Source organism: Helianthus annuus, chromosome 17 (assembly GCF_002127325.2).
Source record: "Helianthus annuus cultivar XRQ/B chromosome 17, HanXRQr2.0-SUNRISE, whole genome shotgun sequence".
NCBI classification, from domain to species: domain Eukaryota; kingdom Viridiplantae; phylum Streptophyta; class Magnoliopsida; order Asterales; family Asteraceae; genus Helianthus; species Helianthus annuus.
The window spans coordinates 71,485,369-71,557,457 of NC_035449.2; the positions used below are offsets into that span (position 1 = coordinate 71,485,369).

General features: G+C 37.9%; 3 protein-coding genes, 3 long non-coding RNA genes and 1 pseudogene across 8 annotated transcripts; 2 read left to right on the forward strand and 5 right to left on the reverse strand.

Moving 5' to 3' along the window:
• Positions 1-1,911: 1,911 nt before the first annotated feature.
• On the reverse strand, positions 1,912-3,715 carry LOC110924343. The gene is made up of 6 exons (XM_022168361.2): positions 3,622-3,715; positions 3,066-3,307; positions 2,644-2,970; positions 2,477-2,560; positions 2,187-2,375; positions 1,912-2,076 (listed from the first exon to the last, which is right to left on the reverse strand). The coding sequence occupies exons 1-6, from the start codon at positions 3,713-3,715 to the stop codon at positions 1,912-1,914; spliced, it is 1,101 nt and encodes a 366-aa protein (XP_022024053.1).
• Positions 3,716-4,541: 826 nt separating this feature from the next.
• Positions 4,542-4,947, reverse strand: LOC110921262. Its single transcript, XR_002582311.2, has 3 exons — positions 4,874-4,947; positions 4,727-4,793; positions 4,542-4,643 (listed from the first exon to the last, which is right to left on the reverse strand). It is a non-coding gene; the product is annotated as an uncharacterized LOC110921262 (long non-coding RNA).
• Positions 4,948-10,403: 5,456 nt separating this feature from the next.
• LOC110925552 lies at positions 10,404-22,997 on the reverse strand (annotated as a pseudogene).
• Positions 22,998-25,578: 2,581 nt separating this feature from the next.
• Positions 25,579-27,229, forward strand: LOC110923222. Of its 2 annotated transcripts, none has more exons than XR_004885314.1 (5): positions 25,579-25,922; positions 26,207-26,293; positions 26,543-26,708; positions 26,830-26,905; positions 27,060-27,229. It is a non-coding gene; the product is annotated as an uncharacterized LOC110923222 (long non-coding RNA). The 2 variants fall into 2 exon arrangements; XR_004885315.1 differs by having other exon boundaries at positions 26,558-26,708.
• A 686-nt stretch (positions 27,230-27,915) lies between these two features.
• LOC110923221 lies at positions 27,916-28,876 on the forward strand. 2 transcript variants are annotated; one of them, XR_002583854.2, is made up of 4 exons: positions 27,916-27,993; positions 28,283-28,362; positions 28,472-28,570; positions 28,663-28,876. It is a non-coding gene; the product is annotated as an uncharacterized LOC110923221 (long non-coding RNA). The 2 variants fall into 2 exon arrangements; XR_002583853.2 differs by having other exon boundaries at positions 28,283-28,570.
• A 16,263-nt stretch (positions 28,877-45,139) lies between these two features.
• On the reverse strand, positions 45,140-45,712 carry LOC110924344. Its single transcript, XM_022168362.1, has one exon. The coding sequence runs from the start codon at positions 45,710-45,712 to the stop codon at positions 45,140-45,142; it is 573 nt and encodes a 190-aa protein (XP_022024054.1).
• A 3,732-nt stretch (positions 45,713-49,444) lies between these two features.
• LOC110924345 lies at positions 49,445-50,397 on the reverse strand. Its single transcript, XM_022168363.1, has 2 exons — positions 50,384-50,397; positions 49,445-50,177 (listed from the first exon to the last, which is right to left on the reverse strand). The coding sequence occupies exons 1-2, from the start codon at positions 50,395-50,397 to the stop codon at positions 49,445-49,447; spliced, it is 747 nt and encodes a 248-aa protein (XP_022024055.1).
• Between the last annotated feature and the right edge of the window lie 21,692 nt (positions 50,398-72,089).

Below are 72,089 nucleotides of genomic sequence, written 5' to 3' on the forward strand. Positions count from 1 at the left end.
CCTTTTCATTTTAAGCTAACATAATTTTGTATATATGCATCTCATGACCGTTTCGTTTAAAGCTAATTGAATTTTGTATATTTGCATCTCAAAAGCTTTTGGATTTTAGAATCTTTGTTTTTGACTGGTCTTATAAATTGGGTTGCATTGCATGCCTACTCAGCCCAATAAAAGTTTTCTTCTGCTGCCCTCCCTGATTGTCAACTTCACTTTGCTAATTTTTTTTCCATAGTATTCTGTTGAATACATGGTATGTGTTACTCTTTTTAGTGTAGAGGTGGCAAAATGGGTGGGTCAAAAAACTTAAAATGGGTCTAAACGAGTAAACGGGCAACATCTATACCGGTCAAAACCTTTTATAGTTCCAGTCTTCCAGAAGCAAAGGTTGGGTTATTCTGGGAACCTTTTGTCCTAATTTTTTTTATAATCCATTATTTTATTACATATAGTTACAAAAACTATACGTTGACATGTTCATCTCGTATGCGTTGTACACATGTGATGTTAGTCATTAGAGATTATAATTACCCAAATCGACCCATTGATGTTTGAAACGCTTTGCATCGTAAAAGTATCATATTTATTTATGGTAAACACATGTTTTTAAGTATCATATTTATTTATGGTAAACACATGTTTTTGAATGTTAAGTATTGTTCGATCTGGCCCTAAGATCGTGGGTCTTTGAGAATGGCCCCAACTCCCGTCCAGTGTGATCTTGGTTTTAAAAAGCGAGAGACACACAAAAGCGATGAGGTCTAAAACCGAGGCGTGAAGCGCAAAAGCGACGGGTTTTTTGTACCTGAGGCGCAAGCTAATTATATATATTTTTTAGAGTTAACTGCTATTTTCGTCCTTGTGGTTTGTTCATTTTGCAATTTAAGACCAATTTTCAAAAATGCACAAGTTTCCTCCCTGACATACCGGAAACGTGCCACTTCTGTCCAAAAATTAAAACTCAATTAAGTCAGACAGCAGACAGGTTAAATGAAGGGTATTATTGTCAATTTATAAAATAAGGTGAAAATAAAATATATGAATTGACAATAATACCCTTCATTTAACCGGTCTGACTTAACTGGGTTTTAATTTTTGGACTGAAGTGGCACGTTTCCAGTATGTCAGGGAGGAAACTGGTGCATTTTTGAAAATTGGCCTGGAATGGCAAAAATTAACAAACCAAAGGGACGAAAATGACAGTTAACTCTATATTTTATATATCACATATATATCCTATAGGTTTTTAGCTTTCTCTAACAAAAATATAGCTATAAATAAGGTTTTTGTATGATTTTAGCTGCATGTACAAGCAAAAAAAACCCAAGGCACAACAATTAGATGCATAAATACGCCTCGGGTACAAGAGGCGCGAACCTAGGGCCAAAAAAAAGCCTAGAAAATCACAAAAAAACGCACCTGTCACTACAAGAACAGGGTACCTTTAGCGGCGACGGGTGTCGCCGGTATTGACCACTTTTGTCGCCGCTATTGACCATTAGCGGCGACATGTCGCCGGTAAAGAATCGCCGGTATTGCTGGGCCGGTATTAACCTGTTGTCGCCGGTATTAGTTGCTGTCGCCGGTATTGACCTGCCAGTTTTAGCGGCGACAGTTGTCGTCGCTAAAGGTGTCGCCGGTATTAACCTTCGTCGGTAAAGGTTGAAAAGCAATAGCGGCGACACGTGTCGCCGCTAAAAGTCTGTTTTTTTTTAATACAGCAGCTGTATATACAGCTGCCCAGCCAGTTTTACGGCCGAAAAAAAACAAAACCTGCCTATTTTCAAACAACGCACGCATACGCCATGAACATTATCAACATATACTAAAGGTAATATACTTAAAAACTACGTTTAAGTCATACATTATATCCTACAACGTTTAATTAAATCCAAAGCATACATTAAAAACAAGTCACTCATCGTCATCGTAATCGTTGGGTTCATCGTCGGATTCATTATCGAATAAGTTGTCAGAATCGTAGTCTTTTGACTTTCCTTTTCCCTTTCCTTGTGAAGCAAGATAGTTGTTAAGTTGGTTCAAAAATGACCGGGTTTGGAACAAGCTGTTAACAAAATCCTACAAAAATAGATAGCAAAACGTATATTAGCATATTAATTAACGCTACCAACATATATTTAACAAGGAAACATGCGTTCGTTTGTCATTTTATAAATTGCGTAGTTTACCTCGGAAAAGGGTTCTTGCGTCCGAGATTGCGAAGACGACATGTTAGATGACGAGTGCGAGGACGTGTTGGAAGAAGTTTTAGGCCCCATCCCGCGGTACCATCCTTGCCGCTCACCCAACGCTTCCTGATACGGGGCAATTGGCGCACCCTCACCGCTCCATTCACTTGTCGCGTGTTGTATGTTCCGCTGTATTTTACGAAGATGATTAAATATATATGTGTATACATATATATATATATATATATATATATTTGTTATAGAAAATAATACTTAAAAGAAATACTTACGTAATTTTGTTCAGCAACCGGATCAACCCAATTCCCTTGATTGTCCGTGTGGGTTTTAGCATACGTAGGTACCCAACCTATATCCTATATCCTGTTTAACATTAAATTTAGATTAGACATTAAATAAACAAAAGCTTACACACACGCACACATACATAAAACATTACATTTTTATAGGCGGTGCTACCGTACAAAGATGTCCCCCCACGGTATGGGAATTGTTGTTTCTCGCGTACTAGTGTGTTGGCCTTGCTTCTTTTAATATATTTTTCTTCCCGGAAACCCTCGATGGTTCTCAACCAGTTATCATAGGGCATATCCGCGGGATGGAATGCCCTTGCACTCTCAAGATCATTGTAACCTCCCTTGCTCTTAAATAATTTTTTAGCATCGTGCTTGCGGTCAGAGTACCGCTTCATAAGCACAGCCCTAATGCCACCCGTCAAGTTTTTGGCCTCTATATCACGTTCCACTTCATCAAAATTGAAATTTTCCTACAAATTAAATAAAAAAGTTAAAATATCATATATAAATTAGATTTGCGTGTGCTTAAATATTTGATAAAATTTTATGCATATAAGTTGTTTACCCGTAAGTGGTTCATGAGGGCATCCTTGTAATGTTGTTCAACGTTATCCCATCCAATTTTATCGAACGGGATGGACCGCCACATATACAGGCCGGCCTCCCGTGAAAACATATCCCTTGTTTTACCAACAGGGGTATACGTCACCTGCCTGTCAAACGTAAGCGATACAGGCCCCCCCGCTTTTACCAGACGCCTTAGTTTCTCGTTTTTTGCTTTCCCCCTAACCTTCTTCGGGGGAACCGCTGCAATTAAAACAAAAATAATTAGTAACAACATTTATAATATAAAAAATATAAGGACTACAAAATAATTTAGTAAAATAATTTAGTAAAAACCTTCTGGGGTAGCCCAGTTGGCCAGTCCCACCCAGGCCTCTTCTTGAGGTCACCGGTTCGACTACCGGCAATGCCCTATTGGGGTGTTGGGGCTCTTCACCGTGGGTACTCACCGCCAGGCAACATTGGGACGTTGTTAGCTTGCGGAGTTGCAATACTCCGGCGGATGGGAGGTCCGTGCAACTACCCCCCCCCCCAAAATAATTTAGTAAAAGACTTACCGTCTGTCTCGTGTGTGCCACGAAATCCACCAGGAGGAAGCGGTGGATCACCAGCGCCGTCACCCCCATGTCCCCAGGGGGCCACATCAGCCATCAGATAAGCGAATATCAACAATACAGAAAACATAATCCCTATAAAGTTACAAATGTTACAGCATGTGTATCTAATAGAAATTAAGGGAAAGTACAACAAGTGTAACTCAAATTACAATAAATATTTCAAACAAGTGTTTATCAATTACAAATCAATATAAATTACAATAACTTTTCTTTTAGTCAGACTCCACATAATCGGGATCATCCTCATCATAATCAGCCTCGACCTCATCACTATCAGTCTCGACTTCAAACACTTCATCGACGGTGGCCGTTGGGGGATCAACTTCAATTGAAGGCTCACCCGCAATAACATGAGAAGATCCAATTTGAAAGTATTGGGTCAAGTCAATGACAAGTGGACAGTCAGATGAAGAGTTGTTGTCGACAATGTCCCTATCTTCTAAGTGTTTGTCAACATTTTGAACCTTATTAACGCGGTCATCACTTAATGGCCGATCCCAAATTCTTCGATGATTAACATTTTCGACTACCCACCTATGTTTATTTTTTTGGTTTCGAGACGTTTCTTGGATGAAGAACACTTGTTTGGCTTGCGAAGCAAATATGAGTTGATCGTCTTTGTCCCATTCATGTTCAGTGCTTATACTGGTGATATTATTGTCATGGTTTACACCCCTTTGAGTATCAAACCACTTGCACCGAAATAGGACAGTGGAATAATCATTTGTATAACGTAACTCAATAATTTCTTCTAATTGGCCATAAAATTTCACACCGTTCTCTCCAACCACTTCCATGCCAGAGTTTTGCGTTGCGCATTTTGCATCACGTTCAAGTCTCTTAAACCTAACACCGTTGATTATGCAAGCAGTGTAAGTGTAAGCAGTCATTTTCGCACAAATTGAAAGAGCATACAACTCCGGGTGGAATTCTGGAGAATTTTGTGTTTTCATCGAATGGACCTAACAAATATAGAGTAATAATGTTTGTTATATATGTATTACCTAGCAAGTATAGAGTAATGAGTGTTATATATGTATTATACCTTATGGAGAAACCATCCCGGAAATTTGGTTTTAAGATCATCATGGGGATGTGTATGTTTGAATTCACTACATTGATGACAAATATAAGAAAGGAATGAGAAATACCAATTAACAGATTATGAAATGTTAAAGATAGAAGCACTCACTTCATGTACTCCCTAACTTCTGCGCAGTTTTCGAGGACAAACCATTCCATCTTGCTTTTTTCGATGAATAATAGATATTTCTCCTTTCTTGCGCCAACATAACGACATTTGGACTCAAACACCCATAACTTTCTTTTTTCAACAACGACATCATCGTTTCTATCTGGGTGATTGAACTTAGTCTGAACATCTTTAAGGTACATTGAACAAAATGTTAGAGCTTCTTCAAGCACATAACCTTCAGCTGTACAACCTTCAGGCCTTGCCGGGTTTTTGACATAGTTCTTTAGTTTTTTCATGTACCTTTCAAATGGATACATCCATCTAAAAGCTACTGGACCTCCCGCAATCGCTTCATCAGGTAAATGCACAAGTAAATGAACCATAATGTCAAAAAACGCAGGTGGATATTATGGTTCTCCCGTTAAAGTCGAGACTTGTTCTCCAAGGATGGTTGGCATCTAAGAACCGGCGATGACCAACATAAGCACATTTACCAGTTACACGTATTGAAGGAGTGTATTGGTTACAAGTTGGGCATGCCATGTAGCCTTGTCCGCTCCAACCTGATAGGCTACTACGGGCTGGAAAGTCATTTATGGTCCATAACAACGCCTCCTTCATTGTGAAGTATGTGTTTGTTGCTGCGTCTTTAGTACGTACACCTGTCTTCCACAATTGCTTAAGCTCATCCACTAACGGTCTAAGGAAAACGTCCATGTCTTTCCCCGGTGATTTAGGGCCAGGAATCAACAAGGTCAACATGAATGTGGACTCTCGCATGCATAGCCAGGGAGGCAGATTATATGTGGTGAGTATAACCGGCCATGTGCTATGAGTCGAGGATCCCCTACCGTTGTTAAAGGGATTAAAACCGTCAGCTGCAAGCCCTAAGCGAACATTTCGTGGCTCCATCGCGAAGTTTGGGTACTTTTTATCAAAGTCTTGCCATGCAGATCCATCAACTGGATGACGCATAGTCCCATCTTCCGATCGTCCGGTACTATGCCATATCATATCTTTCGCTGTGTGCCTTGAACAATACAAACGTCGTAGTCTAGGCGTCAAAGGAAAGTATCGTAACACCTTACGAGCCACCTTCGTGCCTTTTGTGTCTTTATCGATCCATCGACTCTCATTACAAACGGGACAATTTTGCAAGGACTCGTTTTCTTTCCAAAAGAGAGCACAATCATTTGTGCACACATCTATCATCTCATATGCCAAACCAATCTTCTTAAATGTCTTCTTAGCTACATAATACGAAGGGGGAATCTTGTTGCCTTCTAGCATTGACTCTCGCAACAACGAGAGGAGTCGATCTACTCCTTCATTTTGAAAATGGTACGTATCCTTTATATTCATAAGCTTTGCTAAAAGGTCGAAGAAAACTTGGTACAACCAGGATATAATTCTGTTTCAACTTCCTTCACCAGGTCTTCAAAATCATCAACAACACCGCTACCATCTCCATTCGAGTTCTCTTGGTTAAGGTATGTATCTTCTTCCATACGCTCCCCCCTAATGTCTTCAATAACGTTTACCATACCGTCTTGTGGCGCAACATCGTTTACTTCTACAATTGGAGTCGTGTCCCTGTGATAGCTCCACTTCGTGTATTCCTTCCAAAAACTGTTAATACGCAAATGGTATTTCATTTCTGCCATAGTTTTTAAGCCGGAATTTTTACATTTGGTACACGGACATCTAACTTCATCGTGGTTTTTTATCACTCTTTCACACATCTCGATAAATGACTCTAGTCCTTGCTTGTAGTGAGTTGAATGACGTGGGGAATCAATCCAACTTTTATCGATAGGCATTATGCAACTGAAAGGAAATCTAATTTAGGATTAACAAGACAAGGGTAGGCTGCTAAACCCACTTTTTGAACATTTTATCTCATATGTGAATGTGTATTACATGATTGCTTGTTTAAAAAAAATTCGACAGCATTTCCTCTTAGCTCCCAAGTATATATGTAATGATATATATACCCGAGGAGCAAAGAGAAAATGATAACCGAATCCTTCTTAAACAAACAATCATGTAATACACATTCACATCCTAAATGAGATAAAGTATTCAAAAAGCAATCCCAAGATAAACGGGGACAACCCGAAATTAATTTCTAAATCAATTTCGGGCGGGTGTTTCTAAGCTTGTTATGTTCTTAATCAATTTCGGGCACAGTTTTTTAAGCTTGTTATGTTCTTAATCAATTTCGGGCGGGTATTTCTAAGCTCGTTATGTACATTTTTCACCAACATACTAACATACAACAATTATATAACATACTAACAATTTACAATTTACATACTAAGATTATACAATTTACATACTAACAATTATACAAACATACATACTAACATACACAATTTACATACCTAAACTAAAAATTATACAATTTCTAAACTTTAAAAAAAAAACTAACCATTATACAATTTACATACACATTTTTCAAATACACCTACATTATACAATTTACATACTAACAATTATACAAACATACATACATTCATTCATACACTTACATAGCCACATACAACTTAAACTAAAAATTATACAATTTACATACTAACAATTATACAAACATACATACTAACATACTAAACTAAAAATTATACAAGTTCTAAACTTTAAAAAAAAAAAAAACTAACCATTATACAATTTACATACACATTTTTCAAATAAACCTACATTATACAATTTACATACTAACAATTATACAAACTTACATACATTCATTCATACACTTACATACCCACATACAACTTAAACTAAAAATTATACAATTTACATACTAACAATCATACAAACATACATACTAACATGCACAATTTACATACCGAAACTAAAAATTATAGAATTTCTAAACTTAAAAAAAAAAAAAAAACTAACCGGTTTTTCAGGTGGTGACCGGAGAAGTGAAGGTGGTGACCAGAAGAGATGGTGGTGACCGGAGTTTCTTCCACAAACACAAAAATACACAAAAAATAGCAAAAATTAAAGCCTATAACACGTATGTAACAAATGTAGAGAAGAAATGTAACATAAAACAAGTTAAACTAACCAATTGGGCCAAAAATCGGGTGTCTCCGGCGGTGGAAGGAAGAGTTTTGGGGGGAAAAGTGAAGAGGAAAGAGGGAAAGTCGCTGATAAAGGAGTTTTACGTTTCGACTTTTAGCTGAGACAGCATGTCGCCGGTATTGATCATTGGTCGCCGCTATTGGGTTAACCAGGATAAGATTTGTGTGGCTAGGATTTAATGTGGGACACAGACTTTTAGCGGAGACAGCTGTCGCCGCTAATAACCTACTTTATGTCGCCGGTGTTGCCTTTTAAGTCCCCAACCGTTAGATCAGGATTTTGATCAACGGCTGGGGTTTGGTCTTAGGGTGTGTGACACGGATCGACATTAGGCCCGTCGCCGCTAATGGTGTCGCCGCTAAAGGCCTACCATTCTTGTAGTGTGTTTGACGCTTCTTGTAATTACTCTAGGCGCTGAGTGAAAAGCCCCAGAGTGCATGCCTCGCGCTTAAGCGCGCCTGTGGCGCGCTTTTTAACATCAAGAGTGCGATACATACATTTAACTAATAGTTGAGGCACTCCTGAAGGGTGACCATGTAACCAATGCATAGTATTTGTTATTCGGTTTCTGATCACTTTTGTTTTATTATTTATTGTCAGTTAAGTTAAATGTGGATGTGGCGATTCAGTATCGAACAAGGCTGTTCTAAGACTATCTTCAACGCATCCAAAATCAGGTCGTCCGAGCCACGTCGGAGCCACCCGAAGTCAGGCGTCGCGCTGGAGCCAGCCGCCTGAGGATGTCCAAAGGTGAGACACCCAAAGTTAAGGGCTTGGGTTGTCTCAGTTCTTGAGCCATTTCCTTTTCTGTTCTCTATTTATTAATGGAAATTTTCAGTTTATATAGAGCTATATTGGAGCAAGAAACGGCTGTGAAGACATCGAAAGCTTATGAAGCTTTAATGGATAAACTAAAGTGATGTGAAGGAGATGAAGTCTAACAGTCAACAATGAGGAAAACTTTTTATTTTATTATCAAAAGTTTTACATTCACCCCTTCAATTGAGTTAAACTAATTTGCCCTCGTGATTGGAATGAAACAATTATTTACCTAAAAAAAAAATTAAAAATTAATCTGTTGCATGTGTCTATCTATTTACATTTTCTAAAATCAAGTTTACTTGTATGTTAGATACAACTTATTTACTTTTATCAGTTATTTAATTATTTAAATACATTTTAGTAACTTAAATACAATGAAAATATAGGAAAAATTAGTGATGATGTGGAAAATGTAAAGATATGTAAGGATGTTTCATGTTTGTATGGTTGGAAGTGAAATTGAAGTTTATAAGGATTTATAAAGATTTGTAAGGATTTGTGAGGATATGATGTGGCAAATGACTAGGCAGGTAAGGGCGTCCAAGGGTTCTCTTAACATTGAAGATAGTCTAAAGGACACACTTTCCAGACTGCTCGTTTTCTACAGCTTTTGTTTTGTAAATAACTAGCAGAATATTATGTTACTTGATCTTTTTTAAATTTGTTCTCTAGTATGTTTTGAGACTTCTCATTTATTTGACATCTCCATACTCTACTCTTGCATTTGCTGTGTGTTCTCACATTTTTAATGGGGCATGAAATGTAATTAACATATCATTTTTCTTTTTTTTTTCGCCAAGTGGTTTGATTTCACGGGTTTTGGGCTAATTTCTGTGTGGAACTGCTACTCACGCTTTAAAAAGTATAAAACCAAACTGGTTGGGTTGGTTTAAGTTATGGTTAGCTGGGCTGGACAAACATTCCAAAAATTTTCAAGTTTAGCGGTTAATTGCAAATCAGCTGTTTTGCAATTATGGTTTTGGGTAAAATATCTTTGTCGGCAATTATGGTTTGGAATAATATACACTCACAGTTTGACATTGTCACATTGCTTGGGTTTGGTCGGTTTTATTATTTTGTAAATAAATGAATTTTAGTTAGAAAGCCGAAAAATAATTTCATATCTTTTTCGTATGATGAATGCAAGTTAAGTGCAATAAACGAACAACAGTACAACATAAATTTTGAACTTGTATTATAAACACGTTAAAATCTAACTCGCATGCTCAAGAATAAATGAAAATCTTATAAATGTAACTTTCCATACTGCTCGTTTTCTACAGCTTTTGTTTTGTAAATAACTAGCAGAAAAAAAAAAGAGAGAGAGTTGATGTTTTTTTCATGCGTACGTAAAAAGCATAACTTTTTTTGCAAAAAAATGATATGAAGCTTCTATGACAAGTGGAGGCCTACCTCTCTTAGATTCGAAGCTTTCTTTGGCACAGGCAGGCACCCCCTCAGTTTAGAGTTTCCATGTATTCTTTTCCTCAGCCATCCTCTGATCCAGGACGACAACACCGATGTGTCTTGCTATAATTTTGGTTAATTTCTTTCCTTTCATCTTTCAACACACGTCTTCCCTCTATTGTAGTGACCCTTTTACTCTAGACCTATATCGCTAATCATATTCCTCATCTTCAAAGTGGATCTTTAGGTTGAAGTTTCCCAAATCACGTTGCTCTTCTTCAATTCTTCTAACTGATTCACCAACACATGGCCTACATCCTTCAATTTTAATTAGCTCAAGCGTTGGTATGTCCCCAATTTCAAGAGGGATTTCTTCAAGATCGGAGCACCAGAAAATTTCTAACTGCCTGAGACACGGGAAGCTTATACTACAGGCTTCCCATTGTTTGATATCTAAACCCATAAGTCTCAAGAATTTTAGCTGTTGAAACTCTTTTTCATCTGTGTTCCAGCAGCTTCCAACAAAGGCATCGTAATGCAGTTTGAGAACCTGGAGATTAGGTAACGACTGAATGAATGACATTTCACTCCATGCTAGACTACACTTCCTCAATGTAAGTAATTTCAATGATGCTGGGAATGTAAAGCACTTCACGCTTCTTCCAAAGTCGGCCTTTAATTTAAGCTTTTCAAGGTAGCTGAGAGATTTGAAGTCCTTTTGCTTTTCTGTGCAAGTGATGCAGTGAAGTTCCTTAATATAGGGAAAATACTTTTGAAAATCATCTACCCCGCCTGGCAAATTCACATTTGAGATAGTTTGCAAATTCAATGGTTTTCCAATGGAATGTAGAAAACTACAGGTACCACTGTATGGAGGACAAGTCAACAAATGCCTCAGATTTACCAAATTGGATATCTCTCTGGGCAAAATAATACAACCATCATACATAACATACACTATGAGGGTTTGAAGGCTCCAGAAATTGCATATTGAAAGTGGGAGTACATGTAAATCAGCCCGAATTGTAAGATACCTCAAGTGAACTAGCAATTCCGCGCCTTCGGGAAAATAATCCAATTTACACTTTTGTAGATCTAACACCCTAAGTAGCACAAAGGAACGGAAATCATTTGCAATGGCATCACCCAAGGATTTGAAATAACTAAAGGACACAATCGATCGCAGGTTTTGGGCGGTTGGAATGTCAATATCTTCATTTATGAACATACGGAGCGGCTTGTATGGTTGTGTAATAGCATCAGAAAATTGAAGCTTGAATCCTTCTTCCTTAGTTTTTTTCAAGCATAGCTCCCTATAAGATCATGCATTTTACAAGCTTTCAAACCTCCATTTGACTTTCTTCTTCCTGCTACAATTACAAGATTTCTGTCAACTAGATCCATGAGGTAACCCTTTGCAATATCCTCCAAGCTTCTATTTCCATCTTGTTGAATGAATCCCTCAGCCACCCATAACCACATCAACCTTTTTACTTCAAACTTAAAGTCTTCTGGGAAGCCACCAAGATAAAGAAAGCACTCTCTCAAGTGCAGAGGAAGATGATTGTAACTTAAACCTAATGTTTCCATGCATCCATTCTGGTCACCAACAATGTACAAACTGGTCTTGTGAGCAATTTCCTCCCAAAACTCTTCACTACATGCTTCTTTTGCTAGAACTCCAGCAATGACAACTATTGCAAATGGTAATCCTTGACAATTTTTTTACTATTTGCATTCCAAGTTTAATTGACCATTCAAGGCACTCATTACCATGGAACACCTTCTCACACAACAACTCCCAACCTTTTTCTTTGTTCAAATATCCTAAGTAATGAATCAATCCATCTGAATTTGCATGCTTAGCAACTTCAGTGAGGCGACTAGTTAGCAGAATTCGACTTCCATTGTTATTGTAACACCCCCAAAATACCACCTGCGGAAACCCCGCGAGGCGTGTTACACATCAGAGTCTGAGCCACCAATCACATTGAACCAATAGTAAGTACTTAAATAAAACATGTCATTAATAGCCGAAATTAAATGTCAAACACAATATCAGTTCACAAGAGTTATGTAGCGGAAGCATATGATAAGTCGTTTAGTAATTGTTTCAAAATAAACTTAAACCAATGTATCAATTATAAATAATCCAGCAGCTTCGATCCATGACCACTCCAGCACTCCCAGATAGCAAGTCCAAGTTCCAAGGTTAACGACCTACAAGCATGCAAACAAGTGTGTCAGACTACGCTGGTGAGTTCAAGGTTTTGTTAACGTGTTGAGTTACCAGATGTATGTTAATGCGATTCAATGTTGCGTTACGATGTTGCTCATGTTAGATACCCTAGGGAGTGTGCCCATGTGTATCCGGGGAGTGGGTACCCCTTAACGACCGTTTGCTATGTTGCCATCATTAGATACCCTAGGGAGTATGCCCATATGTATCCGAGGAGTGTGCCTCTAACAACCATAGCCCTATCCAGATAATTAGTTCACGCCCGTCCTTACGGCCCGGTGTGAGGTTTCCCACCTAATAGCGCTATCAACTAATTACCCCCATTGCCCTCCAGGCAATAACCAAAACCGATTAAGTTGTTTACCCAATGTTTCCCTTCCAAATGTTTACCCGTTGTCCCAAACCACCGGGACGCATGCTTGAGAAAATGCAATGACCTCACCTTGATTTGCTCGGTATGTTACAGTAAGTGCTCACAAACAATCAGTCAAGTCCTAAGATAGGCACGTATACATAATCAGTTTATAATCACGAAGTTGGCACGTAGATATAATCATAGTGAATCATCGCATCAACGAGCACCGAGTATCACATTGCACGTATTCGTAGTCATATATGTAACGTCTTATACTTACAACAGTCATGTATCTCAGTTAACTTCTAACAGAGTTAAGTCAGTTTACTGTGCAGAATATTCTGTTTCGCCAACTACCCTCGGCGAAACACAACATTGGCGAATCACAGGTTTGACGAAACACATTCTGTTTCGTCAAACATCCTTTGACCAATCACATTTCTATTTCGTCGATGATCCTTGGCGAAACACAAAGCCTGTTTCGCCGATTACTCTTGGCGAAACACAATCTTGTTTTGTCAAGAATTCCAGTTCGTCAAACATTCAAGTTCGTCAAGGCAGCAGTTACGTCAACATGCCAGTTACGTCAATTACGCTAATCAGTTACAGTTTCATCACAGAAACCCTAATAATCATGGACAGCCGTTACCTCATCAACCAGTAATCATATAGAAATCGTTCAACGTACATTCATCATCTAATCAATACGCGATTCGTAAGTTAACTAAACGTAGATAGATTCATGACAATAACACCAATCCGATCCATAACCAATCAACAAGACTAACACATATCATTTAATCGATTACAAACGGACGGCAATCATGGTGTGAAAATATCGAACGAACATAAGCATCATACATCTTGTTCTACATTAACCCAGATTCTAACAAGCTATCACAACCCTAAGTTGAAATCATGATTCATTCGTAGACACAAAACAAATCAATCAAACATAACTCATTCTTACGCATTCAACAACCTGAATATAAAACCATAGCTTTGGATAAAAATCCGATACATGAATGTGCGTAAAACTCAAACCGAACAAGTACACGATACTAACCAAGTTAGGGATTTCGAGAGAGACGATTGATCGAACAGGAAGGATCTAGCTTCCAAGGAAGGGCTGCCGTCACACAGAGGGTTCTAGGGTTTTTCTGATTTACCAAAGGTATAAAATGTAAGCCAGTTCACGTTATTATACATGTATTCACGTAATGGGCCCTTACTGGGCTTGGCGAAACAGATGGGCCGGCGAGACACTTGTTTCGTCGAGGTGATGTTGGCGAAACAGACTTCCTGTTTCGTCGAGATTGAATTGACGGATCAAGCTTCTGATTCGTCGGTTCGTCGGGTTGATTCGTGAAAGTTTTACAAGACTTAGCTAGTTCGAGTGTGTACTCCCAGGTTCACATTATATCAATAACACACAACACGCAATATTCACAATAGTCTCATTATCACATAACGTGCACATTACAAGTCAATAAGTCAAACGACTAATCAGTCAAAGTCAACGAAGGTCGAAAACTCGAGTTGTCACATCATCCCCAACTTGAAAGAAATTTCGTCCCGAAATTTGATAGGCCGTCCGGAACACGATGCGATGCTAATCAGGATGACTGTGCATTACCCGCGGGTGTCACATCATCCCCAACTTGAATGGGAATTTCGTCCCGAAATTCACTAGTTACATGAGATGCAGAATTGCTAGGCTTGGTCTTGTCTTTGGGAAATAAGTGTGGATACTTGCGTTCCATCTGGTCCTCACGTTCCCACGTGAACTCCGGACCACGTCTTGAGTTCCAACGAACTCTCACAATGGGTATACGACTATGCTTACGCACTTTAACTTCCCGATCCATGATCTCAATAGGTTCTTCGACAAACTGTAACTTGTCATCTATTTTCAACTCTTGAAATGGTACAACTAGTGTTTCGTCAACCAAACACTTCTTTAACTGCGACACGTGAAATACATCGTGAACATTACCCAACTCAGCAGGTAATTCCAACCTGTAAGCTACCTTTCCAATTCGTTCCATAATTTTGAAGGGTCCTACGTAACGGGGGTTTAGTTTGCCGCGTTTCCCAAAACGCACCACACCCTTCCAGGGTGAGACCTTTAACATAACGCGATCATTAACTTCAAATTCTAACAGTTTACTACGCTTGTCAGCGTAGCTTTTCTGGCGGTCGCGAGCTGCGGCCATACGGTTTCGGATCTGCACAATGCTTTCTGACGCTTCAAGCACAAACTCAGGGCCTGTGATCTGACTATCACCCACCTCAAGCCAGCAGAGAGGTGAACGGCATTTCCGTCCGTACAGTGCTTCGAACGGAGCTGCCTTAATACTTGTATGGTAGCTGTTGTTATAGGAGAACTCTATCAATGGCAAGTGTTTCTCCCACCCCTTCCCGAAATCAATTACACATGCCCGCAGCATGTCTTCAAGTGTCTGGATGGTGCGCTCGCTTTGACCATCCGTCTGCGGGTGATAAGCGGTACTCATGTCGAGTTAGGAACCGAACGATTTATGCATTGACTGCCATAACTCTGAAGTGAAACGCGGATCTCGATCTGAGATGATAGAAGTTGGTACCCCATGCCTAGAGACGACCTCTTTAAGATAAACCGCTGCTAGTTGCGAAAACTTGTCTGTCTCCTTGATTGCTAAGAAATGTGCTGACTTCGTGAGACGATCAATAACCACCCAAATGGTATCGTTTCCGGCCTGAGTTCTTGGTAGTCCTGTCACGAAATCCATGGCGATCTGTTCCCACTTCCATGTGGGTATCTCTGGTTGCTGCAGTAGACCTGAGGGCTTTTGATGTTCCGCCTTGACTTTAGCACAAGTCAAACATTTACTGACGTATGTCGCTATATGGGCTTTCATGCTGGGCCACCAGTATGTAGTTTTCAAGTCGTGGTACATCTTATCTGATCCAGGATGTACGGAGTAACGTGACTTATGTGCCTCATCCATTACAAGTTGTCGTAAGTCACCATAGAGTGGAACCCAGATGCGTCCGGTTACATAGTAAGCACCGTCTCCCTTTTGTTCTAGTCGTTGCCTTGAGCCGCGTAAAGCTTCAGCTTGAACGTTCTCTGGTTTCAACGCTTCTAACTGAGCGTTTCGTATCTGGGAAGGAAGATTGGACTGGATCATGAGTTGCAATGCTCGTACACGCCTAGGTGCATTATCCTTTCTGCTGAGGGCGTCAGCTACAACGTTCGCCTTGCCCGGATGATACTTGATGGCACATTCATAATCGTTCAATAACTCAACCCATCGCCGTTGCCGCATATTCAATTCTTTCTGGTCGAAGATATGCTGAAGACTCCTATGGTCGGTGTAGATGGTGCATTTGGTACCGTACAGATAGTGCCTCCAGATCTTCAACGCAAATACCACCGCTCCTAACTCCAAGTCGTGTGTCGTGTAGTTTTTCTCATGAATCTTCAACTGTCGCGAGGCATAGGCTATCACCTTCTTGCGTTGCATTAACACACATCCGAGACCCTGAATAGATGCATCACAGTAGACCACAAAATCTTCGGTACCCTCTGGTAAAGACAAAATCGGTGCGCTGCAAAGTTTCTGCTTTAATAACTAGAAGGCCTCTTCCTGCTTCGTTCCCCAAGAGTATACCGTGTTCTTCTGTGTCAGCGAAGTGAGGGGTTGTGCGATCTTCGAGAAATCTCTAATAAACCTCCGATAATATCCAGCGAGACCAAGAAATTGTCGCACCTCAGAAGGAGTCTTTGGTGCCGCCCAATTCTTAACTGCGTCTACTTTCGCAGGATCCACATGTATCCCTTTCTCGTTAACAACGTGCCCAAGGAAATGCACTTCTCGAATCCAAAAATCGCACTTAGAAAACTTAGCATACAGTTGTTCCCTTCTCAAAAGTTCTAAGATGAGACGTAGGTGACGCTCGTGATCCTCCTTGTTCTTTGAATAAACCAAGATGTCGTCAATAAATACTATAACAAACTCGTCGAGATATGGCTTACATACACGGTTCATGAGATCCATGAAGACCGCTGGTGCATTCGTCAATCCAAACGGCATGACCAAAAACTCGTAGTGTCCGTAGCGCGTTCGAAAAGCTGTCTTGGGAACGTCTTCTTCTCTAACCCTTACCTGGTGATAACCCGACCTTAAGTCGATCTTTGAATAGAAGCTTGACCCTTGCAACTGGTCAAACAAGTCGTCGATGCGTGGTAACGGATAGCGGTTCTTAATGGTCACCTTGTTGAGTTCTCGATAGTCGATACACATACGGAATGACCCGTCTTTCTTCTTTACGAACAGAACTGGGGCTCCCCAAGGCGAAGAACTGGGTCGAATGAAACCCCTGTCCAACAACTCCTGCAATTGATTGGACAGTTCCTGTAACTCTCCAGGTGCTAACCGGTAAGGAGCTCGAGCAATTGGAGCCGCTCCCGGTGCAAGATCAATCTGAAATTCTACTTGACGGTGAGGAGGTAACCCTGGTAGTTCCTCTGGGAATACATCAGCGAATTCTCGCACCACTGGTAGATCCTCGATCTTACTCTCTTCAGACTGAGCGTTGGTAACTAACGCTAACAGTGCAGGATACCCCTTTTGTAGATACTGTTGTGCACGCATGGCCGTGATAATCCCAACCATCGTCCCACTACGATGCCCTTGAACTAACAGTGACTCTCCATCAGGGAGAGGAATATGCACAATCTTCTCCTTACACAGAATTTCTGCTTGGTGCTTAGACAACCAATCCATGCCTACCACTATGTCAAAACTACCGAGCGTAACGGGAAGGAGGTCAATGTCAAACACCTGACCCACGAGATCTAGTTTGCATCCGAAAAGGACATTGGAGGCTTCTATCGTCTTACCATCTGCTAGTTCTACTACTTGATTAACCTCTAAAGGTGTTGGGGTTATCCCTAATCGTTGACTAAACTCTAGGGACACGTAACTCCAATCGGCACCCGAATCAAATAATACAGAAGCAATACGATTGTTAACAGGAAACGTACCAGTTACAACGCTGCCGTCATTCCTGGCATCCCCTGCTCCAAGCTGAAACACTCTGCCCCGAGCACCATTACCCCCGTTGTTGCCGTTGTTGTTGTTGTTGTTTCCAGCATTGTTGTTATTCGGGCGGTTGTTGTCGTTAGCGTTCTGGTTTAACTGAGGGCAATCCCGCTTAAAGTGACCCTCATCCCCACACTGATAGCACCCCTTCCTGGAACCCTGATTCTGCTGGGGTGGTTGTCCCTGTTGTCTCTGATTCGGCTGGTTTTGTTGCTGCTGGTGTTTAGGCTGCGGGGCCCTACAATCCCTGGCCTCATGGCCCGCCTTACCACACCTATCACACTTCCGAGTACACGACCCGAAATGATGATAGCCACACTTGTTACATCGTGGCTTCTTCCCTGCATACGAACTCTGGCTGTGGCCACTTCCCTGGCCTTGATTGACAGAAGACGACTGGCTAATGTTGCGGTTGCCGTTGTCTGGCTTTTCTGAGTCTGGCCAGCACTGGATGCTTTGTCATAATCACTCCACTTCCGCTTGTTATCATTAGCGGACGCAGTAGCAGTGGGTGTAGCAGTAGTAGTAGCCGAAATACGCGGGGGTAACGAATCGCTTTCCACCTCTTGATCCACAATCTTGTGAGTCAGACGAACGATCTGTGTCAAATCATTGAGATGGGCTGCAGTGACCAAGCTCTTCACACGCGGGGGCAACCCTTTGATGAATAACTCAATCCTCCGAGACATAGGCCGGGACAAATTTGGGCACATGTCGGCCAGTTCATACAATCGCTTCACATACGCTTCAACTTCAGATCCAACCATCTTCAAGTCGTAGTATTCGTTTTCAAGCTTCTGGACCTCGTCCCGAGGACAGTACTCCTCCCTGATCAGTTCTTTAAAGTCTTCCCAAGTTGTGGCATTCGCTGCCTCGATGCCCAACAACTGTACTTGGGCATTCCACCATGTTAGGGCACCATCAGCCAAGGTACCCGCAGCATATTTCACCCTGTCCCCAGCGGGACAGTTACAAATAGCGAACACAGACTCTGCTTTCTCGAACCATCTCAGAAGTCCCACAGCCCCTTCTGTCCCGGTGAAGGTCTGTGGCTTACAGTCCATAAACATTTTGAACGTACACGCAGGCTGGTTGGGTTGAGGTTGCGCTTGCTGACCTAAATGACAAAAGGAAACACGTTACAGGAGTGAAAAGACGTGTATGCGTTATAAGAGTAAGAGTACTTGGTACATTCCGTACCAGCTTGATAGGCTGCTAAAGCCTCAGCCACACGGGTGTTGATTAGGTCAGTCAACTCAGCCTGAGTCATGTTGATGTTGCCACGCCCGTGTCCTCGTCCACTCATGATTCTATATATAAAGATGAACCGATTCAGGAAATCGAAACGAGATGGATATCAAGTATCAGGTTGATATCTACGTACTACCAAGTTCACACATAATAAGGCAGAACCCTTCTCACGCTCGATAAGCCTCACTGGGACTTGCATGCACCCCACGTTATTATTAAGTGTGCACCCATAATAATAAGGCAATTTGCATGCTTATCTCAGTGCCTCTTAGCTTGCGCTCGAAGTTTCCCCCGTTCACACAACACAACGAATGGTATCACAGGTTTACTATTCACATAAGTCGATGAGTAGTGTCTCACTATCTAGTCATCGTAGTCTCGAGTATATCGTGTCATGCAAGTTATGAGTGTGTGACTACTAAAGAAGTAGTGCATAAACTAATCAGGAGACGAACCTTGCGATCTGGAGCTGAGTGTCATGATCGATTCTTCGAAGGTATTTGGTTATAGTCTGGTTTTATAAAATGTTTTAAAACCTAGTTCACTATAACCAGTGGCTCTGATACCAAACTGTAACACCCCCAAAATACCACCTGCGGAAACCCCGCGAGGCGTGTTACACATCAGAGTCTGAGCCACCAATCACATTGAACCAATAGTAAGTACTTAAATAAAACATGTCATTAATAGCCGAAATTAAATGTCAAACACAATATCAGTTCACAAGAGTTATGTAGCGGAAGCATATGATAAGTTGTTTAGTAATTGTTTCAAAATAAACTTAAACTAATGTATCAATTATAAATAATCCAGCAGCTTCGATCCATGACCACTCCAGCACTCCCAGATAGCAAGTCCAAGTTCCAAGGTTAACGACCTACAAGCATGCAAACAAGTGTGTCAGACTACGCTGGTGAGTTCAAGGTTTTGTTAACGTGTTGAGTTACCAGATGTATGTTAATGCGATTCAATGTTGCGTTACGATGTTGCTCATGTTAGATACCCTCGGGAGTGTGCCCATGTGTATCCGGGGAGTGGGTACCCCTTAACGACCGTTTGCTATGTTGCCATCGTTAGATACCCTAGGGAGTGTGCCCATATGTATCCGAGGAGTGTGCCTCTAACAACCATAGCCTTATCCAGATAATTAGTTCACGCCCGTCCTTACGGCCCGGTGTGAGGTTTCCCACCTAATAGCGCTATCAACTAATTACCCCCATTGCCCTCCAGGCAATAACCAAAACCGATTAAGTTGTTTACCCAATGTTTCCCTTCCAAATGTTTACCCGTTGTCCCAAACCACCGGGACGCATGCTTGAGAAAATGCAATGAACTCACCTTGATTTGCTCGGTATGTTACAGTAAGTGCTCACAAACAATCAGTCAAGTCCTAAGATAGGCACGTATACATAATCAGTTTATAATCACGAAGTTGGCACGTAGATATAATCATAGTGAATCATCGCATCAACGAGCACCGAGTATCACATTGCACGTATTCGTAGTCATATATGTAACGTCTTATACTTACAACAGTCATGTATCTCAGTTAACTTCTAACAGAGTTAAGTCAGTTTACTGTGCAGAATATTCTGTTTCGCCAACTACCCTCGGCGAAACACAACATTGGCGAATCACAGGTTTGACGAAACACATTCTGTTTCGTCAAACATCCTTTGACCAATCACATTTCTATTTCGTCGATGATCCTTGGCGAAACACAAAGCCTGTTTCGCCGATTACTCTTGGCGAAACACAATCTTGTTTCGTCAAGAATTCCAGTTCGTCAAACATTCAAGTTCGTCAAGGCAGCAGTTACGTCAACATGCCAGTTACGTCAATTACGCTAATCAGTTACAGTTTCATCACAGAAACCCTAATAATCATGGACAGCCGTTACCTCATCAACCAGTAATCATATAGAAATCGTTCAACGTACATTCATCATCTAATCAATACGCGATTCGTAAGTTAACTAAACGTAGATAGATTCATGACAATAACACCAATCCGATCCGTAACCAATCAACAAGACTAACACATATCATTTAATCGATTACAAACGGACGGCAATCATGGTGTGAAAATATCGAACGAACATAAGCATCATACATCTTGTTCTACATTAACCCAGATTCTAACAAGCTATCACAACCCTAAGTTGAAATCATGATTCATTCGTAGACACAAAACAAATCAATCAAACATAACTCATTCTTACGCATTCAACAACCTGAATATAAAACCATAGCTTTGGATAAAAATCCGATACATGAATGTGCGTAAAACTCAAACCGAACAAGTACACGATACTAACCAAGTTAGGGATTTCGAGAGAGACGATTGATCGAACAGGAAGGATCTAGCTTCCAAGGAAGGGCTGCCGTCACACAGAGGGTTCTAGGGTTTTTCTGATTTGCCAAAGGTATAAAATGTAAGCCAGTTCACGTTATTATACATGTATTCACGTAATGGGCCCTTACTGGGCTTGGCGAAACAGATGGGCCGGCGAGACACTTGTTTCGTCGAGGTGATGTTGGCGAAACAGACTTCCTGTTTCGTCGAGATTGAATTGACGGATCAAGCTTCTGATTCGTCGGTTCGTCGGGTTGATTCGTGAAAGTTTTACAAAGTTTTACAAGACTTAGCTAGTTCGAGTGTGTACTCCCAGGTTCACATTATATCAATAACACACAACACGCAATATTCACAATAGTCTCATTATCACATAACGTGCACATTACAAGTCAATAAGTCAAACGACTAATCAGTCAAAGTCAACGAAGGTCGAAAACTCGAGTTGTCACAGTTATCATGGGGGAAAAATAGTTTCAACTCATGCCATGTTTCTGTGTGCCAGATATCATCAATCACAATCAAATATCTCCGACCCATTAGATGTTTGTGCACCATTTCACGAAGTAGAGAGTTACTAGCCTTTTCAATGTCAAGTTAACTACGGATGGATTCCAGAATTTGAATCAACACACCCCTTTTATCATATGTTTGAGAAACAGTGACCCATACACGGACATGGAAATAATGCTTAACATAACCATCATTGTATACTTTGGTGGCTAGGGCAGTCTTGCCAATTCCACCCATACCAACAATAGAGACAACATCTAGCTTCCTTTGATCTTCCACAAGTTTGTCTCTTATGAGCTCAGCATCACGATCAATCCCAACGAAAATTGTATCCAATAGTTTCTTTGATCCTCTGGAGAACGAACTTTGAGCAGCAGAAGATTGATTTAGCGTTCTATGAGGTCTTGGAGATGAATCCATCTTCATACTCATGAATTCTACCTCGATAGACTTGAATGATCTCCTAACATTATCAAGAGATCGTTTAAAGTCCCCAGATGTAGGGAAATGTTCATTATTCCTAATGTGAACACAAGACAGAAACTGATTGTCGACAAACTTGAGCGATTGTTCTAACATTCCAGATGTAGGGAAATTATCAGTAGTATTCCTGATATGAACACCGGATAGAAAGAGATCGACGCTGTATTCTACCTCTTCTGCTGCATATATGAATCGTTACTTCAGATCATTGAGTTTTTGGAGGTCTTGATGGTTGTCGATGTAAAGGGTTTGGGTCATCGAGCCCAACTCTTGATAGAGAAGTTGGAATTGAGGCCTTTCTCATATAATTTCTGGTTTGTTGATGGATGGAATGTCGTCGCAGTTAATAAGCTGGTTCAACTTCTCCATGAACATCTGGATCCCTGAGTATGCCATCTTTAATTTCTGAGTCTTTTTGGAATAACAGAATCGGGGAAAGAGAGTTTGGGTAGAGGGTTGCTGATTCTAGTCAGATTGCTTGAGTTGTGAATGTAAATTGCTCAAAGTATAGCAGTCAGATCGATAGTCTGAAACTCTGAAAGGATCTCACCACTCTCAGATAATTGATAGGTTAGGTGAAATACCCACAAAATTACAACAATAAAATAGTAATAATAGAAATAATGCGACCAATTTTTCTAAAACCTAATGACCGTAAAATAATAATATAATTATGTAGTTTAAATTAAGAGTAAATTACGATTTTAGCTCCTGTGGTTATATCACTTTTACCCTTTTAGCCCATTTTTTTTAACATCTGAGCTTTCAACGTCTTCTTTTCTAACCCTTTTGGCCCCTAACGTCTTTTTTTCTAAACACTTTGGCCCCTAACATTTAATGGATGGGATTAGTGTTAGGTGCCAAAAGAGTTAGAAAAAAAACGTTAAGGGCTCAGATGTTAAAAAAAAAAATTTAGACTAAAAGAGTAAAAGTAATATAAACACAGGGACTAAAATAATAATTTACTCTTAAATTAAAGATGTATAAAATATCATAGAATGTGGACCATTAGCCACCCTATTAATAATAATTTACTCTTAAATTAAAGATGTATAAAATATCATAGAATGTGGACCATTAGCCACCCTATTGTTGTCGTAATCTGTTAAATTAAAGATGTATAAAATATCATAGAATGTGGACCATTAGCCACACTATTGTTGTAGTAATCTGCAATTGTTTTGCTCTAAAAGAAGTTTTAGGATAAGCCAAATAAGTTTTAATATTCAAATCAATTTAATAATAATCACAAATATTAAATTGCAAGAAAGTGGCAAAGGTAATTAATGACAACATAGTTTTGTTGAACACAAGAAATAGTGTGAATGTGTGATGACTCCTTTTATAATTTTTTTAACACTTATTAAACTTAAACTTTGACTTTTACAATAATTTTTAATTGAGTAAATTACGTTTTTTTTGCCCATGTGGTTATATCACTTTTAATATATTAGTTCAAAATAAGAATTTTTAACATATCCGCCCCCATGGTCTCTATAACTAACCACTTTGACCCCTAAGTCTAGAGATCATGGCGGCCAAAATGGTTAGTTATAGAGACTATGGGGGCCAAAATGGTTAGATTTATGGGCCAAAATGGTTAGTTATCGAGACTATGAGGGCAGATATGTTAAAAATTCTTATTTTAGGCTAATATAGTAAAAATGATATAATCACAGGGGCCAAAAACATAATTTACTCTTTTTAATTAAAGAAAGGGGTGGCATGGGCCTGCGGAGGTTGAGAATGCAGATAGATTCAAGATTAAAAAAAAACATAAATAAAAAAAAAAAAACTAAAAGATCCATGCTAAGACAATTGCAACTTTCATTTAGAACATCCCTTTACAAATTGTACTAATTCTAACTATGGACAAATGACATAACAGGCCCCTCTGTACTTACAATACTCCCCCGTATAAAAATTCTTGACCTCAAGAATTTGATGGGAAGTCAAAATGAATTCATCAGCAGTCACCCAAGTAGCATCATGCAAAGGATGATCCTTCCATTGAATTAACCGCTTGACTATTGGTTTGTGACCTTAACAAACTAGCTTCCAATCCAAAACGTGTAATGACTGCATCCCACTTACATGTAGGAGGGCAATTAGCTAGTTTGAGCTCGGAAGCACGGAAACGCCATTGAGGTGCCGTCTCCCGTCCTGGGGACTGCTAGGGGACGGAAACGGCACGGGGACGGCCGGGAAACGTCCCCGGCATGTTGGGTACGGCCTGGAAACGAGGTGCAGAAGGGGACAGGGTTTGGGGACGTGCAGGAAACGTTTCCGTTTATTTTTTTGGTTTTTTTTAAAAAAAAAAGATTTTTAATCCTATTCTAAAATAGCGCCCCCACCTATTCAATTATACCAAGCGACAATCACGTTTAAAACCGGAACTTGAAAGCGATTTGCTTGTTAACGTTTAATTAGATTAGGAAGATATGGGATTTTTGAACTTTAGATCAAAATATAACTATTTTGGGGTTTTGTGTTTCATTATCTTTAATGTATATTTATTTTTTATATGTTTTTATTCCCGTACCCGTCCTGTCCCCGCTTCTTGAAATTTTTAGTTTTGCCGTTTCCCGTTCCCGTTCCCGTACCCGTCCTCGTACCCCCTTCCCGTACCCGTCCCAGTGCATCATAGGTTTGATCCCAAGCTTGAGCCTAAAATTAAGCTTGTTTAATTAACGAGCCCAAGCCGAAGCTTCACTTATCGTGCTCAAGCCGGCTCGCGAGCCTAAACCAACCTATTATTTATATAGCTTTTATTTAACATATTTACATAACAACTATTATTATACATAAAATTATAACAAAACTAACTAAATGACATACTTATGTTAGATACAAACCTTTTTAATGTTATATACATAATAATCAAACAAAAATGTATATAAATTATTGAAAAATAAGAGTTAATGAATTATATTTATATATGGAACCCATTAAGTCTAACTACCTTTCAAATGAATCTCTACCATTGGATCTTGCTAAAATCAAATCCTGACCATTTAAACTCAATTTTTCAACTGCTATTGTGGCAGTTCCAGGCAGTTCTGTATGCTCCCCTAATTTTCCGGCCCATCTTCCCACTAAACACTGTTGCTACAAAACTGGGACGTGGGCAGAATGCAGTTGACGACCTCTCTTATATAATATAAACCCTTGCAACCAAATATCCACCTCCATACATCCTTCTGTTTGTTTGCAGTACAATTCGCCTGTAACCTCCGTATACAACCAACAGTTATCGCCCAATATCTGATTGATAATCAAGAAATATGGCGATGTCGAGGGCGAGCTCTTGCTTTGCACACCCTTATCGTTTCTTCACCGTTGTTGCTTATGCGGGATTTGGTGCTCCCCCAATTCATCATCCAAAGGGTCACCTCCAAATTCTCTATCGAAGTCGCTTAGTTACGTTACGCCCTTTGTGAGCAGGTTTAATACTCATTCCCTTTAAATTGCTTAATTAGGTCTGGGTTTGAAATTGTGCTTGCGATTTGTTTCAGACAGTTGGGATTTTTGTTATTTTGGGTTATAAGAACGAGATCAAAGTGTGGTTTATATTGTTTTCGTTTCACCATTTGATGTGAAATGGTAGATCAAGTGTACAATTGTGCTTGCATTAGTTATTATCTCTAATTTTTATGTTACAAACCCATCTTATGGGAATTGGTTTTCTCGATGCCTTTATTTACTTGCCAATTTGTCTGAAACCCTAGCTCCATCATCAGAAAGGAAGTTCAAGAAGATGAAGACCTTCAATTATCAATGGCAGTTGCTCTACTCTTCTTCTCCTTCCTTCTCAGGTATTTCTCATTACCCCAATTAATGTAATTTAGTTTTGCAGTTCTTTCATGCCAACATTTTGATTCATGAGATTTTGATAAAATGCTATAAAATTGATGCTCAGGGTTAATATTTTTTCAATTCTTTGAAAATTAGGGTTTATCCTGCTATAATATAAACGAGGTTGATTCATTTTGGCCTACATTATCGTCTTGAGTCTCTTGACTTTAATCGTCTTTACCACTGTCGGACTGGATTCTGATAACCAGTAGTCATTGTCGAAGAACAAGGGCACCAATTGAGGCCGACTTTGTATCACCTCTGCCAAGAGTATTAACGTTCACCACACATGTCTCACCAGTTGATGTCGGCGCCATCTTGTGTTTGTTTGTAACTAGCAATTGACCGCTTCTTCAAGAGCTTGCCAAGCACGGGGTATATTTCTTCCATTTCTTTTTGTCACTCATATTTTATTTCTTTTCTTATGGATATCCAAGAATGAACACTATGTAGTTGTATGAAACACATAATTTATATTTCACCATGTCTCCTGTAGGGCTATCAACTACTTATAACTAACTGAGCGAATTATTTGTATGTCTTCGGAAACTTTTGGGAAAATCACATACCAGGTTCTAGCAAATGATTGAGTGCAGTTTGTGTATTTGTTCTACAATCTGATTACAAAAAACTTTCCAATACCATGACCATCAGTTCTTAAATTTTCATAATTCTAATGTTGTTGATATTAAAGTATATTGATATATTCTCACATTTCTGGTGCAGGCCTGCCATTGAGATTGCTAATGAATTGAATTCTCTATACTTACTTGCTAACTATATTGAGGTTAATTTTTTCGGTTGTTACTTTGCCTATTATTTTGTAGATATATGTTGAGTTCAACATTTATATTTAGGATTTGTAGTCTCTGCATTTAAAATACAAATGTAATGTTCCTCTGGTGTTGATGAATCATGTAAGTACACAAAATGAGCCAACCATGGTCAGGTATCTTTCATGTGAAGTTAAACATTACACATTTATCTTTATTTTGTTGCAGGCGCTAATTGATTATATTAAAAGTGACTTTGACATCAATGTTCACTGAGAACATTACACACGCTGAACGGGTTCGGGTCAGTTTCAGGTTGAACCCGCGAACCCGTTTAGGTTAACGAGTCGGGTTCGGGTCAACCTGGTCGGGTTAGCGGGTTGACCCGTTTAACACATTTATATTATATTTTTTTACAATATGTTTTGTGTCATAAATTAAATTAAATGGGGTATGTTTTTATTCCATAATTATTACTTAAAAAGAGAAACTAATATAACTGTGTTACATACATTTGTGTTTTTTAATTAAAATTTAATTTTAATATAGTTATTTCAGAAAATAAAATAAAAAATAAAAAAATTCGGGTTAAACAGGTTGTGTTCGGGACTTCGGGTTAACCCGCGAAATTTCAGGGTCGTGTTCGGGGTCATATGAATGATACGATTTTTGGGTTCGGGTTCGTGTAAAATTTTCGGGTTCGGGTCGGGTTAAACCCGCTAACCGGCAAACCCGACCCATTTAGCACCCCTAATTGAAGGTTTGATCCATTCCTTATTAATATTCTTTTAGCCCAATCTTCTCAGGCTCTCAAATTGGCAATATGGACAGGCATGCGGGCTGAGTGACAGCTCCAATCAAGCCCGGGTCAAAACATATCATACTAGGTCAGATTGGGTTGACACAACCTATTTTTGTCTTGACTTCTTAATAATTAACTTGCTGAATCTGAGTAAAGAGGTTATACTATTTCAAATAATAGTCAAAGCTTTTGAATAAAATGATTTTGAAAAATTAACATATTAAAAATACACTTTGGCCGACTTTCGAACTGCTGAACCATTTTTTTCTATATGACCCGTTAATGACAAAGTAAATCTGAATTATCTTTTTCTAAGTAACCGGAAGAAATTGCTACCCTTTCCTCAAATATATCTTCACTCTTATTTTTGGCAGGCAGTTCATTCAGGTGCATATATTGAGTCTGCAATAACAAAATGCATGGGCGATAAATCATCTTCGGGTTTTTATCCTCAGTAATGTCAATTCTTTCTTTAATTCCATTATTTCTATTCAACTCACTAAGTTCTATACAGGAACTCCTTCAATGTATTCTGTCATAATATATGTGCAAAATGTGGACAGATAGAAGCGTCCGTTGACAATGATATTGTTCTTTGTGATGGTTTGTGTGAAGTTGATACCGTCAATTTTGTTTGGATCTACCTCTATTGAAAGCGCAAGGTAGTATATCAATGTTGACCCATTCACCTTTTAATGGGTTGATTTAGCTTTTTGTCTAACGTGTCAAATGTGTCTATATTATTGTGGTTCAGATTTTACTTTTGAATCCAGATGATCTTGGTTATATGAACAATGAAGTAGCATCAACATAAGATAAGGGCTTGATATGCCTGGAGATAAACAAGAGTTACCAGATTCGCATATGACCCCATAACTGCAAAGAGAAATGTTGAGAGACTAGAGTACAAAACACTGTATGAGGTGAGTTTTCACCTTTATAAAGTTTGGTTGAGTTGGGTTGGGTTGGGTTGGGTTGGGTTGGGTTGTATTTGATCTTAATCAGTCCAATTTAAAAGATTAAAACTAGCTCAAACGTATTGAGTAAAAGAAAAGCTCAAATGGGCTGAAAGTGGCATCAGAAATGGGAAATGGGGAGACACAGTGGCAGATCTAGGGAGTTCCTAGGTTCCCAGGAACCCCATCGGTTTGGAAAAAAAAGTAGTGGAAACCTTGGATGATTTAGGATAAATTAGTGAGAATCTACCAAAAGGATACCCCTGTAAAATCCGCCACTAGGGAGGCAACAACAACATGGGGTTGAGATGGTTTTTCAATCACAATCAAGCTTCTTCGAGTTCTATTACCGGAGGGAAACGTGAAAAACCCGACAATGGATGGGAATTATTCCCTATGAACTACAAGCATCAACAACCACCATGGCAATAGAGGTTTGTCTATTCATATTGATATGGCTTCCTGTTTATCAGAATTATTCATGTAGATTAGGATAAACTTTTAGTTGGTAGAATTCAAATAAAAAACTTCTGAGTGTGGGGTGGCAAAAGGGGGCAACAGGTGTGATCTTATTCATGAGTTTAATTGGGAAGAGAAAGTAGTTTTTTACAGTGATTTATATATTAATTTCCCTTCTTTTAGAACTTTCTTCTCATAGAGTTGTAACTAAATAATTTCTTCACCATATGTAATATCAAAGAAATTTAGAGAAAGACCGCATAAAATGGGGTTGGGTGTTATAAATGTATTTTTATAACATTACCTAACCATGTTTATCCTCAAGTCTGGGGCCGTATTCGACTCTAGATAGGATTGCGGATCCAAGACCTTGAGAAACTTAAAAGTCACGTTGGGGTAGGGATTGGGATTGGTCCAGGTCACCTGTTTGATAAACTGGGTTGGTGAACTCTTGAAACCGACCAAACTAACTTAAAGAAATTCGGCGTGTTAACAGGTCTATTAAATGATTACACTAAACTGTACCAATCTTTTATAGTGAACTTATGTTAATGAGTTGTACTTTGAGCACGAATAAAACGGTTTTTATTTTGAATGCAATTCAATATAGTGATGAAATTATGGTATTAAAGCATCCGACCAGCGGGCGGGTGTATCATCTGTCTCTCTATTTTACTTCTTTGTTTTTATAGGTTTGTTCATGTTGTTACTATACAATACATCAACGTAACCCGTCCACCGGACGGGTATTCAAGCCTGCAAAACTTATGCAAAAAAGGAAATATATGAGTTAGCAACTAATGCATCAACTTATCAAGAATTATTGATGATGCTTTGTCCCGCTGATATTTAGAGAGGTTACTTAATATGAAAGAAGAGGCCTTCTTTGTGGTATGTAATATTCGTCGTGGTTAATAATATTCGTTGCTTGTAGTTAACTATTGTTGAAACTAATTGTTTCCCATATGATGTGGTCTTGCATTTAACAGTTGGGGAAACATAAAGATACGGTTCAATTGTGGGGCGAAATCTAGATTCATTCGAAAAGAAGTTTGCAACTGACTCAAAGTTTTGGAGGTGGAACCTGATGTAAAAATCTTACTTTCCCCTGGATAGGCTTGAGATAGCTCTTAACTTCATTGAGAACATGAGCAGTTGAGATCTACTCCAAACAAATAATGCACATTATTTTATTTTTATAGTTCTTTCAAAGACTATCAGTTGACTTTATCAAAAAAGAACTTCTTTGTAGTCAAGTATCATGCGTGTTAGTCTTTTTTAATCAATCCATCTTTATGCCCCTTGTCTACCATACATGACTATTACTTAACCTTTTCATTTTAAGGAGTGCGTAACCATTTCACGTTTCAATGGTTCACCAGTTACTTTTTTCATTTTGTTGTGGTTTTTTTAGTGTAATCTGTCAAGTATGTACTCATAAGTTTAATGTATGATACTATTATTTTAAACAAATACTGATTTCTAGAAATTTTAATTGAAGATATTAGTTATTTACCATAGTAAAAATGAAAAAAAAAACATGCAATTAGGCTTGACATCATACGTGCAGATGATGAAAGCTCTATAAAAGCTTGTGCCTAATACCTATAAGGTCAGAATTTAAAATAAGTGTTTTAGTAGCCAATGATCCACTTAAAAGCTCAATGTAATCTGAAACTTGCTTTTTTTCTTTAGACTTATTATTATACACGTGTAAACTCATTTGATGACTTCATATTATAATTAATCTACATAAATTTGGCAGAGAATCTACAAAATGGAGGAAGGTGGTGTATATGGTTATCCAAACAAGACTTATTGAGGATAGAAATAATGCTGTCTTCAAAGGAATCCAGCCTAATATAGGAAGCATAAAGGAAGAAATACGAGTTTTGGGGTATCTTTGGTGTAAAAATCGGTCTAAAGCCGTTGTTGGTCTTACATGGGAAAATTGGTGTAATTTTTTTATTAAAATTTATAAGCAAATAATCTTTTCGTTTAGAATTCAAAGGAAAAAAGTGTGTTTATAGATTCATTCACGTTTTTACTATGTAATAAATCAACGTAACCCGTCCACCGGACGGGTATTAAACTAGTTTGTAAGGGGAGAACCCAGCTTGTCGTCCTCCGATTCTGCCTCGCCAAGGTTCAAATTTTGACTTCAGCCATCACAACCTCTAGGAAATCAGAGAACTTAATCAAAATTACCTCTTAAAGAAGTGAATCAAAATCATCAACTGAGAGAAACGATTGTCCTCAGCCTCATTCAAGAAAAAAGCCAGATCTTCAAAAAAATTACAATACATACTTCCACAGAAATTGTGAACCTACCATAATACCTGAAGTTTTGTACTACATAGCACATACCACGGTTATTTTGTTAATTGAGTAAAGATCCACCCTTTAGCTTGATACCTTGTCCAATCTGTTGTTTAATTATTAAATCTTCCCACAACCAGGGCCGTCCCTATGAATCCGGGGGCCCTGTGTGCATAAAAAACAGGCCCTACATATAAACTTATAAATAAAAAAATAGGCCAAAACTAACTAGGTTTAATTCTTCAAATGGACTAAAACTAAATATTGGTCTGAAAACACTTTATAAGTGTAAAACATTTAGACTTATGATTTGAGCCTAATTCATCACCTAAACAGTCTGGTTTTGGATTAAACTAGATGCCAAGATGGGTATCGGATGTAACGACAGAAGAAACCTAAGAATGCAAACTCTGATAGATCCTAAAACAAGTAACGCGATATAAGATCAAACTATAGTTATCAAAAGCGCACGCTTTTGGCGCCTAGGCGATTTTTCTGAGCGATGCGCATTGAGTTCGCTCCAACTTCCTAGCTAATTGTAGAGAAGTTTTTTAATTTGTAAATTCCTAATATTTTGTAGTATTCATAGCATAGTTATTAAAGGCGCTAGGCGCACTCAAGGCGCATAGGACTCGCCTGGGGCCTAGACGCAAAGCGCAAAAAAAAGCAAGGGCCTGAGAAAAATAAAGCGCATAATGAAAAAACTTTAAAAGTATATTATGTATTAGAAAAAGAATACTATTCTTTAAATAAAATAAAGAAAATCTATTATATAACACTTTATATCATTTATTTAGTACAAAAAGTTCTAAAATATTAGTGTATTAGTGTATAAAAGTAGTTTTCCGTGGATAAAAGTACGGATCTGGCTAGAATCTTGCCGAAATTTAGAAAATTTGGCGGATCTGGCTAGAATCTTGCCGAAATTTAGAAAATTTGGCCGAAACTCTCCGATATCTAGGAATCTCGCCGGAATGTCCACCTGAACCATCACCTGGAGAATTAAAGCGCAATTTCCTCGACTTAAGATGCAACTGCCTCGCCTGAAAAATGGGCCTAGCGCAAGAGGCCATGGCTTTTAACAACTGTGATTCATAGGTATATTATCTATTAGCTATATATTTATAAATACATATATATCGGTTAGGCATAGCATGTATATAAGAGATATATAGTGTAATTTGAATATGGTGATTTGATTTAAAGATTAGGACAGAGATTACTCATATTAATAGAGTAGTATACTCTATACTCTTATTACGTTTAATGAGAGGTCAATCAATTCTATATCAAAATACACTTTCCTTACCAACGAATTATATCACTAAGAATCCAGATCTCGGTTTGAATTCTTCACATCCATGATGGTTTTGAAGATTGATGAAGAGCTTTTGGTTTTAAAGTTTTACTATATAATTATATGTATTACTTTATGAACTTTTTGTTTTCAAGTATGAACATTTTGGTTTTGGAGTATCTTAGTATTTGGGATGATTTTAGGACTTTATGTTGAAAATTATGGTATTGGAATATATTGGTAGTTGAAGAAAGTGTTTGTCATCCACTATATAATATATTTTAGTTTTTTTTTTATTCAAGTGCGCTTTTCCATTTGAGACATAAGTTAGGCCCACGCTTTTTTTGCGCCTTTCGTCTAGGCCCTAGGCAGAGCCTAACCACGTTGAGTACGCCTCGCACCTTTGATAACAATGGATGAAGCAACAGTTCACAAATAACAAAAAACCCTTTAGCACTATGGTGGTTGTATTTTCTTTGACACTATAATATAATTGTTTCTGTCTGGTTTTACTTTTTGAGACACATAGCATAACTTAATTGACCGTAAACAGACACTAGCATTAGACAAATGCACAATATCAATCACAAACTGAATTTATTTGATACTAAAATATATAAGAAATTAAACAACAATAAAATAACCAATAAATTTAACAGATTAATTAACCGAAAGAAATATTTACCTGCCTTGCTTGATAAAATGAAACAAGACGGGCAGACCACAAATGCTACACCAACTTTCAAAGCCGCATTTTGTTTCTGGATATCCAAATCCAATGGATGTTTTGATCTATCCATTTGCTGGTTTTAATAGTTTCTGCCTTAATTTTAATACCCTATTGTACATGCGATATCAGAAATCAGAACCTGGTTTGTTTCAATTTATAATAATCGACCATTTAGGCGTTCACGAAATCACGATCGCTCACCTTGTTTAATCGGAGTATCGGACCTAAGTCAACAGTTGCTCGTTCAATCGAAACCCTCGCTCAATCAACAATAGTCCCTGCACTTGCCCTCGTTCTTCTATTTTCGGCCAAAACCATTTTTTTAAGGGAAATTGGCCTACCTAGACCTTATTGGCCATTAACAATCCCACCTCAGAATATTCCCCCCACCAGACTCACTTTTCACCTATTTTTCCTACAATGGTCCCCCGTTAAAAAAACTTAACGGAGTTAAGCTTTTTTTCCAAATTACAAACAAATTTTTTAGGGCTTTTGATTAGAACGACGACACGAGTCCATATATATAAAACTTGCCTCGAAACGGTGCTCCAAACGATGAAAACGGCACCTCAATTCGGGTGTTTAAATTTCCCATTAACCAAAATCAAGTCACTTGGAGCACCATTTCGAAGTAAGTTTTACATCAGTGGACTCGTATCATTGTTCTGATCAAAAGCCCTAAAAAATCTGTTTGTAAATTGGAAAAATGCTTAACTCCGTTAAGTTTTTTTAACGGGGGACCATTGTAGGAAAAATAGGTGAAAGGTGGGACTGGTGGGGGGAATATTTTGAGGTGGGATTATAAATGACCAATAAGGTCTAGGTGGGATTATTACAGGCCAATTCCCCTTTTTTTAATTGGGCTAATTTGTTTAAACATCATGTTAGGGCATTGGGGTTTTGTTAATCAATGGGTTAATGGCCTAATGGGTTTAGAGTTTAGACTGTATAGTTAGGTATTTACTATTTTGGTAAGGCTCAATCTATTCGGGCACCCTTTGCGTCTATTTGGACACTTTTTGTGCCCTAGACGACTTGTATAGGGCTATACGAGGCGTCTAGGTACTGAATTCAAGGGGGTCTTCAGAGATGTCAGGCACAAAGTTTAAGAAACCCTATACGAGGAGTCGAGACGGGTTTTTTTTTTTTTTTTGGTTGAAAGAAGGGGTGTTTTGATGGGTTTTGGTATGGTTTTTTTGATAGTTTTTGAAGATGTGTTTTTTTAGCGAAAATTTTTTTGTTTTTAAAAAAGTTTTGTTTTTTTTTTTTTTTTTGTTTTTTACACTATAAAAAATCAACTATTGTAGGTCCCTTTTCTCGGAGGATCGAGAACAAACCTAAACCTTGTTATACTAACCCACTAGCGAGTGCGGAATCCAAGCTAGCGGGCAAACCGGGATGATGCAAGAACAAACACAAGAACACACAAAGTTCACCGATTAACACCACTGTATTAATACGTATGAAGGTTTACTGTTACAAGCACAATGTTTACAATCTTGTTTGCAAACTCTCTAAAATGTGTGTGTGTGTGTTTTCCAGCAGAGTTTCTCTAACTCTCCAAATGTGCATCTATCTAACACTAACACACTGCATGGGTATTTATACCCATACATAACAGGTCTGTCCGAAGGATTCGACAGATGGTCCGAAGGATCATCTGTCGATGACAATGTGTCCGAAAGATCAGCATGGACATCGAAGGATCATCCTTCGATGCCTAATGGTCGAACCATGGTCGAACCATATCTTTCGAGCACCTCGAAGGATCAGTTGTATCCTTCGAGGCTATCCTTCGATCCAGACAACATCATGTTGTCCAAGTCAAACTAGGAGGATAGTTAACTTGGTCAACTTACAGACTGACTTAGGACATCGTTTTTATACAGACCGAATACAGACAAAGTACAGACACAAGTGCACCAACAAACTCCCCCTTGGCTGTAGCTTTGTCTTTATCTTCTATAGTTGCAGACTCGTCTTGAACTTCGACGTTCTTTGGTCTTCGAGTTTCCAAAACTCTGATGTCCTTTTAAGTCTTCATAGTCGGAGGATCTTCAAAGTCTTCACGTCTTGAAAGCAGAGAGTGTACCAACAAACTACCCGTATTGTGTAGAAAGTGTGTTGACAAACTCCCCCTTAACATAAGCTCCCCCTTGAGTTATGCTCGTGAAATACTTTAACTTTATGAAGTGAGATCCTTGTGGTGTTGATAATGGTCAGCGGCAACTCGATCATCTTCATCAGTTGAGTGCCTTCACGTTGTGTCTTCATCCCGAAGCTTGTCATCGACCATGTTCTCCTAGCCTTTAGAATCTGCACATTCAAGAAATCTAAACGCGTAATGAGAACAACTGCTTGGAATAGTTAGTATAACCAAGAGACACACGAATGACCATGTCATAATCAAACACCGTCCGACAGTTTGAAAGTTTAATAAATTTGTCAATTTAAGCCTTTAACTTTCAAAACCATGCAAAATTTCGACCGTTTATGAAGATTTAGTCAGTTCGGTTTTCGTTCAGGTTTCAGGTAACGAAGACTCGAGCTCCAACATCGTACGATCGAAAATAAAGTAGAAAGAAAATCTTTTTGGATTTTATAAAGTTTATATTAAAACACAGATTTTAGGTGTGTTTTTGAACTAAAAAGACAACAATTTTAATATCCTTTGAGTGTTATCAAACGACATCACCGCTAATGTCGTGCTGATATGCACCAAACGACGAAACTGTTTAAAAGAAAAACAATAAAAATTAAGCAGTAAATAAATATATACAAACATTCTTTTTGCGAGTTTCGAGGGTAAGAGAATCATATCAGTGTACGGTCATGCCAAAACACTCTTGTTGTTCAGTTAGTTAATATTCAGATAAGCATCCTATAACAATTATCGGTATTGTTGTCCACTTAAACTCAACTTATCAGATGTAGTCATGTTTAGAGGATACGTTAAGGTATGATTTATACTTACTGACCGGTGTTCATCCACATCACGACACATTCCCGTATCAAGGTATGCACGAGGGTTCATCTTACCGGTGAGTATACCGATTATCATCTGTTTGACCGTATAAAATGTGAGATACTCACTTATTTTGATTTGAAAACAAGCCCTATGTGATATAATCACTTATTGATGAGGAACTTGATTTTCGTATGCATGAGGGCACAGGTGCAAGTCCGTGAACAGGTCAGTACTTCCGTACAGCAGAGAGACGAACTTGACACCCGGATAAATGTGATATTTTATCACTTATTTGATTTGGACATGTGATTGTTTATCACTTATTGAGGTCGAATGCAATATGTATTATGTACACGTATGTATAGTATCATGGAAGATCTAGACTTGCGTCCCCGTTATTTTTCGGTAAAAGATACAACCATGATACCCAGATGATAAGCAGCATAAAGACCGAATATCTCAGAACCTCGGCAATCTATCAAACGAAATTTCGGTACTAAGACCATATGCCAATGAATGGTTCCCACCTGATCTTCAGTCGATTAAGATTTATATCACCCTGCACACTTTAAAATGATTGTGAGCCTACCGATACATCTTATATAGAGCTGCTTATCGTTTTACATTTAAGGTTTAAAGAGGTTTGGATAGACCACTGATGTACTATCATTTTCTCTTTTGCTCGCCAGGAAACTCATTTTTGATTTTCTATTGTTTTTGTGTTTTTGAAATTTTTCGATGTTTTTGTATTTTCCGATTTTTGGATTTACTCCCCCTAAAATCAACAAACTAAGATAAATTTTAAAAACACACAAAGATATTTACAAAAATGATTTTCCGATGTTGGTTTACTCTTGTGCTTAACCTTAATGCCGTTTACCAAAATTAAGTTTTATCAGAAAAGATTTAACAAATTTTGGAAAAATGGGTTGGCATGTCGGTAAGCGGTGCGGACCATGACAACATTGATGAGTTTCATATAGAAACAATCACGTGTGAGGTGATATTCGAGATCAATGTGTCAGGTCAAAGAGTGCTGTTCGAGATAATAATAATTCACAAAGCAGCTAAAATATCGACAAGTATAGGAGAGATTAAGAATTTAAAGGCGTATCCTGCAACTGTTCCGTGCATTGCAAGGAATCTAAGCACTCCCCCAACTTAATATCCACCCGGTGTGGACTTGAGAGTCGAATCTGCAACTACTGAAAAATCTCTTGACAGCAACAAGCTCATAAACCTCCGGGTCCGGCTGGTCTTCCACATTGTACAAGCGAAGGTCTTTGACTTTCTCTTTCAGAAATGGTGTGCGGATGTTCAATGCACTCCAAGGCATCGACACACATTTTACTTCATTCGTTCCTGTGGACCCGATCAAAAACCAGAATGACCAAATTTTCGGCACGTTCTTCATTTGGTCGAATTTTGCACCATCATTCAATCACATCTTCTTCTTCTTTTCTTTCTCTCCATCAAAGGCAACAATTTCTTCTGTCGCCTATCTTGTGCAAGGACATTCCACTATCAATAATCCTATGACTATCGATAGTTCCTCCTGGAACTTCCTGCACACTCACTCAGAGATTAGTTGGAGAGGGGGACCCAAGCCTTCATAGACTTGGGTTGCCCCTGAGAATCAAGAAATGTAATTTCAACCTCTTGATAATTTTCAAGCACAACACCTCCTCCTGAACTTTCACCTGATTTAGGTTTCCAAGTTTGTTTTTGTTTACCAGATTTTTGTTTTTGTTTACTAGATTGTGAATTATGTACAATTTCTGGTTTTATTGGTTGTGACAAACTCGGTTTCCTTTTAACAGTTTCCGGTTTTAAGGCCTTTTCGATCACCTTTACATTTTTACGTCGTTGTTTCGTTTCTTGTTCTTTAAAAGTGCGTTTATCATGTTTTGCAGAAACAGAACGACGTTGTGAGTGACCTTGTTCAGAGGGGGTTCTTTCAACAAAATTTGGTTTGGGCAAGTTTGTGCAATCTTTAATGATGTGCCCAGACTTCCCACATTTGAAACAAGTTCTCCTTTCATCAAACTTAGGAGAATTTGTTCGGCTGGCAGATGTTGAACCTGTAGAACCTGAGGTACTTGCTCGTTCATCACACCCGTTTGTGTGTTGGGTGTAATTGTTATCGCTGTTACGCTTCAAAATCTTGACTTTTTGTACAAAATCGATGTTTGATTTGTTTTCAAAAGTCTCAATTTTATCCGTACCCTTTGATGCTACAAATTTAACATCTTTGCTCTTCTTTTGATAACGAACTCCTTTTGTTTCAACCTTAGCCTTTGGTTTTGGAGCTCGTTGTTGTTGTTTACCCTTAAAAGCAATTGGTTGTTGCTTTGTCGGTGATTTCTGTTTTCCAAATTGTTTTCTGATTTCAGCCTTTGGAATTGGATCACATTGAGTTATAGTAACTCCAGGGATCGTCTTTCCCAAAAACTGGTTTGTAGTATCTTCAAACACTTTGTCAATCAAAGATTGATTGACGTTTTTGATTGGAAAATCTTTGTCTGAGAAAATTTTACTATCACCGATTAACGTATACAACAAGTCATTGCTTTTAACAGCAGACATACTTTCCTTGTCATTCTTGACATCTTTGACAGGATTTATCACTTGCTTGACAGCAGGTTGCACGACAGGAGTAGGAGGATCACAAAGAATATGATTCTCAATTGGAATTTCTACTCCTTTCGCCTCATCAAGTGATTCATCCTGGTCATTCACATCTGATTCATCATCTGAAGAATCACAGTCCTCAATGGTTGGAGGACTTTGATTTGAAGCACATGATGACTTTCCTTTGTTATCAGATGAGCCCTCCGATGAATTGTCCGGTTTGAACCCTAGCCCAGTGGCAAATTCCTCAACGTCAAGAGGCACACTGGGTTCATACCGAGGCATTTCCTCTTCATCGGGCAACTTGGTATAATTGTTCATCAAAGGAGGTGGGCAAGCCTTATACCCAACTCCTTTCACATTCCCTTTCAGTTGTTGAACGTCAATTATGTGATCAAGCACAAATCGGGAGTTGGAATAACTTTCCAATTTTTGCTTGATAGCATCATGCTCACATCTGGCAATGGCTAACTCCTTTTTGGTTTCCTCAACAAGATTAATATAATCGTTAATACTAACTTGTTTATGATAAACAACTTTGTTCAATTCGGAAACACTTTTCTTTAGGGTTTCAATTACAGATTTAAAATCTTTTTCGTTTTGAGTTAACACCATGTTTGCCTCTCTGCACTTGGACAGTTCAATAACCAAACTTTGATTGTGACTATGAATCGTTTCAGATTCACGTCTCAATTCATCACATTCATGCTTCATCTTAGCACATTCACTACATATGCTAGGAGTTTCAACCTTTACCTGACTTGAAGAAGCTGTGACATTAGTCATAGAGACAGTTTGAGAAGAGAAAGATCCATCTTCAGTGAGAATCTTCTCCATTTCTTTCGATGTAGCATCAGCTTTCTCGATCAAGCCAGATTTCTTGTCAACCTCATTCGACAAATTATCAGCTTCAGAATCAATTCTTTCATTTAGATTAGATTCTTCATCTGAACTGCCACTATATCCTGAACTGTCATCATCTTCCGAAGATTGACCATCATTGACATTCTTGACAATCTCAGCGTAAAATGCAGTTCTTGTTTGATCATCGTTTCCCAACTGTGTGTCCGTACCACAATCGACGCTTTGCTCAAATTGAGGTTTTGTTGTGGAAACTTGAGGTTGTGGTTGTGGCTGTGTTGGGACAGGAATGTACGACCTCGGATCGAATTGAGGTTGTGGAGCAGCTATTGACTGAGGAAATGAAAAGGAACTCGTATTGGACACAAAAGCAGTTTGAAGCTTCGGTTGCTGAACAGAACTAGCTGAAGGACCAAAACCAGGCAAATACATTTCTGTATTCTGAGGAGCTGGAGCACGCCTTGCTTTCCTAATTTCTTCATCATTTTTATGTTCCAGCTTCTGAATGAACTCATAGATGTTAATCTCATCTAGAGCTTTAGTATGTTTCAACAACTCAATAAACGAACTCCATTTTGGGGGTAGGGCGTCAGCAAACCTATTCACCATGTCTTGTTGAGTAGCTGCCACCCCATAAGCACACATTTCACTAATCAAATGATAGAAACGTGTGGTCATATCATTCAGAGTCTCGTTTTCCAAAAACTGAAAAGATTCAAATTCTTTCTTCAACAAATCATGCCTAGACTTTCGAGCAGCTGCATTGCCTTCTCCTCTAGCAACTAAGGCATCCCACAATGCTTTCGTGGTCTTGCAATATGAAAACTGATGGTAGATGTCTTTGTTGAGTGCTTGAGTAAGTATGGCATAGGCCTTTTTCTCCAATTCATAAGCCTTCTTGTCATTTTCAAGCATGTTGGCGTAACCTTCTGAAGTGGATGCTCTACTTTCAAGACTTTCATTGAATGCATTGACAAAACACATCCAAAGGTCGGTGCTTTGTCCTTGAACATATGTGTGAAAGCGGCCTTTCCATGACGGAAAATCGTTCATGTGGTTCAGCTTTGGTGGACGATTGTTACTGCCTGTTTCACTCTCACTAATCAGAAGATTCTGAAGACTTTGACTCTGATTGGATACCAAAGCCCATTGGCATGAACTTATTGATTGTTGTTGTTTAGGAATGGCACTCGTCATATATTCAGCCATCGACATCTGTTTCAGATCTGGTTGTGGATCCGTACTCCAATCCCAAGGACTTGTGCAACTCATTGTAATCAAAAATTAACAAATAACCTACACACCACAAACTGTTAACAACAAACAGACAACAATTGAAAGATACAATCTGATCGAAAGATCAAGACTTGTTCGAAGGATCAACAGTGATCGAAAGATTACTGTTGAGTTTCGAGCAAAGTCTTCGAAAGATTCTCAATGAAAGATCCTTATCTTTCGACTGATTATCACGAAAGATTCACAGTTCGAAAGATCTATATCTTTCGAATACTGATCTCGAAAGATTCACAATGAAAGATCCTTATCTTTCGAGATGAATCCTTATCTTTCGGACAACCAACTTTCGAAAAGATTCCAACTACGAAGGATAACCCTTAGACTTCGAAAGACTACTCGAAGGATGCTAATCTTTCGAGCTGTCTCCAATCGAAAGATGTCGAAGGATATCTTTCGATGTCGAAGGATATCTTTCGAATCCTCTGACACACCTGACACGAAAGGACAGGTTGGTGGAAAAGGTGATGTGTTGATGTACCAACTTTCGGCAGAAAGGATGGTTCTGCAACAACTTTTCACCGAACAATTGACTTTCAAAAATTTTTGCCAAAATAAGCAACCTTATCTTCAAGAACTGGTCACCGGAAACACACCGGAGATATGGCCGGAAAAATCAAAGTTTCACAAACACGATTTTTATGTTACCCAAACCGACCCCGAACACTCCCGATAGGTTTAGTATCCGTTTTTCAGTTTAGAAAAGCAAGAAAAACCACCAAAACGGGTCCTAAACCTAGTGTTCAAACACACCAAAGAACTCGAACAAACCGGTTTTAAACAAGGTAAAGAGCGAGGCTCTGATACCACTTGTAGGTCCCTTTTCTCGGAGGATCGAGAACAAACCTAAACCTTGTTATACTAACCCACTAGCGAGTGCGGAATCCAAGCTAGCGGGCAAACCGGGATGATGCAAGAACAAACACAAGAACACACAAAGTTCACCGATTAACACCACTGTATTAATACGTATGAAGGTTTACTGTTACAAGCACAATGTTTACAATCTTGTTTGCAAACTCTCTAAAATGTGTGTGTGTGTGTTTTCCAGCAGAGTTTCTCTAACTCTCCAAATGTGCATCTATCTAACACTAACACACTGCATGGGTATTTATACCCATACATAACAGGTCTGTCCGAAGGATTCGACAGATGGTCCGAAGGATCATCTGTCGATGACAATGTGTCCGAAAGATCAGCATGGACATCGAAGGATCATCCTTCGATGCCTAATGGTCGAACCATGGTCGAACCATATCTTTCGAGCACCTCGAAGGATCAGTTGTATCCTTCGAGGCTATCCTTCGATCCAGACAACATCATGTTGTCCAAGTCAAACTAGGAGGATAGTTAACTTGGTCAACTTACAGACTGACTTAGGACATCGTTTTTATACAGACCGAATACAGACAAAGTACAGACACAAGTGCACCAACAACTATTTTAAAAATCAGCTCTTTAAATATATTATATCGATTAAATATTATAATGTTTTTAACATTTTACTTTTTTAAATATTATTCTTACGATTAAAATTTTATCTCGTTCAAATATTGTTTCCGTATTATATTCATGGGATATATTGTTTCCGTATTATATTCAAAACATATATTATTTCCGTATTATATCAATTTAAGACAACAATCATTAAGTAACCGAATAACTGAAAACAAACATAAATATGACATATATAAGATAACTTTTGTACATCCATAACAAAAATATATAAGATAAGCTTGTACATCCATAACAAAAATAAAAACAACAACAGGTCTATGCATCAGAATCCGAATCTGAATCTGGATCTGGCTGCTGCTGATGTGGTGCTCGAGCTGGTGGGAGCGGTATCGCGGGTAACCCCTCTCTCTCTCGTCTATCATGCGCCTCCCGAACCAACCAACCTACCAAATCGTTGAGCCTGTCAAGCTCGGCTCGTACCTCCGGATGTAGCGCAGCTCCTGGGGCATGACCTGTAATAACGTGACGTGGAAACTGAGGCGCCCCAGGAGGTGGCGGTGGCTGTGGCATCGCTGCACCGTCTAAATCCACCAGAGGGTCCGGCACGGGCACTGCATCAGCAGGATCTTGCAGAGGATAGACTAGCTCGAACTGCTCTGGTAGGGGCTCCTCTGTCCATATGCCCCCGTTGCGGTTTTTAAACCGCGGGCCAACGGTGAACCTCTTGATCAGTGTCATCCCCCACAGCGATGGAAAACCCATCCGCGTCGGCATGACTGGCGGCGTCTGTAAATGTGGGTCCTGCTCCGGTACGATGCCCAATGAACGAGCAATTACGGTCACGTACGCGCCGCCATATAAAAATCCGCGCTCTTGCCGGTGATGGGCGGAGGCGTAGTACTTGCCTAGACCGTGTGCTAGTGCGCATGGCCTCCTGTACAACAAACAATAAAAGAAAAAAAGATCTGTGGTCGTACACCACTCACGGTTGTAGCCGCACGCTGCAATAGAAGTAGCGAGTATATGGTGCATATACTTGCAGATAGTGTTAGCGAAATATAGAAACAGAGATTAATAAACAATACACATAATCACAATAATTGCTGTAATAAACGTACGTACCTGTACAATGGGTCGCTAATAAATGAAACCCTCCCCTTCGACTTGTCGTGCTCCCAAGTATTTGGCCCCGCAATCACCAGCCAAAACCCTAAAAGAGTGGGTCTATCAACCACCACTAGCCCCGTTGTGTAAACGTCAGTCTCGATCTCCTCCTGCATGTATAAACCGCAATGCACCGTAAACTGTGCTAGCGTCATCGAGCGCATAGACACCTCGTATAGATCTAGACGACCCGTCTAGCCTTTTTATTAAATTACCATTTTACCCCTGTAAAGCCCCTAGTATAGGCCTTAATCAGGGGTAAAATAGTAATTAACCAATCCAAAAAGATATTTCTAGAATGGTTAATTACCATTTTACCCCTGACTAAGGCCTATATTGGGGGCTTTACAGGGGTAAAATGGTAATTTAATAAACATTTTTTAATATTTTAAAAAAAAATCCAAACAGTTGCCGCCCACCATGTATGACGCGTATAGACCTATACGTGTCGTCTAGGGTTTCAAATTAACTTTATGCCCCTGATTAAGGCCTATACTGGGGTCTTTTCAGTGGTCTAATGGTAATTAACTAAAACATTTTCAAAATTCAAATTTTAAAAAAAGAAATCTTGTCGCCCAAAAAGATGACCCGTCCAGCTCTATACAAGGCGTCCTTTTTTATTAAATTTAAATTTTGAAATTCAAATTTTAAAAATTCAAAAACCCAAAATGCCGCTTAAACAGACGACCCGTCCAGCTCTATACGAGGCGTCTGGGTTTGGTGAAATGACCTTTTAGCCCCTCATTTAAGCCTAGAGTGAGGGCATGTCAGGGGCAAAATGGTCTTTTGACTATACGTATACGACCCGTATAGGTCTATACGAGGCGTATATTTGTAATTTTTTTTTATAAAAATGTTATTAAACTGTTTTAATCAATTCTAATTATAAAAAAATGATAGAAATTTTTATAAAAATGTTATTAAGCTGTTTTAATTAATTCTAATTATAAAAAAATGATAGAAATTTTTATAAAAATGTTATTAATTGTTTTATGCAATTGTAATTATAAAAAAATTATAGAAATTAATACAAAAAATCTTATTAATTACTATAAGATTAATTATCGATACAAAAAATACTATTAATTACAAAAATCATTCTTCCGAATCACTGTCGATGTAATTAAGAATGGGGTTTGATCTTGGTGGAGGATTCATTATCGATGTATACCATTCTAGACGTGGCAAGTACATATCTTCCCATTGTTCCTTATGGGGTCTTCGGTGGTTCAACAATAGTACGTGTGCTGGTGGCATTGGATAATCCCCTTCCAGCTTAACATGTATGAAGTGGTTCTTGTTAACATGTGCAAGCGTTATGAATAATGGTTGTTGATTAGCCGGAGGACTTAGTATTGGGAAGAAAGTGGAACTTGCACCCATGGTTGTTAACAAGTGCACCCCGATACCGTACGTTTGTGCAATAAGAATTCCTGCTAAGGGGAAGTCCATCCAGTGATCCGGGGGACAACCGGACACTGAATCCCAAATCAGGCCCTGACGATGCGTGTAAAAATAACCTTCTTCCCATGCTTCAAATATTCGGAACCAGATCGGTTCGTTCTGATCCATTTCTTGGACAAGGTCCCTTCGAATGAGCCCCCATGAACACTGATCCATACATAAGCCCACAGCCAAAGACCGAAACCCACAATGTCGGTCCGGCATCCCATCTCATATGCACGAGACGTGCGGATGAAACACTGGCAGAATGGCAGAATTAAACTGTTTGATGATTCCCATGTTCTCGTCCCTAATGATTAAAGGAAAACCGTGATCATCTCGTGTCTCTTTCTTCTTAGAACTCTTTAAACGGCTTAGGCTCGCTTTGGGTTTTTTGGGACCTTATAACCGACTGTTGAGAGGCTTGTGACGGAACGTACGAGCTGTGGCGAGGGTTATCGTACTTACTTTGTCGGGAACCTTCAAAGCACGTTTTTGCATCACCGAAGGAGCTTCTTCTCAATTCTTCATCTATATGAGAGGCCTCGTCCAACCTTTGTTGTACCTGCTTTGTTGTTGGTCGGCCACGAGTATTTTGTTGGACAACCGGTGGTTTCTTGGTAGATTTCTTTGGAGTCAACACCGCTTTAATCTTTGTCATCAGGCTTTTTTGCTGAGCTGGGGGGTGCGACTCTAATTGTTGTCTAACAATATTTAGCTCTTCGACCACGTCAACGTCATCGTCTATCAATTTACAACTTTGGAAGTTAAGCTTCCGCCAGAAGACGTCTATGTCTTTGAGTTGAATCGGACGCTCTGCACGGTTAAAAACAACATTATTTAAGTCACATGATTAACGGAAATATATCACACAAGTGTTGTACGTTTAATAATTATTACCTTCACGCATGTACCTTTCTATCATACAAGCACAGGGCAACCCACAACTGTACCACATTTGGCAACCACATGATGAATGAAAGCGCTCCAAGACATCTAGCTTCCTAATTGCCTCTCCACTCAACAAGTCAAGGGCTGTATGGGATACTTTTCCGTGTAGGTGTTGAAACAGCAGGTGTTTGTGGTGGTTCATTCTTTTTTCGATGTAGTCTTGAAAACTCTTCCTTATTTCACCTAACTGTGTCTCAACTATATCTCGGACACAACCAACTACACGGTCCAACGAGCTCCTATCTAGGACGTATCTCTTTAAGTTGGCGTGTTGGCTATCAACTCTGTTTGTGGTACGAAAGAAGATCTCTGTTACGATCTCTGTTCCGGGTTCCTCCCGTGTCTCGTAAATAAAGTTGTTGTTTATCAACACGTTTTCTAGTGACTGCATGGGAGTCAATCCTTGTCTTTGTTCGGCTCTAATCTTCGCCACAAGCATGGGGTCCTGCTTCCTTATCGTTTGAAATATTTTGCGCAGCTCCATGTTTTGAGCTGTCAGCTGCTCGATCAGTTTCTTTTCGCTTGGAGTAAACCTTCGCACAAACGCGTGGGCCGACAGGCCCTCACAAAGTTCGTGGTTATGTTAAATTTTTCCATGTTTTATCTCCCAGGTTTCATACGGGTGGTTTCGCACAGGCAGCAGGTAAAACGGGCAACCGGTTTTTTGCTTCCGGATTTTCTAAGTGTTGTTGTAGTCTGGTGCTCACCACCACGGTCACATTCAAGTCATACCCTCCCGGTTCTTCCCCCGATTTTCTTTGATCGACGGGTGACAATAATGAAACCATCCGCGTTTGCTATTTCTTCTATCCGTTTATTTAGTTCATCTAAAGAGTTGAAAACCCGTAACATCGACAATAATAACAATAATAATAATAATAATAAATAAATAAATAAATAAATAAATAATAATAATAATAATAATAATAAAATAGTAATTGATACCTGCTTTTTTAAGTACGGATTGTCCGGGATGGGAGGTGCCTCACCACCATATCTACCATATCCACCATAACCACCATATCCTCCAACGTCCAGATTGTTTTGATGAACGTAAGGAGTGCCCGGGGAAATGAATTGCTGATGACCACCGTCTCCTCCGTATCCACCATATCCACGGTCTCCTCCGTATCCACTGTCTCCTCCGTATCCACCGTCTCCTCCGTATCCATCGTCTCCTCCGTATCCACCGCCTCCTCCGTATCCACCGTTTCTTCCATATCCATCGTCTCCACCGTTTCCTCCGTATCCACCGTCTACTTCGTAAGAATAATCCGGATACCCTTATTGCGTCGGATAACTTGGTTGACCAGCATGGTATGAGTCATCTACATGGGCTGTTTCATCAACAGGGGGATGCGTGTTCAAATCTAGAAACAGACTGTTTTGTTTTCCTTGTATACTAGACAAAACCTCCTCTTGCTCATTAGAATCGGGAACGCCAGACTCCTCCAAAATAGACGACCGTATCATCATTAGTAAATAATAAACTAAAACAATAAGTAATTAAAACATTTAAGCTAATAACCGTTACCGGAACGCTTTCGGGCACCCAGTTGTCGCTAGAATACTGCCCGGAGACATAGTTGCCGTCCTAGTATAATGACATTTCAACACTTCGGGATGATAAGAACACAAATGCAAACAACAAGAGTTTCTTTCGAAGAAATAGTACAAGAAACAGAATGAAATGAATGTTGAATGCTCGGGTGGACCAAGAATGCACTGTATGTTGCACTTTATATGAAATATAGACGCCTCGTATAGCTCTAGACGCCCCATATTTCTTTAAGTCACATGTCAGACACATAGTCAAATCAGTGTTTAAGACGCCTCGTATAGGCCTATACGAGGCGTCTTAGTACCCTTGTATTGGTCTCTCGTACAGGCCTAGAATCCCCGTTTGATGTGACTGATGTGACGTTGTACGAGGTTCAGAAGTTGGTCGGGAAAAGGAACCCTAGACGCCTGGTATAGGCCTATACGAGGCGTCTATTAGGGTGTGGAAATAGGGGTTTGGGTGTGGGAATATGTAGACCCTTTTGGTAATTATATATATATATATATATATATATATATATATATATATATATATATATATATATATATACATATTAAAGAACAACTTGAAATCACTGTACAGTGCTACAGTAACTTTTTTTAATTTGTCTTTGTCTTTGTCTTTTTGTTTTTTTTTTTTTTTTTTGTTTACTTTTAACCTTTAACTTTCAGTATTAACTCTTACGACCCCTTAACTTTCTAAATACTTTTTAACTGAGTTTTACGTCTTTATTTTTATTTACGTGTCGATATAAACTTAAGTTGATTTACGTTTCGACATAATTTTTTTTGTGTTCTCTCTACTTTCAACATTCACACTGACAACCCTTTAACTTTCTAAATACTTTTGTAGTCGGTGATTTTTTTTTTTTTTTTTTTGTCTTTTTGCTTTTTTTTTTTTACTTTTAACCTTTAATTTTCAGCATTGACACTTACAACCTCTTAACTTTCTAAATACTTTTTAATCGACTTCTACGTCTTTATTTTTATTTACGTGTCGATATAAACTTAAGTTGACTTACATTTCAACATAATTTTTTATTTTGTATTTTCTCAACTTTTAGCATTACATTGACAACCCTTTAACTTTCTAAGTACGTTTGTAATCGAGTTTTTCGGTCGATGTAAAACACGTGTCGACATACTTTTGTACTTACCACGACTTTATTTTGTAAGTTTTCTCTTTCGACTGCTATATCGGATCAAAAATCGGGTCGCCCCGCCGCGAAGCGCGACTGTAACCCACTAGTTGAACTAAAACAATAGGTTTTAGTTTTTAAATGTGCCTACAAATATTTTTTTTCAATAATTTACTTGGGTTTAATCTAATTACTCTATATATATTTTTTTGAAAAGTAAACTTCATTAACAAAGACGCCGACTCAAACGGGCCGACCAAAAACTACAACGAACAAATTACATATTTACAAACTTGCACCAATCTTCTCAACCTATCCCTTTATGTTTCGACCTATTAGCAAACCATAAAAAACCCAAAGCCTTGACCTTGTTTATAATACTATCAATCTTAACCGGAATGTTAGAGAATTTGAGGCTGTTCCGAGCATGCCACAAACTCCAGCAAGCTATCATAACGATACCGTGTACCGCGTCCTTATTCTTCTCCGAGACCCTAAGATCTTTATAGAAACCGAGAAGATCCTTAAGAGAAAAAGCGAAAATATTAGGGATGTTACACCACGTGCTTATGCCGTTCCAGACAATCGAAGCAACATGGCAGCCAATAAAAATATGCTCCGCAGATTCTTCGACCGAGTTGCACATCGGGCATAACGCGTCACCAATCTGGACGTTCCTTTTTCTTAATGCTTCACCGGTCGGGATTCTGTCCATTTCCATTCTCCACGCGTGGATGTTGCATTTGGCTGGGATCCATTTGCACCAATCCAAGATGAATCTATTATCTAACGCTTGCTCCGCCTTCAAAATCCTTTTCACAGCCTTAACCGAGAACGAACCTGCCGGATCTGAAATCCATTCCCAACGATCACAGGAATCCGAAAGCTGGACGTTACCCAAAACAGAAATAACAAGCTGCTGAAAGGAAATATTCGACTCCGAAGAAGTCGGCTCGCTAAGCCAGCTCCAATATAGAATCGTTTCGCTGCCTTGTCTTCTCACTCGATCTGCCACAACACATTTCTTCTCAGATTCCAGTCTAAAAAGGTCCGAAAATTTCTGTTTAAGAGTTTCATTAGCAATCTAAGGGTCGAGCCAAAGAGATATCTCCTTTCCATCTCCAACGACGCCTTTAAAATAGTTACTAAGCAGAAGACCACGAGCCTTCGTGTTGATGAAAACCTTAGCAATGTTACTATACGGGCTTCTGTTTTTCTTAACTAAAATTTCCTCAGTGCGTGTTGCCTCAAAGAATCCATGTATAAACCAAAAATGAAATAAAATGCAAACAACCGAAAATGAAATAAAATGCAACAAATATAATCGGTGACTACCACGATTCATTTAAAAAAATATATATATCGCATAGAAAAAATTACAAGTTTTATCCTTTATCTTAATACCACTTATCAGGCGGTGTCATCTTTAACGAATTTTGACAAATTTTGCTCTTTACAAAGAATTTTGTTGCACGTTTTGTCCTTTAATCTTAACCTAGTTAGATTTTCTTGTTAAATATTGTCACTCAAGGGTATTTTAGTCTTTTTACTTGTTTATTTAATATTATTTAAAAGAATAAAACAAAATATTTTAGGGTTGACTCTTGAAATAAATGTGTAAAAAGACTAAAATACCCTTGGGTGACAAGATTTAACAAGAAAATCTAACTAGGTGAAGCCTAAAGGGCAAAACGTGCAACAAAATTCTTTGTAAAGGGCAAAACTTGTCAAAATTCGTTAAAAAGGACAACGTCTGAAAAGTGGTATTAAGATAAATGACAAAACTTGTAATTTTTCCTATCGCATATTTCGTTTTTTAACTAATAAGCGAACATTAAAAGTGGAAAATAAAGCTATTGAGCTAAAAAATATATTATTTATAGTGTACGAGGTTCATTCGATACTTCAAGGAGTTAAAAAAAAAAGTAGCCATTACAGTGTACTTTTTGTGATGCATTTAATATATATTATAACTTGGTTAGACACTCATATCTTATACGGGGTTGGATCAATAAAATAGCAAATACTTATTAATAAGCGAAGAAATTACAGTATATAATTAAGAAAATAAATAAGAGGGAAGCCGGAATTTATGATTAATATCTATTATATATAATAAATAAAAGTGATTTGGGCCACGTGTCACTTGATTAGGGCATCCTCAGTTCCATTTTCCCGCCCAACAGTGCTCCGTCCCCTTTTTTTCCTTGATCATCTCTTCAAATTAGATTTTGGCCTACATCCTTCAATTATTGAGATCATTCTCTCCATCCAAATCCTAATCTTCTGCCAGACGCCACCATAAAATCTTCTTTTGTTCATCGATTATCTTCATTCAAAAGGTTTGTTCTTCTCTTTTTATTGAAATACTTCCATGATTTCCTCTTATTTATACTAATCCTTTGTGTTTTGGGTCTTTTCATGTAACCATTGCTAGGGTTTCGTTCGAGAGATAGATCGAGAGATGGGGCGTCGGCTAAGGGTTTTGCGGTGTGTCTCTTACAAGATTCTTTCATCTTGAGGTTTGATTTGTATGTTTATAGATATGTGTTGATTTTTCTTAACGGTGATGATATGAGTACAACATCTATTGATTATTGATATGTGAATATGTTCACCGATTATTCTTTTTGAAATTAGGGTTTCATTTGCTTGAGATTTGAATCTTCCGATTGTTGAAGCCTTTGAAGCCGATCCTTTTAAATTTCCAGTTCCCGAGGTATGATCTGTTGGTAACAGCAGTGGTTCAGCATCTACAGTGGATTCAACATCTACAGTGGATTCAACATTAGGTGTTTGGTTAATTTTTGGTCAGGTTTCCTGTTCAGTTTTGATGTTCACTTATCTAATTTTCATTTTATTTTTAGGCTTCTATATGATTATGAGGTTGATTGATTGGTCACTTGCTATTGTTGTTTGATGTTGTTTGCTATTATTGTTTGATGTTGTTTGCTATTGTTTTCATATAATATAATGATTTGTTATATAACTACCTAATTTCGTATTTCATTATGATTTGTATGCTTTTAGGGTTTGATTTTATATTGGTCATCACATTAATGGTGAGTACTCAAGAATATTGGATGGTTTAATTAGTTTTATTTTGAGTATTTTCGGATGATTTCATCCATTTCTTTAGAGGGTTCATGATTGAAGATGCAGTTGAAGCTATCATTTGAGTCAAATGAATGTTGATTTATCAGAAGATGCAGTTGAAGGTATCTTAAATAAGGTAATGATTGCATTACATCCCTGTTGAAAAATAGAATGGATAAATTTAGAGAAAGTGAGGTTGAAAGATGATAACCCAACTGTGGAGATCTCATTCTATAGCTTCGATAAATTGACCGGTATTCTCATGTAATTCTTCCTAGATGCTTCCAATGAAGCATCACTTTGGACATCTGTTGTCTTCAAACATCTATTATTTATTATCTATTATCTATTATCTATTATCTATTCTATCTATTATATATAATAAATGAAAGTTATTTGGGCCAAATAACTTTCATTTATTATATATAATAGATAGAATAGATAATAGATAATAGATAATAGATAATAGATGTTTGAAGAACAACAGATGTCCAAAGTGCTGCTTCTTTGGAAGCATCCAGGAACTATTATTTGAGAATACCCTTGAATTTATTGAAGCTGTAGAATGAGATCCTCCACTGTTGGGTTATCATCTTTCAACCTCACTTTCCCTAAATTTATCAATTCTATTTTTCAACAGGGATATAATGCAATTATTCCTCTCAATTAAATAGACCGACCTTTGCTTCCTCTCAAAGTGTTATGGAATGGTTATAACAGCTGATCATGCTAAGGACTGTTATAACTAACCACTGCTCCTTATAAAGACTGATGGAGTTAAAGACTGATGAGGCCTATCCACACTTGAAGACAAATCCCTGTTAAAGTTGCATGTGCTAAGGACTGTTATAACTAACCACTGCTCCTTATATAATCATCGTTCCAGTATCATTGTTCTAACATTGTCGTTTCAATGAAGCTTCCCATCACACATCAACCTTTCAATATCGATGTTGCAGTATAATTGTTGCAAAATCGTGAAAAGTTGCATGTGCTACCTTCTTTGATGGGAGAGTTGCAACTTGAACGGACGATATGTGTCTCTCCCTCAAATCTTTTCTTCTCAATACTCGGCATTTGTTCATAAAGGATAAGAGAAAACTGAAGCTCTCTCTGACCCACTTTCAGAAAAAAATTTGGTGATATGTTGTTTGCCTTGATCATGGTTTGTGTTTTTGTTTTTGATTTTTACTAAAGTTTTGTTATCTGAGTTGTGACTAAATGATGATTGTGAATGATCTGCTGTAGATGATGATGATGATGATGATTGTTCTACGGTTGTTTCCAGTATCGTTGTTCCAACATCGTTTAAAGTATGTGTTTTTTGCTACTACAATTTTGAAATTTTGAGTTTTTAATTTTGAAATGATATACTCTAATTCTCGCTTTATATTTTAGTCTGATCACAGTTGTTTGAAATTGATACAATCTGCTGCGGGTTATTATAGGTTTGTATTAAAAGAAGCATAAAGTTAAATTAAACACAAAGAAATATTTTTAAATGTACATTTAAAATAATTTTTGCTGGTGACTAAATGATGATTATATATGACTCTGGGCAGATGATGATGATGTAGAAGCCGCAGTAGTTCCTACTAAACGCAAGAAAGGATCTGCTACTGCTGTAAGATAAGATTTTATCTTACTAGAGTAATGGTCTTTCTTGCCTTTTTTGTATTAAAAGAAGCATAAAGTTTGGTTTAAAGCAGCTCTTTATGAACAAAGTTAAGGATAAAGTATATGAGGACAGGGCTACTCTTCAACAGCTGAAGAAGTGTTTTCATGTACTGCATCTTGGTCTGTTCACGAGAGATCAGGTTTCTATAAATCCTGATGTTGATGCATTGAGTACTTCCATGGAATTCATGGCGATTATCGGAGATATACATTGATGGAGTTTAAAGCTAAAAACACTAAATTTTAAGCTAAAAGCACTAAATTTTTGCTGTTAGGTTCGTAAATTTCTTGGTGTTGTTCTTAGATTTTAAATTTCGTTGTAATTTTAAGCTGAATAAGTATTATTATGTATATTTAATATCATCTGATTATTGCAGATGATGATGTTTTGTTTCATGTTGTAAAAACCAGGGAATTGTCAGATATAGATTGCTTTGCCCGATTAGATTATGTGTTAAATTATAGTTCTTTAAGTCATTGGGGGTGTTTGGATTAGCTTATTTTGGAGCAACTTATGACTTATTGACTTATAAAAGTTAATAAGTTGTTTTTTTGAGTGTTTGGGTTAGCTTATTTTAAAGGGTTTTGTGTGTTGATAAGCCATTTTTGAGAAGTCAGAATTTCTAACTTCTCACTTGTGACTTATATAAGTTAATAAGTCATTTTTAAGAAGGAATCCCAAACACCCACATTATTTCGTTTTCTTGAATTCTATGTAATTTTTTAAAGAAGTACAATAACAAATAGTGGTTAGAACATCTATTTGCATTTTGGTCAATAGTTAATGGAAACCCATGTTAGGTTGAACAATGTTTTTAAGAGGAAAACAGTGTGAGAAGACAGTAGATCTTATTAAGTTAAACAGATGTTTGGCCTTTAACAGATGTTTGGCCTTTTATATCAGAGGTGTGGACTTAAATAGTTGTTTGACCTTAAACAAATGTTTGGCCATAAACAGATGTTTGACCTTAAACATATGTTTTGCCTTAAACAGATGTTTCACCTTCTATATCAGATATTTGGACTTAAACAGATGTTTGACCTTAAACAGATGTTTGGCCGTAAACAGATGTTTGGCCTTAAACCAAACATCTGTTTAAGGTCAACATCTATTTGACTATTGGTCAACATTTGATTGACTTTTGGTCAACATCTGTTTGAATTTTGGTCAACATCTTATTTTTTAAAGAAGTACTAAAACAAACATTTTTACAAAATCCCAAATTACCCTATCATTTAAGTGCATTGAAGTAAAAGTGGAAATGATATTATTCATGTGGTCCTGTTGTGCTTTTGTTTGAGCTCTAATATGGGTTCATGATCTAATCCAGTGATTTGAAGACATTGTTGTTTCATCTTTATACTAATAAATAAAAATCAAGTACACTTGGATTATTATTAAGCTCCTCAGTTTGATATTTTGGGTATAGTATTCTTGAAATTGGTCTTTTTTTGCAAACAGATGTTTATGGGCAAACATTTGTTTAAGCTCAAACATTTGTTTAAGGCAAAACATCTGTTTATGGTCAAATTTCTGTTTATGGGCAAACATCTGTTTAAGCTCAGACCTTTGTTTCTGTTAATAGTGTTTATATGTAATAGTGTTTTTCACATCAGTGTTTTATAGTCTGTTAGGTTGTTAGATGTCATCACCTCAGTGTTTTATATGTAACAATTTTTATGACATCAGTGTTTATATGTAATAGTGTTTATATGTAACAGTATTTATCACATCACTTTAGTGGTTTGATCTGTACTATAAATTGAACAATTGTTTCATTTTTATACTAATAAATAAAAATCAAGTACACTTGGATGATTATTAAGCTCCTCATTTTGATTGTTTGGGTATAGTATTCTTGAAATTGGTCTTTTTTTTGCAAACAGATGTTTATGGGCAAACATTTGTTTAAGCTCGAACATTTGTTTAAGGCCAAACACATGTTTATGGCCAAACTTTTGTTTATGGGCAAACATCTGTTTAAGGTCAAACTTCTGTTTAAGTCCAGACAACTGATATATATGGCGAAACATATGTTTAAGCCCCAACATCTGTTTAAAAGCCTGTTACTACCACTGTGTTGGTTCAAACATTTGATTGTTAAAAGTTATCCACTGCTGAAATACAACCTCTGTTTCTTCAATCTTCGTATTGACCACTGACTGACCAAACATCAGTGTTTAAAAAACTGTTGGGTATCCACTGATTGGAAAAAATAGCCACTGCTCACTTTTTTATTGTCGACATCCATTTATATTGACCATCAGCGGTTTTCCTAAAAAACAACCACTGTTCACATTTTTATTATTGATGGTGTTAATTAGTGATAGATTGGAATTATCAAATAAAAACTAGAATTACAATGAAATTACCATTTTACCTAATCGTTACATTCCAATGAGATAAAAGTTCCTCCAACATTGTTTTCATGATAAAATTTAAAGTTAAATTAAAAAATAAAAAAAATTCTTGATGACTATTTGTTGCAAATCAAATCAGTAATTAATGCTAATTTCTTGAGCTTTGGACATTTAAAATATGCAAAATGTGAATTTCAAACTGACGGTTATTATCTCTAAATTAAAGTTAAAATAAAAATTAGAAAAGTCATCATGACAATTGCTTTCAAATCAGATCAGTAAATTACTAATAATATCAGTAATTTTGAAATTCAAAATATGCAAAATGGTAATTTAAAATTGACGTTCTCTCTCTTTTTTCATACTTTGTATATCATTTCTAATATTTAATTAGTTTAATAAAGCAGGATATAAGGATAAACACTACTGTCGATTCCCAATAAACATCAGTTCCCTGTAAACATCAGTTCCCAGTAAACATCAGTTCCCAATAAACATCTTCCCTCAACATTTTATAATCAAACATCAGTTCCCAATAAACATCTGTCGAGATTCAAAATTCTGGCTCCACATTCAAAAATCAAATCATATATTCTAATCCTATAAATAAGATATAATTATCTGGTTTCACATTCAAACCTCGTTCACTCATATATGTGAGCGTATCTCTCTCTCTCTCAAATGCATCTTTCTCGTGATTCAGCCGCTAATCTTCGATTACACTTCGTTGTTCGAATGTTTGTTGATTATGTTTACATGTTATTGTTCCGATATCATTGTTCCAACATCATAGTTTCAATGAAGCTTCCCATCACATATCAACCTTTCAATATCGATGTTGCAGTATCATTGTTGCAACATCGTGAAAAGTTGCATGTGCTACCTTCTTTGATGGGAGAGTTGCAGCTTGAGCGGACGATATGTATCTTTTATCATGAAAAGTTGCATGTGCTATCTTCTTTTATGGGAGAATTGAATTGTTCGATTTTCGTTAAATCGAAAGTCAGGTTTTCTTGCGTCAGGAAGATTTTCTCCTTTTTTAGAAAGTATAGATTCGTGCAATATCGTGAAAAGTCAGATGTGCTACAACAGTTGAGAAGAGACCTTTGCATTTTAGGTTTGTTTCTTATTTGTGTTGTCAGTAATATAGAGTGCGGTGATAGAGACGTGCAATTCATGGCGATGCTGAAGGACATACATCGAGAGGTTCAGCAATCGATAGAGTTGAAACTAAAGTTTCTTAATTCTTGCTGTTATTCTTATATTTGAACTTTAATATTGTTCAGTATGTGATGTAATTATTGGACTTTTAGTTTTAAGGTCATGAATAAATGACTAAATTTTAATTTTATGAATCTATGTTGTGTTTTATTTTTACTTATTATTTAGTGTTTGAGTAAGATTTAGATTATGTTGATGTTGAATTGTGTCTGAACATCTGTTTGGTAAGTCAACAGAGGTTTAATAGTGTCAAGGATTAGTTTGATGGTGAACAGATTATGTTAAAGTTGAATTATGTCTGAACATCTGTTTGGTAAGTCAACAGAGGTTTAATAATATCAAAGGTTCGTTTGATGGTCAGCAGGAGAGCGCAAAGATAAAACAAATGTTTACAATTTGATCATTGAGATCTGTTTTTTGAAGAATCTGTGCTCCTGCAAATTACAGAGAGTCAATATTTGGAGTTGTAAAAAGGTCTGTTGTAGTTAAAGTTTGGTAAAAGAGAACATCTGCTGATTATGAAACAACTGTTTATTCTAACCACTGTTAAATTACCACTGTTGACTAAAGTTTGACGAAAGAGAAAATCTGCTGATGAATAAATGTCTGAAGATGCAAAGGTCTGCTATGTGTCAACAGATGTTAACGAACAACAGATGATATTCAATCTTAAAATGCTTAACAATAGTTGATATTCAATCTTAAAATGCTTAAGAGCCGCACATAAATCAGATAATTGTTATTCTTTTGCTAATTGTTAATACAATTTGTAGTTCTTCATTATTTCATATAATATAATGATTTGTTATACAACTATCTGATTGCATATTTCATTATGATTTGTATGTTTTTAGGGTTTGATTTTATATTGGTCATCACATTAATGGTTATCCACTGCTAGCTTAAAGTCAGTCACTGTTGTCATTTGTAATCGTTGCAAACCACTGATATTGTTCCATCAGTGGTTTCCTACCAACTGTCCTCCATTATCATCAGAGGTTGGCACGTGGACAGTACATAGCGGTCAGATCTTTTTGTAACCGCTGCCACGTCAGCATTCACTTTCCCCCTATAAAACCCTCATCAAAACCCCCAAACAGGGTTTTTACTGTCGAATCGAATTCAATGTTTCTTTCTCAAAGCAGTTATCATCCATTTCTCAAAAAATCACTGGTAGATGTGCTAACAAAAGATCAGCTGGCAGATGTGCTAACAAAAGCATTAGACACATCCACCTTTGAAAGCTTGATCTCTAGGATTAGCATGCTAAACATGGAATGACAAGCAAAATCCTGTTTTTCTATGAATAAAAACATTAAAATGTTTTCAGAAAATAAAAAAATCCAACCTTAAAAATAGTTAAAAATGAAAAATTTTCATAATCCTTAAAAGTTTGCCATAACCACTGTTTTTGGTTCAAACATCTGTTTCTACTAAATGTTGTCCACTGCTGAAAGTCAACCTTTGTTCTTTCATTTCCTTGTTAAGCACTGTTGATCAAACATCAGTGTTTTAATCCACTGATAGTTAAAAATCACCCACTGTTTTCATTGTTACCGTTGCAAACCACTGATATTGTTCCAACAGTGGTTTCTTAACAACTGTCATCCATTATTCATCGGCGGGTGGCACGTGGACAGTACTTAGCGGTCAGATCTTTTGTAACTGCTGCCACATCAGCATACACTTTTTCCACCTATAAAACCCTGATCAAAACCCCAAACAGGGTTTTCACTGTCGAATCGAATTCAAAATTCCTTTCTAAAAGCAGTTACCATCAATTTCTCTCAAATCATTTCTCCATTTCATCTCTCAATCGCTCATCTTCTTCATTCACTCATAAAAATCCACGATTCATCATGGCTCTTCCATACAAAGCTCCTCATAACTACTTGGGTTTACTCGAAAAACCAAGTCATACCACCACCTTCGATTCCTGTCATAGACGCTCTTTCGTCCTCAAAGTACAAAACTTTGTTGACCTATGATGCTCCTATCTACCTGGAAACCCAAAGAGAGTTTTAGAAAAATGCGAAACTTGAAACTAAGGATAAAACACCCTTAACCATTACTTCTACAATAAAGGGTATTTCAGTCACCATTACTCCACAAACCATCTCGGAGGTATTTGAACTCGATGATCTTATAGGTAAAACTTCTTTTCCAAAAATTGAGTATCAAACTGATTTCATTGAAAGAGGGTATGATGAAGAAATGAAAAAAGAAACTTTACAAAAGCGGAGTTTTCCATCTGCCCCAAGGTTTTTATTTCATACCCTTCTAATGTGTGGGTCAAACAAAACCACTACTTTCAATGAAATCCCATTGAAGATCTAATATCTGGGTTATGCTATAATGAATGAAGAAAACTTTAACTATTCCCAGGAGATTTTCAATGATCTTGTTAAAAATGTTAATAAAAAATCATATTTATTAATTCCAAGGTTCTTAAGTTACTATTTTAGAAAGAAATTTTCAAAAGATAATGCTCATGTCCTTATTCAAGGAGAGCCTTTTCAAATAAACAGCTGAACCTCTGAAACATTTAGAAGGCTGTCAAAACCTTCCAAAACACAAGCAGAGGTACCTGAGCAGACTTTATCAGCAACCACTGCTCCTTAGGCACCTGCTGTTGAGCCCACTGCTGAAGGTGATCACACCAGCACAACCACTGCTGTGAAACCCACACCTAAAACCACCAAAAAGCCCAAAAAGAAAAAGATCCAGAAGCCCCCCAAACCCACAAAAAAGGTAACTCTGGAAGATAAGATCCCAGAGCAACTACCTATGACATCACAAAAGTCACTAGAAACCACACTGCTACTTCCTCACAGCAGATGGAACAAAGATCTCCACCTTTGCCTAAAACTACTCCTGCATCCTTACAAAAGGATCAGGTTGTAAGCACAGGGACACCACAATATGAAGCTCTGGATCCACTTGGTTCCATCTTCCACAGTCCAAATCCCATGGACATATCTCTTTCTACCCCACATCCTTCATCAATAACATTACCACAATCCATGTTACCTCTATTGGATACAGCTGATTTAGCCCAGACACAAATCAATTCTTCTCAATCACCTATCACTAAGAATATGCCACAACAAGTGACTGAGTCTGGTGTCTCAATCTCTGTTAACCCACCAATAGTTGAGGAGGCTACACTGCAGGAATTACAAGTAATTCCTGTCAGTAGTTCAAGTGGAGCAGCAACTACAGGAGTTGGATCCACTGGTCTACACCTAACCAGTTGTTTCATCAATCAGACTCCCTTGAAGGCAATTTCCTCTCCAGCAACCCTGATATCCACTGGTGTGTTTGTTCCAACCACTAGTGATCTTAAAAAGATATCAATTGCTGAGGAAAGAAGTCCCCAGTACCAAGAAAAAGGGGCATCAGTGGATGATTTTTTGGAAACTTTCCCTAAGTCAACTGCTGATACAACCACTGCTGGTGGGAAAGCAAATGATCCCATTAACTTGGATGATGCTTTAAAATACAAAGAATTGACGGCAAGAGTGGATATAATTGAAACATCTGTTGCAGATATCAAAACTATGCTGCAACAGTTGTTACAAGCACAAAAGGCAACACCCACTACTGCACCAGCTCAAACATTTGATCCATCATCTGCTCCTACTCCGAATGAGCTTTGGGAATTATTTCAACCTCTGCTTCACAAACAAAGAGAACATGCTGATCAGCAACATGAAATTCAAATTCAAAAGATCAGAAATTTAATGGAAGCTAGGTTTATGGATACACAAGCAGACATCAAGGCAATCAAGGCGCATCTATTGCAAACCACTGGCACTGCTCCTCCTACAATAATCTTTGTTGATAACCCTCCACCAAATGATGCCAAAAAGGGGGAGAAAATAAAGCAATTAAAGAAAAGGGGATACGAAGATGGTCTGTACATTGCACCAGAGAAATCCAGTATGCTTGCAGACCTCCCTAGGCAAGATGGTTCCAAAAAGGTTGATGAATCCTTAAATGCCTTGGCTAATGAAAAGGCAAGGCTGAAAAAGGATATGGAGGCAAAAGGAAAATCAAGGTTTGAAAAGGAGAAGAAAGTCTTTATGGAGAAGGAAGAGCAGGGTACTTCTGAGCCCAAGGATGAAGAAAAACCTAAGCCTAAAAGAAGACAGCCCACTAGACAAGTGAAGCAACCCAAATCCATACCTTCCAGTTCCACAAAACGTACTCCAAAACCTCCTAAAAGCTCCTCTCATTAATCTTCGAAACCAACAGATGTTGGAACACCTGTTGTATCAACAGTTGTTGATACTTCAGTGGTTTCAGCAGATGTTAACCCAACAACCACCACCAATACATCAAGACACACTTCAACCACTGCCATCACTCAATCAACCACTGCCACTACAAAACCACCATCAAAATCACCACCTGCCAAAAAGCAGAACACATCAGATGACACATCAGCTGTTGTAAAACAGTGGTTGAAACAGCTGTTAGTCAATCACCTATCTCTTCACAAGCCATTGTTCCTTTTGATCAAAAACTCAAATAGAAACACCTTCCCCCAAAAAGGTGTATACAAGAAAAAGAAATTTTCAGGTGCATGATGATGATATACCAGCACCTGTTCCCATTTTATCTGCCCCTTGCAATATCACCAAACCTCAATCTTTTATTCCTTCAAAATTGTTCAACCCAATCAAAGATCCTATAGAACTCCAACGATATGACTCTGCTGATGTTGTACCAGTAGCTGCCAGTTATCCACTAGAACTGCCTGCTGTAAAGAATGAAATGAGGCAGTTTTACTTAGTGGATGATCCTTCAAAAAGGAAATTCCCTTCCCTGATTAGTTATAGAGATCCAGCTAACATAAATGAGTATTTAAAACTCAAGGCCAGGCAAGCTGTTACCAGAGCTAGACTTGAATGCCAATGGAAAAGTGACAATGAAGTCTCAACTCATACGCAGTTCTTGCTTACTAAAGTTAAACAGTTGGAAGACTATGCAAGAGACCTATGCAAAGAAATGTCCAACTTGCCTCCAGAAGCTAACTTGCAGGAAGATCTGAAAGAAGACATCATCAAGCTGATCTTGAGTGAAAAATTCTACCCTGCCACAGCTGAACAATTCCAAGACTGGCCTCTTGTTGCTCTCAAAACAGAACTAAATAGAATTGAAAGAATAAAGAGGGATGCAGGCATGAAAAGTCAGCACCAAATTGGAGCAAATACAAAAAGAAAATTGATGATCTTACATTGCGGTATAAAAAAAAGAAGCAGGAATTGGTTGATGCAAAAGTGGGAAATGCCAAAGCCATATCAAAATGGACAAGGCAGTACACTGATGAGGCTTATGAAAGGCCAAGAAAAAGGAGAGAAACAGATCCTAAACTTCCAAAGAAGCCTGATTACAAAACCACTGGTAAACCAAAGTAGCAGGCTCACACTTCTGAACCACTGTTCACATCATCAGATACCTCTACCATTGTGGTAAATCAAAGAAAGACGCAAAAACTGACTGATGAAGAAGAGAAAGAACAAGAAGCTGTATATTTCAAAGAAGCTATTAAAACAATGGCACTAGAGGATGACAACTCAGCAAAGCTTCCAAACATAGCCAAACAAGTTCTGAACATGCCACCATCTCCAAACTCATCAGCAAATAAACCTCTCCACGAAACCCATTAGGTTCAAAAATACTGAAGTGGATGTCTGATCAAAAGACCCATGTATTGACTATGATCAGATCTAATGGTGTAGTGAAGCAAATATCAAGGGAAGCAACACTTGGCCTGGGTGTTGAAGATTTACAGGATCTCCTTGAGCTTACACTTTGAAGGGATGAGGATGATACAAGTTCTTTAGATTTTAAATTGCAATTTAAAGGGAAAGTTAGGGAACTTTTAATGAGATAATAAAAATCTAGAATAATGAAGAGTTTTGGCATCATCTGTTCCAGGGGGAACATTAATCCTTAAAAGTCAGTTACAACCACTGTTTTCGTTAAAAATTTGATTATTAAATGTTATCCACTGCTGAAAGACAACTTCTGTTTCTTCATTCTTCATGTTGACCATTGACTGACCAAACATCTGTTTTTCAATCACTGTTGTGTATCCACTGATTGTTAAAAACACCCACTGCTCACATTTTTATTCTTGACATCCACTGATATTGACCATCAGTGGTTTCCCTAAAAAACAGCCACTCATCTTTTTATTGTTGATGTGGTTAATTAATTATAGAATTAAATTATCAAAAGAAAACTAAAATTACAATGAAAAACACCCACTGCTCACATTTTTATTGTAATGATGTTGTATTAATAAGAAATAATAATTAATATAACTAAGTTTCTCGAGCCCGGGAGCAATCCCAGGTAAAAACATAGTTATTATATAAAATAAAAGAGATGGGGTGTTCTCATATATTTTCATTTATATAGATTTTGATTATATATAAAACTTATATATTTTTCAATTATTGTCCCTATGAAAGTGCTCTGTGTGGTTGTCTATCCAGCACAAGGTGTGGGCCAGCCCTACCCACTTGTCATCATCTTGAACAACATATTAACTATACTACAAATCACTCAAAAACAGAGTTGACATCTTCCTTGCATTTTGCTAAAACAAATGTAAATGTTGTGCATTTTGATTGTGTAAATGTTGTGCATTAAAAGAGAGAAATAAACAACAAAATGGACATAATATCCGAACAGGGTTTAAAATGGACATAAGATCATCTTCAGTGGTAGAATCTACAATTTGCCACCCCAGCACGTCATATCATATTTTAAACCATCTTTTAAAATTTTTCATTTTTCCTAGAGTTAACTTTTTTTTTTCGAGTAATATACTAAAATTGTCCATGAGGTCCGGGTAGATTTGCCACTTCCATCCAAAACCTTTTTTTGTATCTGGGCGTTTTGTCCTTTTAACTAAGGTACAACATATTAAAGCTTGTACAAACTCTTAATGCATATAATAAATCAAGAAAATGTTATTTAAAAAAAACCACCACCACTACTGCCACGGTCCAATGCTCGCTCATGTCCCTTACTTGCCGAAAAACAATCTGTATTTTAAGAAGGATAATTTAAACACCACCACTATAAACCACTATTGTTGCCACTGTTTGGTTCTTGCTTTTGTCTTTTACTCGCCAAAAAAGCAATCCAAAATAATAGGAATCATTAAACAGTCACTACCACCTCGATTCAGAGTCTCTGATCTCATTTAATTGAAAATTTTTCAAAACTAGAAACTGATTATTCATGGAAACCCCTGCTGCAAACCAAACTCTTGCTCAAAACCCAGGCCAGCCAAAAGCAAACAACAGTCGAGCCTGCTTCAAATGTGGAGATCCTAACAACCTCAGCAATGCATGCCCGCAATGCAACAACAACACCAATCAGCAACAACCCCGCGGATGAGCCTCCGTCATCACAGCAGCTCAAGCACAGAACAACAATGATGTCATCAACGGTACGTTTCTCGTAAACGATGTCTATGCTTCGTGTTTATTTGATACTGGCATGGATAAAAGTTTTGTATCCTTTGAATTCGAACCATTGCTTAAGTGTAGACGCTCTAAGTTGCCAAAATCATTCGCGTTTGAAGTCGCTAACAATAAGTCGATAACTGTCGATTCTGTTCTCCCTAAATGTTCTTTGAACCTCAACGATCACAAATTTTCGATTGACCTCTTACCCATGCAACTGGGTAGTTTCGACATCATAGTGGGCATGGATTGGCTTAGGCGAGTTCGTGCTAAAGTTGTTTGTTCTGAAAAATTTATTCGTCTTCCTCTTCCTTGTGATGATTCATTACACATCTACGGCGAGAAACCATCTAAGGGTATCAAGCTTATGTCGTGTACTCAAGTGAACAAGTACTTGCGCAAGGATTACTTTGTATTTCTTGCCCACGTGGTGGAAAAGAAGGACAAGGATAAGAGCGTAAGTGATGATCCTGTTGTTTACGATTTTCCTGACGTCTTTCCCAAAAATCTACCTGGTCCTCCTCCTCCTCATTCAGTTGATTTTCGTATTGATTTAGTACCTGACGCTACACCTGTTGCTAAATCCCCATACCGACTCGCGCCCTCGGAAATGCAAGAGCTATCTAGTCAACTTCAAGAACTACTTGAAAAAGGCTTTATACGCCCTAGTACTTCTCCTTGGGGCGCTCCCGTCCTTTTCCTCAAGTAGAACGATGGTTCCTTTCGGATGTGTATTGATTATCGTGAACTTAACAAGCTTACTGTTAAGAATCGTTATCCTCTTCCTCGCATCGACGATCTCTTCGATCAACTTCAAGGTGCGACATGTTTCTCCAAGATCGATCTTCATTCTGGCTATCATCAAATTTAAGTCCTCGAAGACGATATACCGGAAACCGCCTTTCGTACGTGATACGGTTATTACGAGTTCGTGGACATGCCCTTCGGTTTGACCAACGCACCCGCGGTCTTCACGGACTTGATGAACCGAGTGTGTAAGCTTTACTTAGACTGTTTCGTGATTGTTTTCATCGACAATATCCTTATATACTCCAAGACGCAAGAAGAACACGAACGACACTTACGGCTTATCCTTGAACTCTTATGCCCTGAGCAACTTTACACCAAATTTTCCAAGTGTGCATTTTGGCTAAGAGAGGTTCAATTCCATGGTCACGTCGTAAACAAGAAGGGTATTCATGTCGATCCCGCGAAAATCGAAGCTGTGAAGAACTGGATTGCTCCTAAGTCCTTGTCTAAAATTCGTTCATTCCTTAGATTGGCAGGTTATTATCGTCGATTCATCTCTAAATTTTTGAAAATCGGTTCTTCTCTTACTTATTTGACTAAAAAAGGTAAACCTTTTGTTTGGGATCCCAAACAAGAGGAGTCTTTTCAAACTCTCAAGGATATGCTTTGCAATGCTCCTATTCTTGCTCTTCCCGATGGAAACGACGACTTCGTCGTGTATTACGATGCATCTAACCAAGGTCTTGGTTGCGTTCTTGTGCAATGAGACAAGGTTATCCCTTACCCATCAAAACAACTCAAAATTCATGAGAAAAACTACACTACCCATGATCTTGAACTTGGTGTAATTGTTTTTGCATTGAAGATATGGCGACACTACCTTTATGGTACTAAGTGTGTGGTCTTCACCGACCATAAGAACCTTCAGCACATCTTCAATCAAAAGGAACTTAACATGCGTCAACGTCACTGGGTGGAGTTGTTAAACGACTATGACTGCGAGATTCGCTACCACCCAGGTAAAGTGAATGTTGTGGCGACTGTCACACTCCCAAAATCCACAAGCGGAGTATCACCGCGGAGGCGTGACATGACCAGGATCAAGCCACCAATCATATTGAACAATATAGTAAAGTAAATAAAAGTTCAACCACACAATATAATTGGTGTTCAAAATAAGTTAGCCAAGTTCAAGTTATTCAGCGGAAGCATAAAATGTAAAACCAAAACATAAGTCATAAATTCACAAGGTTTAACATGGCACACAACGGTCCATGTCCCACAACGACTCCTCCTGCTCGTGCAAGCTCCATAAATACCTAACGACCTGCAAGGCATGTAACAGCAAGTCAACAACAAAGTTGAGCGAGTTCACAGTTGGTTGTCCAGTTTTAATGTTGTTCCAAAAACTATAAGTTGTTTTGTAAACCACGAGTTATCCAATTCCTTGTTTCCCAAACCATAATCAGTGGGGGCTTCCCCATGTTAACCACTAGACCCGTTACCATATCAACAACTGACTGAGTCATGTTGTGCCCTACGTCAATGTCTATCGTCATTGACTAAGTGCCCAGATCCATTAGTTCACTCCCGTCCTCTGCGGCACGGTGTGAGGCTTGTCAAACCTAAATAGCGCTATCTAACTAATGACCCGCTCGCCATTGGCCCGGCGATTAAGTCGATATAAAAATGAGGGACTTCATGATAGAGTTTTGTCTAGTAAGTTATATGTTATCGTCCTTCCTATGGAGGACGGAGTTACGTAATCTACCCAAGGAGAATACGCAGGTTTAATGTTGTCATCCTTCCCATGGAGGATGGAGGTACATATTCTACCCAAGGAGAATATGCAGGTTCTGTTTTAGTTCCTTAACCCATTCCCAAACCACCGGGAATCCCATGCCTTAAAGATAGTGTGAACTCACCTCGGTTTGCTCGGTACGATTAACTACTCGTTCACAATTAATTCAGTCAAAGCCTATAGTGTTCATACATACGTAATCAGTTTGTATTCACAAGGTTCACGTATAAATACAAATCACAGTGGGTATTAAATCAATGTTCACCAAATAGCACATAGAAGTTATTCAAGCTCATGCAAACCAGGCTTTACATATAAAACAACTCATAACAGTTACTTGTGCCATCCCTATCAGTTAATTCAATGTTACTTAGTCTTCACTAACATAGTTATCTATTAATAGAATTAACTTAGTTCACTATGTCTGTTTACCCTCTTGACGAAACCCCCAGGTTTCGTTGTGACCTCCATTGACGAAACTCCCATGTTTCGTCATTACCTTTCATTGGCGAAACTCCCAAGTTTCGTCGACATCTGTGTTTCGTCGACAAGCATAAGTTACATTGCATTAACAGTTGATCACATACAGAAACCCTAGTTACACCTTAACTATTGACCATCAACATCAAACCTTGCCACGAATTGCACGTTACCAGATCATTGGCGTGTACATGACTGTAACACATATTCATTTAACATTCATATAACATGATTTACCAACATCAAACCGAACTTGAACAGTGGGCATAAACAATTACAATCATAAACATCAGATCTAGTCTAATGAATTAGCGACAGAACATCAAACCCTAACTATTAACCAATTCATCATCAAACGATCAAATCTCATCATACGTAACCGTGACTGATAATCTAGCGACCTACTATAAACAATCTCATTATCCAATCATGATCTAAGCATTATATAGCAATAGTTAATAATGATTTCAAATAACCAGTTAATGATGATTTCAATCAAACAATCAACAAGGGTTAAACACTAACCGAGATAGAAGGAATAATGAATTGATCGCTAAAGAGGGCTTCAAGAACTCAAGGTTGTCGTCGCACAGAAGGGAGGGATCTAGGGTTTTCAATTGGCCAATTATGTGACGAATGTAACAGTTTCACGTAATATATTCACTTAGGTGTACTGGGCCCTTAATGGGCTTCGACGAAATCCGGGCCGGTGAAACCTTAATGTTTCGTCTAGTAATGAATGGCGAAACTCCTCTTGTTTCGTCGAGATAAGGTTGTGGCGAAACCCCCTAGGTTTCGTCGACAAGAACATGACGAAACTCCCAAGTTTCGTCGAGTGAGGAGTATGGCGAAACTTCTATGTTTCGTCGTGGTTATGAAGGTGAGAAAACACATGTTAAGTTTATCATTCAAACAGTTCATAAGTTTTATTACTAACTACCAATCATGCAACACATAAATCATATACCAAACATGAACAACTTACAACACAACGAGTTATGAAAACGTGACTGTAAACAAGTAACGTGTCGAGAAAGGACCTTGAAAACTCGAGTTGTCACATCATCCCTAACTTGAAAGAAATTTCATCCCGAAATTTAGTACGCAGTTACTGAGGAAGCTAGTTAGGTTGCGTGGTTTTCCTGGTTTTCCTGGGGTGTCACATCATCCCCCCGTTGGTTTGGAATTTCGTCCCGAAATTCCGCAGTAGCTTCAGCCTCAGTAGTGGTTGAACTTTTCTCGAACAACTGGGGATACTTGTGTTTCATTTGGTCTTCTCGTTCCCAGGTGAACTCTGGGCCACGACGGGAGTTCCAACGTGTAACATTTCTATTTTTATCATATAAGAATTGTAGGTTTGTTTAAATTTATTAACTACTAGTAACTAGATTTATTTTTAATATAATTATTCGACCCAAATAGTTTTAAAAACTATTTTATATATATAGTTGGTTGGAATGTTATACTAATTAATTGGCCTGTATATGGATGACCTTTCTATTAAAATGAAAGTATATAAAAACTTATATAATTAGACAGGTAGATTAAGGGTAAGTTGACTGTTAAAAATATGAAGTACCTAAACGGGCCTAGGAACCGTTTAATATTTAAATTATAAAAAATACATTATATTTGAACCTACTCCATTTTTAATGAAACTTGGTTCAAAATGTAGACAAAAATATTCTCGTTCGACATATTCATTGTTTTGTAAACCGTCATATTTTAGAAGATATACGCGCCAAATAAGTGAAGCAGGTGAATTGATTATAAGAATAAAATAATAATAAAATTTAATCAACAATTGAAATGAAGTACGTGTGAGTGTGTGGAACAATACATGTATGAGTGTACGTGTACATTAAAAAAATAAAAGAATAATAAAAACTTAAAACTAAGATGTGATGATGGAAGTGCACATGTCATATTACTATTGGTCTATGTCACTTTTTTGGTTTTTTTGTTTATGGATGGATTTTTCTTAACAATTCTGCACCATCATCATTTACCACGGCCGGAGAAAACTGCCACCATGCATTGACCATCCGGACGAACACAAATGTTTGGACGATATCCACCATTAAAGCTCAGGAGAGAAGGCGGGAGGGAGAAAGAGAGGTAGAAAAGCGGGTCGCGGCGGAGGTGGTTGAGGTGTGGTGGTGGCTTTCATCTTCCTTATCCGGTGACTGTGTTGGCCTGAAACGTGTGGTGATGGAGGTGGTGGCTGTCTGATGTGTACCAAATGTATGGCGTTTGGTTTTTTTTAGAGAGAAAAAGTTACGATTTCTAGAGAGAGAGATCCGTCGCCATTTGTTGTTTTATAGGTGGTGTCGTGGTGAGGAAGATAATGGTTACGGCTTTCCGACGGTGAAGGTGAGAGTCCTAAGGTGGATGGTTGGTTGGCGCTCTGGTGGTTGTGATGTGGCGGTGGTGACGGCAGCTTGGTTGTTGCGCCAGTAGCTGTTGCTGGGTGGTTGTTCAACTTCAACCACCGATTGTGCATGTGAGAGAAAGACATAAATTGAGTTAGGAAAAACACCGAAAGTCAAAAACAATGGGTTAAATCCTGTGGGTAAATTTGAAACTAATAATGGTTGAAAATTTGCTATTGATATAAATTGTATTAGAATTTAACATTTTCTTTTTCCTAAAACAACATTATTTTGCTGTTATAATTCCGTAGATATGCGTCAGGCCAATATCAACATATCTTCTAACCAAATAATGTCTCAATCATTTTGTGATTTATCTTGCAAAGTTTATATCATATTATTAAACAAAAATAATACATTCGTAAGATGCCATAATTTAAATAATATGAAAGATAATCATCCAATTAATTAATGTAAGTATATCACAGGTTAAAAGAAAATGTAATTATTTCATGTAATTATATCAAACTGTAAAAAATGTAATTATTTCACATGTTTCATATTTAGTTACTTTATCGATTACCTGTTATGTATGTGTTGATATAATTTCAAGTTAGTTTATGTTTCGACTTAATATTTTTGGATATGAATCAACTCAAATATAATGAGTTTTCATGTTTTTATATACGTTTTCAGTTATTCTACGTTTTAGTGTAAATTAAGTTTGGAAACAAGCCGGGTCAAACAAAATACGTGTTCACTCGACTGTATAAATTCGAGTTACTATATATTTCGACGCCGCCGCAACGCGCGGCGTATAGGATAACTAGTATAAGTAACAACGCAACTATAAATAAGTCCCATCCATTTTCTTACAGAGTCTCTCGGGATCTCATATATATATATATATATTTATATATATATACACTCTTATTTTATTATTATTTACACTATAATAATAATAAAGCCCTGCCTCGTTTTTAGTGTTTTAACTCCCGATCACCGCTACCCTTTCCGATTGATCTGTAGCCCCATAACGCATGTCAAGGCTTTGCCCGACTAAGTTCGTGCGGGTTCGGTCTCGTGACATCAGGATAAGGTTGAATTAGGGTTACTATACTTAACAAGAGTGCATTATATATTTTTAAAATAGCTAAGAAGTTATACCCAAGATTCTACCAGAAGTCTTTCTAGTTGAACCCTAAAGTGACAAGGCGAGTCCATTCTCTTTTCTCATAGTTTTATCACCTTTTTGTGATATAATTATATTTAAAAATGATTTACAAAATTCTAAATGTTTACCAGTTATACTTACAGTGATTAAGTTTTTTTATTCTACAATAGCTGCCAGTATGTAGGGGTTTATACTTTAGTTGCCCCTCGTTGCTGTTGGCCAAAAAGTTAGCCAATAGTAGCATGACCACAAGCACAGGGGAATTGTACCCCAGTAGCCATAGCCTATAACTAATATTATTTTTACATTACTAATAAATTTAATGTATGATTGAAATAAATCTAAATGGTTTGTATATAAAATAGAGCTTTATTAATTATTATTAAAATATATTAGTTATATTAAAGAAAATATAACTAATAAACATATTAAAATAATTTTGACTCATGTTAAAGACATATTATAATAGAACTATATATATTTAAATAGTCATATTCTTTGAATATGCTATTGGAATATATATAAAATCC

What these genes read in the sequence shown, in the direction of transcription:
- LOC110924343 (XM_022168361.2), bottom strand. Translation starts at nt 3,715, where the DNA reads ATGGCTGATGTGGCCCCCTGGGGACATGGGGGTGACGGCGCTGGTGAT. An exon ending in TGGCACACACGAGACAGACG is followed by an intron (nt 3,308 to 3,621) that starts GTAAGTCTTTTA and finishes TTTTAATTGCAG; the next exon opens with CGGTTCCCCCGAAGAAGGTT. An exon ending in CGGTTGCTGAACAAAATTAC is followed by an intron (nt 2,376 to 2,476) that starts GTAAGTATTTCT and finishes CGTAAAATACAG; the next exon opens with CGGAACATACAACACGCGAC.
- LOC110924344 (XM_022168362.1), bottom strand. Translation starts at nt 45,712, where the DNA reads ATGCCGGACCGACATTGTGGGTTTCGGTCTTTGGCTGTGGGCTTATGT.